Below are 72,089 nucleotides of genomic sequence, written 5' to 3' on the forward strand. Positions count from 1 at the left end.
AAAAATAAATTTTCATTCATATTTCTCCAAGACGACATTAAACGATCCTTAAATTTGACATATATATTTTGATTCTTCACCTTTTAAATCAAGTAATTTTTAAATTCTTTATCTTAAACTAGTCATCCATTTAATAATTTAAATTTTTATTTAATATAAATTAAGTAAACTTCAATTAATTAAATTATATATATATATATATATATATATATATATATATATATATATATTAACAAAAATTTAGTTATATTAATTCGTAAATAGAAAAGTCTGCAAAATTGATGGAGTTGGTGATAACAGAAGATTCCGCTAAATTTTGGCCACACAGCAATGGATTAACTTTAAGAAAATCCAAAAAAACGTACTGTGTGGAGCCTGCTCAGCCACTCTCTATCGTTGTCTCGAACCCGAAGTCTCTCTCTCTCTCTCTCTCTCTCTCTCTCTCTCTCCGCGTAATTGTTGAAAGGGCAGACACTTCCAGGATGTTTCAGAAGATCAAAATGCATATCAAATGAAAGATTGCGCACTCTGTAGGACCATTGATGCTGAAATTAAGACTTAAAAAGTACATAGAATAAAGAAGCTGAACTTTTGATCTTTGAATTAAGTCAAAAAATTTAACTTAAAAATTAAGAAATAAACTTTTTTTTTTTTAATTTTTTTATCTAAATCAAAGAATAAAGAAATGTAGCATATAAAGGTTAGTTTGGGCTGTCTGATAGTTTCTTTCAAATATAATTAATTACGCCTAATAAGATGTGCATCCATAATCAAATTGATTAAGTTGGCAATGTCTGTCTTAATCATCTATGGTGTTCTTTATATTTTATCATTCATCTCATCTTGGGGTTTGGGATCATTTTTCTCAACTAGTCCTGGAGGGTGAAAATTTTGTTTGCACATAAAGGATTAAGAAATTCATGATCCTCAATAGTACTTAGTAGTAATACAAGGGGAAGCTGCGAGATAAATAACAATATGTAAGGCGGATATTGTCTATGAAACTGGCTTTCTGCCAGCAGTGGCGGCAGGGAAAATTGGAGCAGTCATTGTGATAGAGTCAGCAGAGGTGAATTCCACAATTCTCTGGTCATCTATACATGAAGAAGCTAATCAACCATTGATGTTGTTTCCTGACGCCCTTCCTATTTTAATGATCCATTAATTTTTGAAGAATGATCTGCCAAAACAATCAAATGATGCACCAGTCACTGACTTGAACATATATCAATTCAATCTTTACATAAAAGCTAATGAATATGAACTTTGGAAGTGAATATATGTAAATCACAACGGCACTAAATGATTTCTACAAACAGGTAGTTGACTAGTTTATTTGTATAGTTAACAATACACTTCACCTTAACCACATGCAAACATTGTAACTTGTAAATTGCTATGCAGTTACATCTCCGGAACAGACATTATTCTGGGAGTAACTTACAGGACAAGAACGATATGATTTCAGCCCCCCTTGTAGTTCAACATATGAGACTAGAAGCTTCACTGGACGAAATTCAACAGATTGACCGTGAGCTCTGTTGTCCGTGAAACAAATTAATTCACGTTGTATGAGGCGTTCGAATGACTGCAGAAATTAGGACAAAATATTGTTTAAAACTAGATAGTAACTCCCAGTAGATTTGTTATCATATTACTTCTTTCATTCAGATAAAGAGGAGTTTCATTAGGAACTAAACGAACCCGTAAGCATACATCCCATGCATAATAGTCAGATGTTTGGAATGAATCATGAACGCTTCTGTACTCTGTCACATGCAATATACATGTTGGAAATTGCAAATACACAAATAAGAACAAAAATATATAAATAAATAAAAAAAAAAAATCAGAAATGGACCTTTCATTACAGAATTGAAGTTATATGAATTTTGCTCTTTAACCTCCAACCGCTTCATGCATACAAGGATATAGAGTTCTAATATTGAGCAGTCTGCTTGGACAAGAAAAGTTGCCATGATATCACATTCCACATAAAATTGCATCACAAAAGCAATGAATTTCTTTGGTTTTCAATACTTTCTAGTAAATGTATTTCACAAAAGTTCAAGCAACAAAATAGTTAACTCTGCTCGATTAAACCTTAATCCCAAGCTAGTTGGGATTGGCTATCACTTTCCTCCATTCTTCCAGATCTAGGGCCACATCTTTAAAAAGATCTAGAACCATTGAATACTTTTTCAGGCAGCAATGTCATTCTTAAATTTTGTTCAATTTAATAAGAGAATAATCCATCCAACAATGAAAACTTGAACTAAAATTGCAAAGAATAGACCATTATCGCATGTCAGGCAGGGATGTGTACTCTGCAGACATAATGGCATAATAGAAATATGAAACAATGGAGAAACACCATACCAGCATTCGATATTTATTGAGGTAAAGATCATACAGCAAATAAAAATAATCACACGGACAAAAAATAGACCTTTTATGCATTCCTGCTTCGGCTGCCTTTGAATGCTTGAAAGTGCACTTTTGAAGTTCTCAAGTGATAGGAAGCCAGACTTTGATTCCCATAAAGAGACAACAATAAACCTGGCATCAACTACAGACTTTAGAAGATTATGACGTAGAATAATCTTGACAGGTGTAAAATTACATACTCTGTGATGTTTCCAGATGCAAGAAGAAAAACTTACAGAAATCTCACCAAATGGTTGATGGTGGAATTCAAATCTAAATAACTACTAATAATTTCTTTAAATCTGTCATCTGCCAAAAGATTCTGTAAAAGTCAAGGACCTAATTTAGTAATTTAGACAGAAGAAGCCAATAAAATGTAAGCATATGACAGCATGTAAAGCTACTTTTGGAATACGCAAATGACAATCTTCCATATAATACGTTAGCATATGCTTAAAATGATTATCAATGATGCAATAACAATTTACAAATACTAGCTCGTGCCTTTAATGTTCACGGAGGCAATTCTGTGACATAAAATTTTACCATATATATGTTTTTTCTACAAAATTATTAGTTCATGAACCTCATAGAAGACATATTTGAATCCTTAAATATTTATGCAATGAAATTGAAATTAACAGTCTCTTCATGTGTGTGCACACATGCATGTTGATCTGGATATGAATATAATTATACATACAAAAAATTACATATCACACTATTATCAATAAGAAACAAAAAGCCACATAAAGGATACTTGAAGCTTTCCATTGAATTGAGCAGCATAATCATGAGGAAAACTTGAGTCTGTTGGCAAAGAAAACACGTGCTCCAACAATCTGCATAACCAGAAGATAAGATACCATCCCTGGACAAGAGGCATCATAACTCTACTATCTCAGGAGTAGGAAAATCACCTTTGTACATCTTCCTTGGATGGAGGAAGAAACAACAGCTTTCTATGTGAAAAACGAGATCTTATTCTTTTCTCCAAAAGCTGATCAACATCCTGCCAACAGTTTAATTTTTCAGAAATATTAACTAACACAATTATTTTATCAATAATTTGTTTATTGCTAAGTTTATCTAATGTATCTAATGTGAACCTGTTTCTCTTTCTGATTTAGAATTACAGGAATCCCATAATAGTAATGATAAACATTCAATTCATAATGACAACACCAAATAAAAAGGGGGAAATGCAGGAGGAAATCAAACAGAAAACATACCAGTCGGCAACTCACACCAATGACAACAGCTTGTGAAGTTACTGTATTCATTGCATCCAGCAAGCTATAAAGTAATCGCTGTTTTCCCTGAAAAAAACCAGACAATGGAAATTGGTAACATCATCATCTGAGATTTCAAATCTAAAATCACATTTATTGTATCTGGTCTGAGGATTCCTAATAAATGACCTTAAGCAGACAACTATCAACCCAAAATATGAAACCCAAGTAGAACTTGGCTTGTCTAACCACTAGGATTGAGCAATTACAAAAAGATAGGGCACTTCTTGCCTGTGCAAATTGATCAAACTCATCAAGTGTGAAAATAATTGTTTTATGCGCTAATCCACACTCCCTGGCAACAAGCAACAAATATATCAAATCATAAAACAACTAACATGAGTTACATGCGCTGGCAACATAAAAGATTATTCACTTACCGTAACATAGCTATCATGAACTGGGAGTTATCATCAAATGATGACTATAAGAATCATCGCAAAATGAAGAAATATTAAGCCTTTCATCATAAATTAATTATAGTGAATTCGAAAACATATTTTGTGTTACCATTTTTGAAAACAGCAAGTGATGCTCCAAGCATAGCTGTTTGGCAATTTCCTACAAAGATAATAAACATTAAAATATACAAGAGTGAGTTATTACCAGAAAAAAAAGTACAAGTAGCAATTAAACTTCATTTCAATAAAACAATTTTCTACAAACTAAAGAGGTAGATCATTTATAAAAGCAAATTATGGATGGTCAGAAACACAAAGAATGAGCACTGACTGTATTCAAATGAAATATACATGAAGTTCAGTAGTTCACCCACTATTGATCATCATCACTCATCAGATTGCAATAAGTCACATATTGTCATTAATCAAAGTTAAATTATCCCCCTCAAGATCTAGCTGCCATTAATTAGCTTATATAAGAAGCCCATGTACTTAAATTTATACGTGCACTTCGGTTGTCATTGATTTGCTTAAAAATTTGTAAATAATCTACAAAATGGTTCCTTCACATGGTTTCCATAGATGATATGCATCATACAACCATCAAAACAAAAACAAATCAATGACTTCAATCCTATGAATTGCACTAGAACGCAAAATATATCAAAGTGTCTATACAAATCATCCATTTCCATAAGTAATTTGAAAACATGTCCTCCTCAAAGATTGTATTTGCTTTCTTAAGCGTAAAGGGATGCATATCTTTTTCCAACAAGAACTGCCTAACTACACCTATTGAGTTTTTAAAGTTTCAATACATTATCTTTCTTTACTTAAGTAGTAAAATTGAAATTCCCGCTTGCTTAACTCAACTCAACTCAACTAAGCTTGAATCCCAAATGAATTGGGATTGGTTTTATAGATCCTTTTCACAACTCCCTGCATTGTACTAGCATGCACCTTGCTTTCTTTTCTCCTTGAATGCAACTGGATGCCAGCCTCACTAACATAAATAAGTAAATTTCTTGGAACTTTTCCTTTTTATCATAAACATCAAGTTCAACTAAAAAGTAAAGCAAGAGGCAAAGCCACATTGAAAGATCCTACCTTATCCTTATCACACAAGAGCAGCGCATTTACTAAGATGAAAAGATGAATTAATTGCAAACCATCTTGTCCAAACTCACAAAGTTAAATAGGATGATAAAAAGGAAGAAAAATAATACAGAGATTATATGACCTTAAAGGCACAATTTTCATCACTATGCAACAGCCCATTCAATCTTATCTGCAACAGAAAACCCATAATTATAAATCTAAGTGAGAAAGCTACAATTTTAATAAATAAAGGGGTGTTTACATCAATAGACCAGTATAAATCAGCTTATCACATCTTATATGGTACCTTATCACAATCAGCAAAATATAATAAACTATAAAATAAACAGTAAACACATAGAAAGGAATATACATTCCACTTGACCACCATATTCTAGTGCTTTATTCAATTGCTTCAGAAAAGACAACTCTCAAATTCTCTCTCTCTCTCTCTCTCTCTCTCTCTCTGTCATGCATTCCTCAACAACTAAATGGAGACATAGCTACATTGGAGTGGAGGAGACCCACCCCATTCCGCTATCATATTCATAATTGTTTAAAACAAAATTGTGGACACTTGAAGCACAAATGTTAGTGATAGACTGTCTTTTTTCACTATTACAAACGTCCAAAATTGGAAGAAGAATAGAGAATTGTCACATATACATACTAAGGATATCGTGTCAGGATACTCTTGCAGTAAATCATTGAGAGCAAGCTCCAACACCTAAATACACAATACACATATGTGAACAAGAATAATTTAATAATATAAATTCAATAACCAATTTCAGGCCCCAGCAAAGGCTAATCAAGTGTAATCCATACTGCAATTTTTCCAGAACCACGTGGGCCAACAAGCAGAATTGAATTGTTGCATGCCTCTGTGATTGAGCTTGATATTGTGAACTTCAATTTGCTGCAAAAGCAAAAATGAGTAACAAAAAGATACGAGAAAAACCTACAAACTGCAGAATAGTTTTAAAATAGGCACACTTGAATAATTCTCTTGAATTGCAAAATTTTATTTTTGTTTTATTCAGGATTCTCTTGAAAAAAAATACCAATAGTTGCTGTCAGGAGAATCAGAGAGAGGCTTGATGATGAAATTAGGGTTACAGAGCCTGGTCCTGAGGAGATTTTTGGCTTTCTCTACTTGACTTTGAAATCCCATTATGAAGAATATATATCTTGACCGACCTACAAGTGAACCTCAGCACATTTTAGCACCAAACTCACCCATCCACGCTATCTTCTTCCTTATTCTCTTCACCATTCCACGCATAACTTGAAAGAGAGAAGAGGAAAAAAAAAAGAAATAAATAATAATGGTAAAGAAAAGGCAGCAACAACAACAGATAATTAAGCAATTTAACAATCAAGTGAGAGGATGCAAAAATCAGCACTTTGAAACGAAAATCTGCAGAGAAATTGAGTTACAAAGTCAATTTACAGAAGCCATAATTATAGAGTTCCTATTAATATACAAACCAGCCCTAATAATCAAAATATCCCAAAAGAAAAATTGATTATTGTTTGAGTTTCTTTTCGAAAACCAAACAAACAAGCAAAGCAACAATATTAACAGAGAGAGAGAGAGAAATGCCTGAAAAGTAGCTCACTGCACTAACGTTTCACCACCGGTTGGGGCGGCGGTGGAGAGTGAGAGTGGTGGACGATAAAGTAGATTGTGGCGGGAAAGGGTGGAAACTGAATGGAAATGGCGTAGCCCTTATGGTGCAATTTGTTATTTGATTTTTATATTTTAAAAAATATATTAATTTTTTTATAAAAAAATATATTAATTAATTTTTATTTAATAATATCATTATTTATTAAATAAGTAATGAAATGAGAGATTAAATTATGTATTTTTAAAATTTAAAAATTAAATTATTAATTTTAACATAATTAACGAACTAAATTATAATTTTTTTTTTAAGGAGAATAGTGGAACATGTTGTAATGTGGGGCTCCCCTGAACCCGTGAATGATTAGGTTTCTAGTTTCCAGTTTTTACTGTGATCCAAGCCCAAATGTAAAGTCCACAATTGCCCGTTTCATCATGGACTAAGATACCCGACTAGTGATCCACCAAGAGCCAACCCGTGTCAAATATCATAGTCCAGGTCCGCAAGAGGAGAGACAATCAGACAAACATAAGAAAACAACTCAGAATAAACCGGCGTCGTTTCTGTCAGTTCCCTCCCTCCGCATCCGCTCCTCTAATCAAATCTGCGTCTCTCTGGGTTTTCCATTTCCTTTCAAGTTTGAACTGCTAAGAGAGGGAGAGTAAGATCTTCCCTAGTCCAGCCATGGAAAACCCTAAAGTTCAAGAGGTAAGCATTCCTTTATCTGATCTGATATTGATTTTGTCCTCCATTTTCTGAGATTCTTTCTCTGTTTTGGTAGATTATAGAGAAGCAAGTACTTACGGTAGCGAAGGCCGTGGAGGACAAGCTGGATGAAGAGATCGCCGCACTTGAGCGTCTTGATGTCGACGATCTGGAGGCTCTGAGAGAGAGGCGTATACAGCAGATGAAGAAAATGGCGGAGAAGCGCAGCCGTTGGATCTCCCTTGGCCATGGCGAGTACTCTGAGATCCCCTCTGAGAAGGACTTCTTCTCCGTTGTAAAAGCCAGCGACCGTGTCGTTTGCCATTTCTATCGCGAGAATTGGCCCTGCAAGGTAAATTGCCATCACCACAATTTTTTCTTTTTTAAGTAAAAAGGACTGGTTTGAATGTGTTGTTAAGGATTTCAAAAATTATAATTAGGCTGCATAGCATACTGTTGAAATTGAACGGGAAATTTGTTTTAAATGGATTTCTAAATAAAGATAAACAAAATGCTTTAGCTTTTGCTTGTTTTGCATTTCACCCCTGGATTGAGTTCTCTGGATATTAGATTGTGATTTTCTCACACTTCTGTTCTTGGATTGCATGAACCACTAGGGATGTGTTCTGTAGGTTATAATATGGAGTGTAACTTAGTGTTTGGAACTTGTAATTCATTTCAATTGAATTCTAGCTAGAATTCAATTCATTTCAATTGAATTCTAGCTAGAATTCAATTCATTTCAATTGAATTCTAGCTAGAATTCATTTGAAATATATTCTTTAGTATGATACAATTTAAAATACAAAATTCAATTGAATTTTATATAATTCATGTTTGGTATTAAACCAAATAATCTTTAAGTTTTGTTGAATTGAAGAAATTGGATCCCTTATATTCTAGTATTATGGTGGCTCAAACACATATTGTTAATGCAATGGAAATATGAAATGAATTTTCATGTTCATTGTTAAATTGTATTTTCATGTTATGCCATTTGTTTCAACTTTATCACAGAGACATTTGCCAAGAGCATGTTTGATGAACCATAAGAGCGTAATGGAATGGAGTGAAGTTTTAGTTTATTTTTCTATTGAATTTTATTTGATTGTATTCCATTGTGATTAAATACATACTACCAAAAGTGCATTAGCTCTACTCTCTCCGACAAAGCCTATCCATTATAACCTTAATGAGATTTTAATATGGAATATTCTCAATTGTAGTGTGCTCTTGGGGACAGGACACTGGGTGGCAGGTTATGCTAGAGAACAACTCTCTAGCTACGTGAAAATGCAATGAAATATAGTCTTACAAAAGATGTTTGTACTGTCAATAAATGACTAGGAAATTTAGTAGGTGCAATCCATGTTTACAGTTCATTTGCAGGTGATGGACAAGCACTTGAGCATATTGGCAAAGCAACACATAGAGACACGTTTTGTGAAAATTCATGCTGAGAAAAGTCCATTTTTGGCTGAGAGACTCAAGATTGTTGTTCTCCCAACCCTTGCCCTTATAAAGAATGCCAAAGTGGATGATTATGTGGTATGTTTTATGGATGAATATTTGTTGTTGACTGATTTTGCAGCATATCTTTTAACCATCTGAATGTTGCAATGTCCTTTGTAAAATGTTTTTAGGTGGGGTTTGATGAACTCGGCGGGACAGATGAGTTTAGCACAGAGGATTTAGAGGACAGGTTGGCTAAAGCTCAAGTCATCTCTTTTGAGGGTGAATCATCTCTGAATCCATCAAAATCTAGCACACAAACCAGAAGGAGTGTGAGGCAAAGTGAAAGCCATGACTCATCAGATTCGGACTGAAATCTGTTGTTCCTGATGCCAACTATTTTTATATAAAATTGTTCAGTCAATGGAAAAATCAGTTATGGTTTATATTGGGATGGCAATGTTATATGATTTTAGTGTTTTGTTGTTATTGTGAGATTTATATATGCTGTATGTGTTGTAATAGGCAGTGTTCTTACATTGACAGAATGCGTCCTAGAATTCTAGGGGTAATTTTGTAATGAACACATCGTGGGTATGTAATGAATCTAGGACAGCGCTTTGCATAGCAAATAAATGTAGTTCAAAAGAGAAATGAAAGGATAACTGCAAAAGAAAAATGAACACATCCTGAGATCCTACACGCCTATCAAGAATCCTCTATCTTGTTGTTGAGGTAGAACATGAAAAGAATTCTGTGCTCAGGTTTTCCTTCCAGTGCTGCTGAGGCAGCTCGGACCCTGGATGTGTCTGCCAAGTTGACATCAAACTTGACACTAAATTAAAGCTCCCACTTACTAACCTTCAATTGGTGTTCAATTATAAAGAAAATGCAAAATTTATGCTTAATCCTATATTTGGGGCTAACAGGAATCGTTGCATCAAGTTGAAGCCAATTGAAGCCAAAGGATCACATGTATAAGACAGTGAATTCCTGCAATGGCTTGCTTTGTTTGTCTCAGGCATCTGATAATAGCCCTGTTGCTGTATGCAATCCTGTTACAGTTGAGTTCATTAACCATCCAGAAGCTAAGATGGTTGAGGATCCTGATGGCTATAAGGAATTTTGGAAATTTCTTATCTATACAAGGGTGTATAAATTAATTTATATACTGTACCAATAAGAAACTAGAATTTCATATCTATAGTATGTCCTGCAATGTTTTTAGTAGGGTTCAGTATGATTTTAAGTTATATATTAAGTTCTAATTAAACGGACGTATATACTCAGTTGCATGTAAAAATTTTTCAAAAATTTTATGCCACATTTGGCAAGTTGGAATGCAATGTAATCAAAATTTCTATTAAAATTCAATAGAAATTTTGATTGGATTACATTCTATTACCGTATATCAAACATAGCCAAATTGATTGTGGTTTGGGTTGTTGTGCAATTAACCAACCAATAGAATAAAGTGGCAAGTATCTTTAGCGCTTTTTTGGCGGTGGTGATTAGAAGGTTAAAATAATTTAATTATTTTAGATATTTAAAAAATTATTTGTGTTTAAATAATTAAAATTTATTAAATTTAATTTTAAATATTTTTAATTATTTTCAATTAATAATATTTATAAATATTTTTTTAACAAAAGCTCCAAAAACAATAATAAAATTACCCTTAATTAGTATTAGTGGAATCGTGCTATCATTAGTAGTAGTGAAAGCTATGTGTTATAAAAACAATTTTTTATTTAATTGGTTCCCATAATTTCTTAGAAAATAATAGGATTGTAACAAGAAATTAACATTTTCATATAAAATGTTACTATTAATTATGAAATTAATTTAAAATAGATCCAATGTTATTTTGAAAAGAATAATGTTTAATTAATCAAAATTTAATTTTTAATTTTAATTTGGGGCTTAAGTGTTAAAATTATAGTGTATAGGGTATCGAAATGACATGGTGAAAACCTATAGGAGTAAAATGTAACAATATAAATCCATATGATATGCTTCTGTCTCCATATCATAAAGATACCCTAATATATCTTTTATTTATATTATTCAATTGTTACTAAATTATCTATAAAAAATTTTTATTTTTCAATTCATATAAAATAAAAATATATTAATAAATTTATAAATAAGTTATTATTTTTAAAAAGAAAATATTTTACAATTTAAGACAAATAAAAAAGAAAAGTAAATTTATATTTATGGACAATAAGAAAGAAAGTAAACTGCTTCCGATGTTTTGGCATTTTTCACATAATTATTTTTATTAATTTATAATAAATACGGATCAATCTAATTTTAAAATATATTTAATGTTATAATATGGTTAGAGAAATTTCGGCATGGGATAGAAGCATATATTCTCTCAATCCTGATGTAAATGTAATCCCTTGAAGTTAGTTTTGGATGAGGAAAACTCAGCTACCTAAAAATAGAATCCTGAAAGGAATTGGAATCCTTAAACGTATTGGAAATATGAATTTGCAATACTAATAAATATCCTATTGAAAGAACTTCAACAAGGACTAAAAAACAATTCCTTAAGACTTGCCTAATAATGTTTTCTACCTCTGAGTCTAAACTGTGCATCCAAAGGAAGAAGAAAGGGGTTACAATCTCAGTTAAGATGCATTCGCTATGTAATTATCTTGATGCATCAAGAAAGAATCTTGTGGGGTTATTTGATTTTCAACCAGTTTCTTGGATTTGGGAGAGAAAAAAAGGATGACAAGATCAAGAAGTTGTCTCTAGGGAAAGATTGCATAAGTGAATTACCAGATGATATCCTTCTCACCATACTCACTCAATTGAAGCTAAGAGAACCAGCAAGAACCAGTGTTCTCTCCAAGAGATGGAGATTCCTGTGGACTTCCAGTCAGGGCATTCTTGAATTTCATGGTTCAGATTTTAGGTCAATTGATAATTCAGCGTACGATTTCCTGAGATCCCATCGAGCTCCAACTGTAGATGAACTCAGGAATCGTTTCCCCAAGGTCGGTCATTGGTTTTATGATGGCCAAAACCACCATAGTTGGATCAATGTTGCCACTGGAAAAAGAGTTAAAAGGCCTGTGTTAGACTTCAGAAATTCGCATCCTTCACAGGAATTGCAGTCACTTGGCTTTTCCAGCAGCTTCATCTATCTCGTGTCTCTCCACTTGATTTATGTACGAGTATCTTCCCAGTTGATTCACTACTTTTTATCTAATTGCCCGCTTCTCGAGGTGTTATGCGTCACTGGGACAGGCCATACTCTGGACCATCTCATGATTTGTGGACCGTCTCTGAAGCTTAAGCACCTTGATTTAAGGCATATCAAAATCCAAGTTCTTGAAATATCTGCACCAAATCTTGAATCATTCCGGTATCATTGATCATTCTGGTTTCTTGCATATGATTATGAGGGAAGGACAACCATGTCGTTTTATGATGTTCCTCATCTTAACCAAGTATCTTTTGGGGGATGTTACTGTGATGCACTTTTAGCATTAAATCTGCTAGATCTTTCGAGTTTCATTACTCAGCTGACGTCCCTTGAATTGGTCCTCCCAACCGAAAAATGGTTTATAACGAATTTCTCAAATCTTCCACGTTTTCCTACCATGGAAATTCTCAAGCATTTGCTGCTTTCATTGTCTGAAGAAACTGATGAAAGCTTTCTCATCTACTTCTGCTTGATGGAGGCTTCTCCTTCGTTGCAGAGATCGTCACTGAAGTTGGGATGGTCCGTTTATGGTGATACGAAACTGGAGTTTACAAGGAGTCCAGAATTTACTTGGCGTCCAAAACATCAATGCCTAAAGGTGGTGGGAATAGTCGGGTATAGAGAGTATGCTAATCATGACAAACTAGTCATGCACTTGGCTGAGTATGCCACCTCGCTTGAAAAGATAATTATTGATCCCAGAAGCTACCAGTGCTCAGAGGTTTCAAGAACCATGCTCAGAGGTTGCAATCCAGGCTACCCCCATCGGTGGAATTGGAGATACTTCAATCTACTTGTTTTCGCATTTGAACCATTACCTACTTGTAAACCTGGTGTCTTCAATTTTTATCGAAGAGGCTGTTTTCTATTTTATGTTCCCTGTTTACTGTTCTTAATCAAAATAAATGATGAAAGTGAAACCAAAACATTAAGTAGATCAATAAACCAATGAGCTTCATCTTTGAGTTCAAATTTTACCAACCAGAATTCTGTTAAATCAACAAACCAAAGAGTCCATAACTGCTTTGAACCTGCATCAGAAATAAAGGGGAAAAAATGTAATTTTTGACCAACCTTTTGGAACAGGGGAATGACATTATCTTTCATTCCCTCTCCTTTGGCTTCAACTCTAGACAGAACCTGGACATGCTATGATCATCTTTTTGTAACTAGATCATATAGCATGCAAGGTTCTATGCATCCAAACCTCCTCTATAACCCTTTGTTTACATGAGAAGAATTGCTTCTCTTCTTTGCTGCTTATATCGAGTTGATGTCCCCATTTAAGATCTTGATTCAATCCACAAAGATTATGGCATGAAAGCAAGCTTGTATATGGATAAAGCAGATTATAAAGACGAAGCTATCTTTACAGTATTTTAATTAAGAATCAGAGGATTCAGGCATCCCTTTCCTCTCCTTTAGTCCCAAACAAAATTTATGTTCCTCCATCTGTGGTGCAATGGACACAATTTTCTCAAAGATCTCATTCAGTTGAGGCTATGAAACTACTCTGATGCAATTCAATGTAACATTATAACTCTAGCTTTGGCATTTCCGGGGGACTTGCAATCTTCATATCCTTAACCAATCCATGCAACATATGATGTATGCTCTCAATTTGGGGATGCAATGGGGATCCCACTAGAAATTCATGGACAACTCCATTAATGCTGATCCAACTACATCCAGGCTGTTTCTTGACTCCTTTCTCCTTCATAAACCACCTCAGTGCTGATACATCACTCCATCGATGATCAACTGCAAATACATTAGCCAACATCACATAGCCTGCAGAATTAGCTGGGTCTACTTCAAGAAACCTCTTGTAAACAAGTTTAGCCATATCTGGTTTAGAATGGAGCAGGCAACCACCAAGCAATGCTCCCCACACAAAATTATTAGGCTTAAAAGGCATTGAGGTAGCAACCTTGATTGCTTCTTCCAAATGGCCATTTCGTGCAAGAAGATCAATATAGCAAGCATAATGTTCTAATTTAGGAAGGATAACAAAGCTTGAGCTCATGTCTCGGAAAATCTTTCGTCCTTCATCTGATAATCCTGAGTGGCTGCATGCCCATAAAAGGCCAAGGAATGTTCCAGCATTGGGATGTAAACCAAACTCTTGCATAGTGGAGAAAAGTTTAACTGCCTCCATCCCTTCACCATTTATAGCAAGACCCATTATCATGGTATTGAACGAGACAACATCTTTGGAAACCATCTGGTTGAAAACCTCCTTTGCCTTGTCCAAACTCCCACATTTAGAGTACATGTCTATCAATGAAGTTGATAGGAATGTGTTGAATTCTAGAACACCTTTGCTTCCTTTAGATTTCAAGTAATCATGAACCCACTTTCCAAGCTCTAGATCACCAATTTGAGCACAAGCTGAAAGCACGCTAACCATTGTGACATGGTTGGGTCTACAAGTAGGATTCTCCGCCATTAATCGAAAAAGACTCAAAGCCTCCAAAGGGAAACCATTTTGAACGTATGCATTTATCATAGAATTCCAAGGAAGTACACTTCTTTTTCCATTACAAGAAATATCATCAAATCTTTCCCTACTCTTTTCAATCTTTCCCCATTTTCCATACAAATAAACAAGAACATTGTTGAGTGAATCACAACTAGAAGTCTTGGATTCAATACCGTTAGTGAATTCTGATAAAGCAGTTACCCATTTCTCAATTTGGAAGATCTCAAGGTTCGAACATGCTGACAAAACACTGACCATTGTATCATTCTCGGGCCTCAACTTCTCCCTAACCATCATCACACAGAAGAGCCTCAAAACTTCCTCAGATTGACCAGACTGAGCAAAACCAGCAATCAAAGAAGTCCAACAACAAACCACACCTTTGTCAGGCATTTCATCAAACAACAAACGGGCAGAGGCCAAATCTTTAAAGCACTTAGCATAAACAGCTACAAGACCATTGCAAACAAAAGGATCAGTAATAAGACCAACTTTTAAGATGTGGGTATGAACTTGTTGCACATAAACCACATATTTGGCACCAAAACACGCCTTCAAGATAAACGAAAAGGTCAAGTCATTAGGGGAAAGGGACTGCCGTTTTAATCTACGGAAGAGAAAGAAAGAGTCGTGGAAATGACCTTCATATGCGAAGACTCTGATAATGGCGTTAAACGGAAACAAATTGGGTCCCTGCAGTTGATCAAAAACGCGAAGAGCAAGATGAGATGGGTAATGGCCAATAAGACGAGTTGCTATCAAGTTGTCTTGGTGTGCATGGAGACGGAAGACTCTGGCATGGATTTGAAGGAGATGGCCATGTGGAATGGGACCTTGCAAGAGAGTAGAGAGACTAATGAAGCTAGGAGGACCTGATTTGCAATAGATAGAACCGGCAAGGTTGAAGTAGCAGGTTTTCAAGGAGTCTGGAAGTTTAAGTTGTTGAAAGATTGGATAAAAGTAAGGTTTTTGAGTCGTGAAAGTGTGAAATCTCATATCAAAACTACGAATTATTCATCAAAAATGACCATTCATGAGGCTTGGTCATGGGTACAGCTTCTGGCGCCAAATGAAGCAGAGTTCCAACTGACTTCGCCTCAAATATAAACAGCAGTAGGAGATGCAGGCTTGATTTTTTGGTTTAAGGATTATTGACGCAATGAAAAGGAGAGTTTATTAGGCGCACATTTATAATCTCTGTATCATAAGGAAAATTTACTGTTTTACGACACATATATATATATATATATATATATATATATATATATATATTCCATAATTTCTTTCATGAAAAGGTTACTATTTTAAATTTGAAAATGTAATTTACTTTTTTTTCCGCTTCCTTCGTTTCTATCATGAAAAATTGATTATGTATTTAAAATATAAATATATGGTATGATTTAAGAGATCGCTCATGTAATAAGTTGAGTCAAAACAAAAAATTTTCCTTCTAAATTATTTATAATTTAATGATACCTAAGTGTTTTTTTTTTTAAAAGACAAATAATACGTATATGGGTCAAAAACAGGACACATACTTTGATAAATTTATGATAATTTTATCAAGATCAGCTAACCCATATAACCTATACACATACACTTTCCATAATCGATATAGGAGCCATTAGGCTTAGCCCACTAGAAGACTTATGTAAGTTGGGCTACACTCACATACACCAGCTCACTCCTCTTGACATTGAGTTTTTTTTTTCTCAAAGAGAGAAAGCACATGCTTAAATCAAGGACATGACACATACCTTGACAAAATCCTGATAATTTTGTCAAGGCCTGCTAACCCATATAACTTATACACACATATTTTTCTATAACTGATGTGAGCGTCTGAAAGCTCGATAACTAAGCGTTTGAAGTATAATTATTATCAAAATATTATTTAATTGAATAAAGATATAGTTATATAGTATTTTGCTTATATATTTAATTATTTGAAATGTTTTAAGAAATATTTTTAAAAGATATAAAGAAAATAAATAAAAATTGAAAATAAATATAAAAAATAAAGAATAAGAGGCCAACAAAATATATATAAATAAGTTCTCGTAAGATTAAGATTACTTAGTGATATTTATGTAAATTGTTTTTTTTTTTTTTAATTCGTTAGTTACTAAAGTATCATTTCATAAGTTTGAGAGAAAAACTTAGTTATTATATCTTCTTTTTACATCAACAGGGGCTAGCTTGATTTTATGTATAATATTAATTTATATATTTTATAATTGTAGCTTTTAATTTTTCTATTTATTATTATAAATTTTTTTATTATAAAGAATTAAATATATGAATTTATAATTATAATGGACAATAAAAAAAATGACTTTGGTTTAGATAATTTATAACTATGAGTCTCAATTTTTTTAATATTAAATTAAATTGTAGTTGTAATAGACAATAAAAAGATAGCTTTGATTTAGATAATTTACAATGATAATTTTTTTCTATTAAATGCTATTGACACTTTCATTAATAGAAATTGTAAAACTGATAGGAAATAGGGGTAAAATAGATAAATAAAAAAAATTAATAAAATATCATTTGTCACTTTCTGATAAAATTTATTTTGACACTAATTTTATTATATTTATTATACTTAAATTATAAATAATTGATAAGCAGTGAAAAAAAAAATCAATTATAATGGAAAAATCAAACTAAACTACTTCAATTTGATTTTTTATTTAGTTTTTTCAATTAGTTTGATTAATATTTTTTAAAGTACAATTTTGAATTTGATTATTTTTATTTTAAAAAAATTGAAAAATTGAACTGGTCAATATTTTTTATGACTTTTTTTTAATTTTTATGAGCTTTTATACAATATAATTTATAATTAATAGAATTTATAATAGTACCAATAGAAATTAAAAAGCCCCACAAAATAGGTCCAAACTAATAAATCAAGTTAAATTAAAAATTTTTATTTATTTTGACTCGACTCGATCTTTATTTTATTTCAGTTAAATTTGATTGAAATACATCTCTAGTCATAATATAGTATGATATTATTAGTATAGTATATAAATAACATGATAAATTAAATCTATTTAAAATATTCTTTCTTAAAATTATCATATTATATCTACTTTTATTTACAGGACAAATTATAGGATAACAGTAAGATTTATCATAAAAAAAAAATTATAAATTGGTCGTTGCTATTTGAAAATAAAATAATTTAGTCCCTTGACCTTAATTGCGTTAACAACTTAATTCTTTTTTTCAAATTAAATATAAATTATAGTTAATGACATGTGAAATATATAAAAAAAAAAAGTCTTATTTATTCAATTTTTCCCCTTCTCTTTCGTCTCTCCCCTAAGATCTATTTGGATAAATTGAGAAAAAGGTAAATAATGAAACAGCAAAAATAAATAGATAAAGAAAAGAGTAAAAAAAATTATAACTAAAAAATATTATATTTAAAAAGAGGTAAATTAATAGAAAAATGAAGAAACGTAATATAAATTATTTATATTTAAAAAGAGATACAAAAATAATAAATTTAAGAGATAAATATAAAATAATTATAACTCTCACTTCTGTTATCACCCCTCCATACAACCTAATTTTCCAATTTAGAGCATTAAAAAAAATTAAAATTTAAGACGTAAAAAAATGTAAGACCTACCTTTAATTACTTTTATTCTCTATTAATTCGTTCTTTCCAAACAAATGACCGTAATCATTTATTCCTCCTTAACGTTGTTTACCCCTCCTTCATCCTTGTCTACCCCTCCATCACCCTCATTCAAACAAAATAGCCCTTAAGGGCGGCCACCGAATTTGTCTTAGTCTTAGCAGTTTCTGATTCAAGATTGAAGGAATTGGAAACAGAATCACAAAATCCCCCCAATACCAATGCCAGTTTCAGTTTTGATCAAATACAACAGTAGCACTTGATTTCAATTTTTTTTTTTTTTTTTCAGGAGAAAAATATATAATTTTTCATTAGCAATTCATACAAACTCATTGCCAAATCAAATAAACTATATCAGAAAATAGCATCATTACTCGGTTTAACACTAAAGTTCTAATGTTATAATCCACAAAGTACTAGAGTATAAATAAGCAAAACCAAAATAACCCAAAAAAGTTATTTTTAATAGCAATTACTCCAGATCAATTCACAGGATATCAAACACCATGGATATAGATTCAAGTGATGAGAACAGAAGAACCCAGATCAAAAAACACCAGTTTTCTTTTTCCTCTAACCAGAATAATTACACAACAAATTTCAATAAGTATTCTTAAAATAAACAAAATAAGTATTCTTTTACACATAAAAGTAAATGATTTATTCATCCTCAAAAGCATAATCGCCCATCTCACTTCAAGCCTCTTCATGATGATAAACAAATTTTGTATACACCAACAAACATCTCTATGTACAGATGGAAGCATGTGAAATAGAATACCTTCAAGCCACTTGATCATCTCCACAAGCATCAATTTTTTCCACAGTGCTTGTCAAGGATAGAAGTTCCATCAACTCCATCCGATACTCGAGGCCTCGAAGATAGTGTCCCAGAAGCATACACCTTATGGATAAAAGACAAAAGGAGGGGAAAGTAATAATATTAGAATCTAAATAGCCATTTAAAATATTCATCAAATCCAATGAGGTGGTATTTCTACTACTGGATATTTTGTTTGCCTTGTCTATACTTTTATTTCATGTCATGATGCTTATTAATTTATTTAGGCTTCAACAAATGGCAAGAAATATGCAGCTAACCATAATCTAATCATCATCAATCTCCAGCTAGGCTGAAGTTCCAATTTCGAAAGTGAAAAAGGAGAAAAGGGGTGAGGAGGGAGAAAATGGAGAAAGAGTGTGGCCTACCAGAAGAGTAGACGCGCCAGATAATCCCTTGTTAAAGAAATGAGGGGCTGGAACTGAAGTGAAGTGTTTTCAACAAGTTCTGCACAATCTTCACTCCCAATATTCCGTGTTCCAGTTGATGCATTCTCTGATTGAGGTGGAACTTTGGAATGCATCTTAGGTGAAAGAGTTGCAAGGAGACCATGGACTACAGAATGGATTATTTCTTTCAATTCAGGGGATGTAGGTTCTGACAACTCAGCCACCTGTTCATTTACAATTGCGTTAGATGCAAATAATACTTGAAGTTAATAGATTAAGCAGGTTCCATGTGTGTGTGTGTGTGTGTGTGTGTGTGTGAGGGAGAGAGAGAGATAGAAAGAAGGGCAGAATGCTTGGCCAAACAGGGTAGGAATCATATCCATACTAGACACAGAAGACTCATGCAACAAAGGCAAAACAAGAAAGCGGGAAAAGAAAAAATCCATGTGCTATTGGTTATGTAAGAGACTTGAATCAGGACGAAGAACAGATATACTAGTACAAGAATGTTTTGCTATAACCTGATAGATTGCACTAAGCAGGGCCAACAGTTAAGCCAAAAGCCATATCTTGTCCCTAAGCATCACCAACATAAATTAGACTAAACTTCAGTAGCATCAGTATGTAAAATCATTGCAATCAAATTTAAAAGATTATAGGAAGCAAAGTGAGCTTTCATGGCTTTCAGGATTGGCATGAACTAAAAATTAATAATCAACATGCTTTACAAAATTTCAAATGTGAACAAATAAAGACAATTTTCAAAGGAAACTTCCAATTAAAACAATGTCACAGTCAATAACAGCAGCTGCATTTCAAATTTGAACTTCGTTTGTCTTTATGAAGAACAGAAAACATCAAGAAAATTTTGTAGATAAAGGTGAGTCCCTAGCTTGCCTTTGCAAAAAAGGGGAAAATTTTGGGGAAAAAAAAACCTTGACAACAGGATGTTATTACTACTAGCATTATTAGCCAGTAATCACCAACCTTGACATCTGCATATGATAGTAGCACATCATTACAGGCAAAAGTTTGGTAATTTAGAAAACATTGGCAAAAACTTAACCAGAAGAGCAAGCTTTAGAGATTAAAACCTTTTCTGGTTGTAGTGATCTTAAGTAGTCCAGTAAATCATTCTTTTCTTCACCAACAAACCGTTGCATCTGAAGAGCAGCGCTTTTCCTCTTGACTTCATGCAGTTCCTTTAACGAACAACAAAAGAATTGTGAGAATGCATCCTAACCATAATAATGGACTACTGGAACCGGCACCACCTTAGGAATCCAAACTCCTTAAGTGGTTCCTTTAAGATGCAGGAGTTAAAAGGCTAACCATCTTCCCCCTCCTCTTCTTTACCTTTCTTTTCCCATGAAATATAAATCCCACATACAATTTCCTTATTAATTGTTTTTACATCTCATTAAATGCATAATTCATACATGATAATATGTACACAATCTCAAGAAGAAAAGGGAAGTTTTATTTACAAAGCCATTTAAAGATGAACCTCTCGTTGTTTCTTATTAAAATGCACAGTAAAAACTAAAAACAAATCTTTGGTTGTCGCTTCAAATCTAAGTTTTTTGTGAAAAAAAAAAAAAATCTTTCATTTATACAGAGTTAAACTGATACTCATTATCAAAAAAAAAAAAAAGCATGACCTTGAGCGATTAGCACATTATAGAAAATATTACATATAAACACAAGTAACTTATCAATTTTATAATGCTAAAGCCCCCAACCCACAAATATAAATAAATACTTAATAGTCTAACTCAGCCACTGCAGAGCATGTATCTGAAAATCACTAAATAAATAAAAACTGTCACTAAGAGGCTTGGGTGAGGGGCAAAAAAAAGAATAAAGAATAAAGAAATCTCACTGAAAGGAAGCCATATTCCCTACACCCTTAACACTCACATTATCAGTTCCAACAACCTAAACTAAGAAAGCCCAACTCCATCTGTTACATTCTAAAAGCAGTTAGTGTGACGCTAATATTTAATAAAGAAAACACTATAATATCTATATTCAATTTCCCATTTCAAAATGAAGACCTCAAGTCCACCTTTTCTGATAATTAGGCAAGGGGTGGGAAGGAGTTCTGAAGGGATAAACAATGAACTAAAGTTGAAGTCCAAAACCTTAACAAATTTTCTTCTTCAGTAAAACAAGAATTTTGCATTAATATAGACAAATAAAAAAAATTACAAAGAAACAAAAAAAATTTCATACATAGAAAAGCAAGTCAAAAAAAAGAAGGCTAAAAAAAAAAGCCTTTCTTCTAAAAAACCAACTCCACTTATTGGACATGTATATAACAACAAATGCCACACACAAGAACTGAAATATTCAATAGACGAGTTATTGGTTAACTATGGGGTAACTAATTTTGCTAAAGACGCAACTGTGGCACAATGCTCCAACCCTTACACCTCTACATGAGAAAGCCAGGCACTCGGCTCATGCACCTAGGCACACATCTTATTCTCAAGGCTCTATAAAGGCCTGCCTTCTTTGTTTCCACCTCCAGCAAGCACTTTCATTAGCTTAAAAACAAAAACACTACCACTAGACTTGGAATTTACCGATCCACTAGAATATAGTGTCGAAACCTAGGAAATCACAAGAATTAGTCAGGGAGGATAAAAATTCATGGGAATCTCATCAAACTACCACACCCAAGATTGCAGACAACCCATAGACACTCATGCTCCTTTAATCCCTCTCCTAGTACCTTTATTTTCAATCTTCTCTCATCTTTATTGCTTATTGGACTCCTTTGTTTCTAGTTTATCAAAAATCGTCCACTTTTTTAACACCACTAGCATTGGTAATGTAAGTCCTTTACTTTAGGATTTTTTTGAGATTCCTTCATTTATTTTTTCCCCCAAAAAAGACACTAACATGCTATTTAGGTCATCTCTTTCTTGATTATTTGCCCTCTATTTCTAAAAAAACAAACAATAACATGTTGTTTAGCTCTGTTTCTAGGCTATCAAAAATTAATTTTCCCCCTTTTTTTCTAACAACATTAATAGTGCTATTGGGCTTTGTTTGTTGATATAAAAAATTTAGGGGTGTTTTTTTGCATTAAATGGCCGAAATTTGGGTTTATTTTATTTTCTAATAAGTTCTTATAGTGTTCTCTTAACGATAAAAATCTATATTCAATTATGTATTTTTCTATGCTTATCAATATTTTGTAGATTAGTAATTTTAGCAAGTTTGGTTAAATAGAGCTATATAACAATGATTATTTGATTTTAATTTTTTTTTTCACCTCACTCAGGTACACGCCTCACGCCTTCAATAACTATGGGGCGTAACTACGAACAAGAAAATTGATCTTTTTTACAACTAATCCTAAATACCTTTTTTTTTTTTTTTTGGCAAGTCAATGCTTAAAATATTTTCTTTTTCATTTCAGTCATAAAACTTTCAAAAAATTACAAATTAAGTCCTAAATCTTTTTCTCTCTCTTTCTTCTTTGTTCATTAACCCACACATGCAACCAAATAAAGACAACATAATCTTTTGGGTCTTGTGAATCTATCTAATATCCATGGAGCATTTACTAGCTCCAACCATGCTACACTTACAGGTCACTCATAAAGGATATCCTTGCTTAAGTAATTTATAATGGGAAACTAGAAAAACCATTAATTTGACTTCTTCATTAACCAATGTAAGTTCCTAGAACACATACCTTTTTAACAGAAGATAAACGAGACTGCAAATCAAGAATATATTGCCGAGCTTCAGAGGACATTTCACCAAGGCCTTCAATACTAATATTATCAGATGGATCTTCAGTTCTTTTTTCAAATTTGACATTTTTTCCATAATATTGATTTGCTTTCGCACTGTCTACCTCTGTTCCTTGCAAATTATGTTTAGAGTTTTCTGGCTTTTGGTTTTCAATATTTCCTTCATGCGCATAGAGGTTTCTTTCAAGGCAAAGCCTATACTCAGCATTCCGCAATGTATACCTACAATTCAACCAGAAATAAGATTCATAAAAAACAAATATTGTACAATAGAATAATAGTTAAAATATTATTATGACATGCTACTGAAAATTTGGTATCTGGTACTTCAAGCAATTAAATAACTTCAGATGCAACTAACAATAGCATAGCCAATTCCCTACTTTTAGATTGATAAGATCTAGAAATAATGCCTTATTCAAACTGCAAGAAGCCCCATTTCTGTGAGCTAAATCCCTAAGACAATTGATGGCACAAAAACAGTTACTAGTATGATGTCAATCCATTCTGACTTTGAAGGAAGACAACAAAAATAAAGCATGCATAAGAATTACAGAATAAATATATTACCCAGTCATCATTGAGGAGACCAATAACTTGGAGAGGGGTTCCCACAAAGACTCAATGAAAACTTTAAAGCGATCAGATGGAAGTAAGCCCAACATTCCAGAGATAGTCCTCTTCATAGCATCCAATGTAGTAGGTGGAACATCTCTCTGAATAAGACTCACATCCAATGGTTCTATTTCTTGTATCAAATCTGAGAGAACTGATTTCTGAAAGAACAAACACCCAGAATCAATTTGGAGAAGAACAATTACCAGTAAGAATGGGCAATTGTAAAATGCAATATGCATATTAATTTCCTACTTATAGATAATTGTCTTCCCATGTAACTACCAGGACCTATTAATGACAAGAAGCCACAGAAATATTGGTCAATCTTCAATTAGGTTGTATCTGATGCACATGTAGCGATAAGAAAACCCAACAAAAGCCAAATAAAAATTTCAACAAGTGAAATAAAAGGCATCTACCTCATACAACTCATGGGCCCTGTTCTAATTACAAAGAGTAATGCAGAAATTTAGGCTTGTTAATTTGAATGCAGTACAACCTTGTTCCAAAATAATAACTTTACGATCTAGAAATTTCCTATAATTTATTCTATTTATTTCTCCCGTAATAAGTGCACCCCATCCGAAAATAAGTATATTTATATGTGGGTACATGCACACGCAAACGCAAGCGTGCATGCACACAATTCAGAAGATTCAAACTTTACAACATTCCAATAAAAGACAAACAAGTGGCAAAATGTTTAAGCATGTGACATTGTGTTCCCAATAACCAATGGAAGGTTAACCCTTTTATAAAATTTTCCAGAATAAATGGCTTAACATCCAACCACAAACTAACTCTTGATTATGAATTGTTAAAAAATTTACATTTCATTGGATGCCATTTTGGTAAGCTTTTAAATGTTCTCAGGTGCCTACTACTAATGGTGATTTATGTCCATACTAAAGGTCTTAGGTTTTTCCACAATGCAGGCATCCACAATCAATCTTCCGCTAATAAATAAAGAGGAATTCCATAACTTGAAGTATCACTTCAGATTGAACTGTATAGTTCAACCAATTCATATCACCAGCAACTGATATCTCCAGTAAAGACAACAAAGATTCATGTATGCTTTCAACTACATTCCCTGCTCATTTCATACCATTAACAGACCCTGAATAAGTACTCAGGGGTGATGTAGCACAGTGGAATAAAACAATTTGATAAGGCTATTGCATGCAGCTCTTTTCAAGACATTTTTGTCCAATATACTGATAGAACCTTACAGGTGAGACTACAATGAGAATTAAGAATGTAGAAAAGTAAGTAGTGGATTAATTAATTCATAAATTCTTCTAGAGTCAGCGATCTTGAGGCCTAATAATCAAGGGCTTCTTGCAATAAGTTGGATAGATTAAAGTTTGAATATTGACTAAATGGATCTGAATTCCCTCATGCAGATTGAAACATATAATAACTTTTGTATAACTCCAACCGCTTGTCAATTTTAGATTAAATAAGTGAAATTTTTGTTAAAAAAAATCAATTTTATATTTTCAGAAAGTAAGCTAAACCATTCATTTTGAATTCAGATTGAATTATACATCTATGACAGTAGCACGAAGAACTAATATAAATATTAAAAAAGAATCATAATATATGCTTTGATTACGCCCAATCAACTTCACACTGCAGCAGTCCATGACAAAAACTGAGATATCAATTCGTTCAAGTAAAGACCTGAAGAAATCAGTTCAAACAAAACAATTTATCATTTCGCTTTGAGAAGTCTCAAAGATTCAATATTTCCACTTTGTCACAACTTCCCAACAATACCTGAACTAAACTCTACAACTGCCATGAAATACACAAACCCAAAACCCTGAATATACATGTACGCACAAACAATTCAAGTCAATTCAATTCAAAGAAAGAAAATAGAATCTACAAACACTAACCTTATCAGTAGAACCCGACTTGCGATCAAAAACGAAATCATCGAAAGAGGAGTCGGAATTAGAGGAAGCAAGAATTAGGGTTCGGATTTTTCTAGGGTTTGAGTTAAGAGTAGAAGTCAGAGGAGAAAGAGGGAAGGAAAGAGAGGAAGAAGGGGAATTGTGGGGGTTGGAAAAGGAGAGGAACAGAGGAGGAGGAAGAGATGAGGAGAGAAAGGAGGCAAAGGTTGCCATAAAAAACAACCTTAGTTTGCAGTCTCTTTCTCTTCTCCTTCTTTCCTCTTCGTGTACCGCCTGTGTGTCGAATGGGAAAGCGTCAGCCACAATATAATTCTGGAAGAAGACAAAGCCCAATTGCTTGAACAATGGATGTTGAGCGAACACGTTTGGCGAATAGACTCCAGTCAATATCAATGCAAGGATAAATTACAATCAAATCCCTGAACTTTAGTAAAATTCATTTGATGTAAGTTTTAGTAACAATTTAGGCCCTAAAACTTAGTCTTATTAATAAATTAGTCCTTCTACTAAGTATAGTCCCAATTTGCCATTGGGCTTAGATGATTTGACAAGATTACCCTTTGATATAAAAATTTGTAAAAAATTCGAATACTCTTGTGCTATGAAATAAGTTTAAAATCGAGTTTTAGATAAATAGCCATTCACTTTTGTCCTCTCTCATGCCAAATATTTTAAAACAAAAATATATATTTAGAGATAATTTTATTATGCTTCTATAAAATTTTAATTAGCTACATTTAAAAATCGCCTTAAATTTTAATTAGCTACAGTAAGAAGATTACTTTTTTTGACCTGATTTTGCAATTTTCATGGCAAGGAAAACCCAACCAAAGGGCAGTTCTGTCATTAAAAAATTTTTCTTACAAACTGAGTGATTTTTTCTTTGACGCCAGGATAATGTAGAGAATTGTCCATCTTAATGCAGTTATTATTAATAATTTAATATATAAATAATCTTAATTTATATATTTTTTTATTTTAATATGTGAAAATTAAATAATATTTTATTTTTAATTAATTATTTCATATTTACTTTTTATATATTTTGTTTTTTATTAATTAAATATTATTTCATATTTTTGTTATTTTTTTATTTTTAAAATTTTTACTAAAAAATTTATAATAAAAATATTATAATATAATTTAAAGATATAGTTATTTTTTATATATTTTATTTTTTATTAATTTTTTTATCTCTCACATTTTTTAATGAAAATTTTATAATAAAAATAATAAAAATATAGTAATATAATAAGAATATTGCTTAAAGATATAGTCATGTAGAATCATTTAAAGAATCATATGATTATATATATATATATATATTTGCACTAAAACTTAACAGAATGATTGGTTCATTTCTTACAAGATGTAAAATTTAAGACCAATTACCACCCAGGCTTATATCAAGCATTAACTAAATTATGAATTTTACTAAATTTCGATGAATTAATTATAATTCATCCTATGTGTAATTTCATTCAAAATGTCTATTTTATTAAATAGATATAACTTTATTTTATATATCTAATTAAACCCTCTTGAAAATAAAAAAAAAATTATATAAAAAATTAATAATTTAATAAATATTATATATTTTAATTAATATTCATGTTATTCAGAATCAAGTCATCTCATTTCATCTTAAATAAAATGAATGGAATATTTTTGAGTATTTGATTGAATTAAATTCTATTAAAATAAATTTAAATAGTATAAAATTGAGTTTAAAATGATTTTAGGTTTAGAAAATAATATTCTATTGAATTTATATTTTATATGCTGATACACATTATTTAAATCCATTTATATAAATAATTATTTTAAATATAAAAAATATTATAAAATTTTATATATTATATTAAAATAATTTTTTTTATATTTTATAAAAATATTAAAATTTTAAAATATATATTACTAATAAAAAAAATTTTATATAAATTATTAATTGAAGTATATAAATTTAAATAAAATTGTATATTATTTAAATAATACCTAAATTTAGATAAATTCAAATAATTTAAAATGAATTTTAAAAGAATTTTCAGATAATTTTAATATTAAAAATATTAATTAAATTCAAATTTAAATAGAAAGATTTTTATGATTTTTTTATAGCGACTAATTATGAACTACAATACCTAAAAGAAATTTGGTTCGTTTTGCCATCCCAATTAGAAATGATGCAATGATGGATAGTGTAACGCCTCTGCTCCAACTACTAGAGGAATTGTTCGCTTTAGCCAACTCCATTCTGAGCATCACAGTTTTGTCCCATAAGTGGAATAGAAAACTTTACAGGAGGTCACCCATCCTAAGATTTCTTTCAGCGAGCATGCTTAATCTCGGAGTTCTTCTAAATCACCAGGCCATTCCACCAAAAGGCGCCTCTAGTGATTAATTTCCCCCATTTTAATGTATGATTCGATTCATTCCTGTGCCCTTCATTCCACTACCTTAGATAGCCTCGTCATCCTAGAAACCTGCCAAGAGTTTACTCTCTTATGCCACTCTTCGCCCTCATTGGATTGCTTTTCCGGGTCAAGTCATCACAGGCCTACCAGCTTTCGCCTAATTCATCCTCGAACCTCACATCTGCTAGAGGGGGTCTGGCTCTGATACCATCTGTAGATATTTCTACAAATAAGACAAAATTATTAATTAAAGTAAATATTTCATTTAATTACATCCTTATCACCATCATCATCTCCGTCTTCTTCTTTTTTTTCTTCCATTGTCGTCCCATGTTCTCTCTCTAATCCTTTATGAAAGCTTCATTTCCAAGTTCTAAACTCATAATTCCTCCATAATTTCCATAGGAATCAACAAAGCCTTGATTTGAAGAAAGCAAGTAAAGATTCTAAGGAATTTGGAAGATTTGTGAAAAGGGAGAGTTGGCCAATTGAGGTAAGTGATGATTGAAGTTTAATTAGTTGTGAATTTATGGATTTCAAGTTTAATTGTGGAAATTTTTATGGAAATTGATTGAAATTATTAATGTTATGAAGGAAGGAATTTCAGTCATGGAGGTAGGAGTTAGGGGTTTTGAGTTTTGATGTAATTAACTTGATTCCTAGTCTTGAATGAAGTAGTAAACATGGTTTATGAACTTGAAATTAATTGAATTGGAAGATAGGAGTTAGAGTTTTATGCAATCAGGGTTTTCATAGCATGAAACCTATTTAATGCTATTATGGTTATATTATGATGATTGGATGTGTATTTATAGATAAACATTAAAGATTTAGTGAAGAAGGTTAATGAATGGATATTGTGCATTAAGTGTTGAATCTAGATAGGTTGAGTTCAGTGAGGTTAAATGCTCATAACTTGATCTACATAATTCCAATTGAGGTGAAACCAAAGAGAAATTAAAGCTAAGACAATATACTAAAACTTTCATGAGAACACTTGCCCTAAAACTGACTGTAAGATACCTAAATTAGGGTTAGAATCTAGCAATACAAAACTGGAACCTTACAAATTGACCAAATAAACAATACATACTAAATTGAGCATAACTCGCTCTACAATGCTCCAATTTGAGTGATTCTTGAACCTGTGTAATCCTAAGACACAGGAGAATAATTCATATGAAGACCATGATGCTAAATTATGATTGTAACTAATCCAAATTTGCTTGATAATGTGAGTCCAGAAATCTATCTGGATTCTGGAACAAACATGAAACATGAGAATTTGTCACCTGAACAGTTTTGGCAAAATTACTATAACTCAAGCTACACAAATATAAATTAAATAATTCTAAAGCCAAAATAAACATAAGACATAGACCTATAATTTCTATATTTTAACCCGGACCAAATTCTTAGGACAAAGTGGTTGAAATTTTAGAGAAATTTAAAATTGTAAAACTAAAATTCCTGCAATTTAGCAATTCAGCCCTGTGACCTCTGTGTAGTAAATAAGGTATATCTTCCTTTGTACATCTCCAATTGAAGTGCTACAAAATGATTTGAAAACTTATGACATAGGCCTAAAACTTTTCTTTAGAGACCTAGTATAAATTCTGGGTATAAAGTGCTTGGATATTGAGTGTAAATTCAGGTAAAAATCTGAAAAACTTGAAAATCTCAGGATAAGGCACCCAGGAACAGTACCTGGTATTCTGGCTATAACTAATCATCTAAACCTCCAAATTGAGTGATTCAAAATGATAATTAAAGTTAAAACATAGAGGAACAACTTTCATGAAGACCAATTTGACAAATTATGGCTGAAACGTGACTGAAATTGAGTTCTAAGGACATGTTCAAATCCTACCCTGTAATCTGAAATAGTTAGAATGTATAGTTACTTTAGGAACTCACTATGAATTTATTTGGTTAGTTAATGGTGGAAGTTAAAATAAGTATTGAGACTTTTGAAATTGTGTGTTCTAGTGGAAAATAGAAGTTTGAAGTAAAGGGAGAAATAGGTCAAAGAAAGGAGACTAAGATAAGGTTTGTACACAACTATAATTTTCTTGTGTTTTAAATTTTCAATAAAAAAGAATAGATTCTCTTCAAGCTTAAATATGAACTTCCTTTGTCTTTAAGAATTATTTATGTTGTTTTGAAAATATTTTAATGTTGAAAAGAATTTATTTTAATGAAAAGATAGATGTTTGGCCATTTATGATATTGTAGCAAGGGGGTACCCAAATGTATGTGATTTAGAAGTGTTTGTGAAATTGATGTATTGCCAATCATATGTGATGATTCGAAATGTTTGTTGTTTGAATGGAAATTTTTTTAAAATTATTTTAAAATTACAGTTGGCATGACAGATTTTGATTGCTTCCCTCATTTTATGATGTTAAGATTGGATATGTCCCTTCTCCACTTATGGGGTTAAGATTGGTTATATTATCCTCCCTCTTTGGTTTATTAGTTGAGGTCGAAATCGGATGGGTGCACTCATATTTGTTAGCTAGTTTTGCTTCCCTCATTAGTTTTGGCTAGATGGGGTTGAGATAGCTTTGTCATAGTATACAACATGGCATTGATCATAAATTTTGTGTCATTGTTTAAACTGTGAGATGTTTGCAACACTAGTTATTTTTAAATATTATAATAAATGTATTATTGAAAATAAATGATTTGTTGATGATTGTGAATATTATTATTTTCATGTTCTATGAAAAATTTAAACATATTAAATGCTTTGTTATGATATAATATCTTATGTTTTATGTTGATTTTATAAATTGATGGTTGTACACCGCTGAGTTTTTGTACTCAGCGATAGTTTTTATGCTATCGCAAGTAGAAAAAAGGAAAAGACTGTCGAGTGAAAACAGTAGAAGCCATATTCTTTTTGGCAAGCGGGGTATACTTCTAGGTTACCCTTTTGAAATTTGTTTCTGATGTAAATATAGACTATATGTATGTAATAAATATTTGAACAATTATATAAAAGTTATGTAATATTATTTTATTGATATCAAATGAATGTAAATTAGTAAGACTGTATTTCTTTTGGTTGTGAATGAAGAAAAACATTTGATAAAATATTGGTTTGATGAATTTGTTATATACATTTATTGCTACAAGTTTTGTTTAATAGGTTTAAAATTTCTAGGTAGTTGAATTTTTAGCCGTTACCACACCGAAATTTTTTAGTTTTAAAAAAATACTGATTTTTTTTATTAATTCCATGGTACTTTTCTTAAATCTTAGAAAACTATTAAACCTTTTATCGATAATTTTAATTTAAAATTGAATTTGAAATCTTTAAATACCTTATAATATATTTAATGAATTATAGATAGAAGGTGTTTTGATAATTCATTAGGCATATTACGGGAGCATATCATATCTCATATAAGTGTAAGGTGTAATAGATAGCACCTCAATTAAAAAAAATTGTATAATGAAACTGATATATATATATAATAATAATAATTTTATTATAATTATTAATTAGGATGAATCTCATATAAATTTATTATGATTAATAATTATAATTAAACTATTATATATATAACAATTGCACAAAATAAAATTTAGCTTAAGTGGTCCATCTTGCTTGTTATTGTAATTCAAATATATATTTTTAAAAAAAATATTATTTTAAATATTATTAAAAATAATTAAAAATATTTTTAATTATTTTTAAATTTTTATATTTAAAATATATTAAATTTAATTTAAAATTAAATTTAAACTTTTAACTAAATATATTTTCTTAATAGTTACTTAAATAGTAATATTAAACAATCAATATGATGAATTAAATAAGAGTTGCATATTGCCCCTAGCTAGTGGTATTAGAGTATTCTCCGAGGCTATAAAATCACGAGTTTAAATTTTAATGAGATTAATTATATAAAAGAGAAAAAAGTAAAAAAAAAAAAAGGGTCTATTTTCGATGACCATCTCTTTTTGAAGGGATCTACTTCTAGATGGAATGTTACACCCATCGTGGGAATCTGAGTATTGCTTCGATTATGATGACCAGCTTTCCAATTACTGCTTAATTGGCGAGTTCATGGCTTTTTTAATTTTTTTTTTTTTTTAACATTTGATCGATTATGATAATTTAATTATATATATATATATATATATATATATATATATATATATATACACACACACACTAAAGCATGGCAACCTTTTACTGTTCTAAGAAAGAGTAAAAAGTCATCTTTGACCCTGCTTATAAGTGTGAAGGGTTAATTACTTAATTAGTTAATCCTAACATTTTAATAATAGTTAGTCTTAATTCGAGTAAGCTCATCTCACTTATAATGAATAATTGCGTTAGTCCCTTCACTCATCTTTGCCGGTTCAATTCAAGTTTATAATAAATTTATTTAATTTTCTCTCTTTTTAATAGATGTTTAAAAAATTATTTTTAAAGTCTTAATTTATAGATAAATCGGTGATATATAAAAATTAAAAAAAATAAAAAATATATTAAACAATTAAAATTATATTTCACAACGTATAAAAAATTTTTTTATCATAAATTTTATTTTTTTATTGAAAAAATAAATTAATTTGATAATTAAATTTATTTTATTTTATAATTAAAAAATAAATTTCACTTATAATATGAGAAATGAATTTCACATCATTATAAAATAGCACATATACATCAGTGCGTCTAATAATATATTTCACCGAATGACGTTGCCAACTCACAAGTCACAAGCGAGGTGACTTCACCGAACATATTCACTCAACCTAAATTAAAATTTTAAAAAAACTCAATTATATAAATAATATTTTTATTTTATATGTTAATTATAATATTTGAGATTAATAGATATTTAAATATATTCAATATTTTCATATAAAATTTAAATTATTATTAAAATATATATAAATATAACTTAATAACTATTGAAAATTAATTTTAAAAATAAAATTTAATTGATTAAACTTATTTAAAAACATCCATAAGTATAATATTTAATTAATATATATTTAATTAATTTTTTAATAACTCATTAATTATTGATTCACAGATTGAATCAATGATTCATTGGCGTAATCTTTCAACATCATATTACATTTAATCTTACACTTTAAAAATTGTTTGTTGTTGTGGATAAATATATATATATTTTTTAAAAAAATATTCTTTTAAATATTATTAAATATAATTAAAAAACTTTTAACTATTTTAAATTTTTATATTTAAAATATATTAAATTTAATTTTTAATTTTTAACTAAATATATTTTCTTAATAGTTACTTTAATTGTAATATTAAACAATCCCTTAATATGATTGAATTAAATAAGAGTCGCATATTGTCTCGCCGCGCCCCTAACTTTTATTTTATTTTATTTTTAACATTTTAAGACGCTATGTAATTTTTGTAGAGAAAAATATTTTTTTAAATATATTAATTAAAAATTATTAAAATTGAATTTAATATATTTTAATAATATTAAAATAATAAAATAATTTTAAACTGTTATTATTAATAATGTTTAAAATAATATTTTTTGAAGAATTTTTTTTTTTGAATTTTCAAGCTCAATGTGAAACGCGTAACAAGTTAGCAACTATTATTGAACTATCATTAATTTTGAAAATGATAATACCTTTAAGTCAATAGTATTAAAGAGGTTCAGCTTTTGCATTATTGCTTAATTGGTGAGTTCATGGCTTTTTTAATCATGATTGTGGAATAAGTGGATTCCCAACTAATCGTTGATAAAAGGATTTTCAGCAATATAAAATATTTTATTTATCTTTTATATTTGTTAAGGTAAAATTTTTTTTTATCCTTTACTCTTTCATCTTTCAATACTTTTCCTCTAATTATATAATATTTTTTAGCAAATAGTAATAAATTATACTTTTATTTTCAAGAAAAAAAAAACTTCTTCTCTACACACATTGAAGAAAAAATATATCATTATTTTAATTTTAATAACATATATTTAATATTCAAATTTTAATTTTGAAAATTTATTTTAATTTTACTTTATTAAATCTTTAAACAGTATAATCTTAGCCAATATTTATCATTTGGAGGCTTTTTTATTTTTTCCCTCAACTCTGTACCAATTGATGAAAATCATGTATGTTACATAAAACGTGTAAGGTACAACATGCATAATTTTCTGCCATTGCCATTTAATCTAGCTAGTTTAGTTAAAAAAAAAATGACCGGTTAATATTAGGATTAATTTTAATTAAATCAAATTATTTATCTTACTTTTAATTTTAATTTCTGATTTTAATTAAATTTAATTATTTTTTTAATAAAAAATGATTTTAATTTAATTTAAATTAATTAATTATTATTCAATTTAAAATTAATTTAAATTTGATATATGATATGAAATTGAATTAGACAGTGACAGATAAATTAATATGCTTATTTGGTTTGAGTAAATATGATGAATTTATATGAATTCAATTCAAAATATGTTTTAATCAATCAACTAAATTGAGCATGTGATATGTCACATTGATTGTATTAATTATGAAAATTATAATTTAATTGATTCAATTTAATATATATTTGAGTCAGCTAAATCAATTCGAGTATTTGACATATCTTATTGATTATATATTTTAGTTAATTAAACTTTTAATTGAGTCGATTGAATCAATTGATTACATACAATGTTACATTAATCGTATATATTTAAGTCAATTGTAAAATTATAATTTAGTTAATTCAATTGAATGTATATATTGGAGTTAACTGAATTAATTTGAGTATGTTACATGTCACATTAATCATATATTTTAGTCAATTGAGTTTTTAATTGAGTCAATTGAATCAAATTGATTATGTGTAATGTCACACTAATTTTGTACATTCGAGTCAATTGCAAAAATTATAATTTAATTAAATATATATTTGAGTCAATTGAATCAATTTGAGTGTGTGACATGTCACATTAATCATATATTTTAGTCAATTGAGTTTTTAATTGAGTCAATTGAATCAAATTGATTATGTGTAATGTCACACTAATTTTGTACATTCGAGTCAATTGCAAAAATTATAATTTAATTAAATATATATTTGAGTCAATTGAATCAATTTGAGTGTGTGACATGTCACATTAATCATATCTATTTGAGCCAATTACAAAAATTATTATTTAACTGATTTAATTGAATATATATTTAAATAAATTGAATCAATTTGAGTATATAACATGTTACTTCAATCATTTATTTTAGTAAATTAAGTTTTTAATTGAGTTAATTGAATCAATTGATTTTGTGTAATATCACATTGATCTTATATATTTAAGTCAATTATAACAATTATCATTTAATTGATTCAATTGAATATATATTTAAGTCAATTGAATCATTTTGAGTATATAACATATCACATTGATCATAAACTTTTGTTAATTGAACGTTTAATTGAGTAAATTAAATCAACTGATTATGTACAATGTCACATTAATCAAATATATTTTAGATTAATTGTGACAATTATTATTTAAATGATTTAATGAAATATATATTTTAGTTAATTGAATCAATTGAGTATGTGACAGTCACATGTCACATTGATCATATATTTTATTTAATTGAATCAACTGAGTATGTGATATGTTACATTGATCATATATTTTTGTTAATTGAGCTCTTAATTGAGTAAATTGAATCAATTAATTATGTAATATGTCACATTATATCAATTGACCATATATATTTTGAGTCAATTGAATCAATTACTATTAGTCCTTAATTGAGTAAATTGAATCAATTGATTATGTAACATGTCATATTATATTAATTGACAATATATATTTTAAGTCAATTGAATCAACTGATTATATATATTTTGAGTCAATTGTAACGATTATTATTTAAATGATTCAATTGAATATATATATTTTAGTTAATTGAATCAATTGAGTATACGACATATCACATCATGTCCAATTATTCATATATATTTGAATCAACTATAACAATTATCATTTAAATGATTCAATTGAATATATATTTTAGTCCATTGAATCAATTAAATATGTGACATATTAGATTGATCATATATTTTAGTGAATTAATCATTTAATTGATTCAATTGAGTAAAAATATATAATTTATTTATATGAAATATTTTTTAATTAAGTCAATTGAATTCATTTGAAATTATAATATTAATTAATTATTTACTATTATATATACATTAATCGAATCAATTTAATCGATTTATATTATTAATTTAATTGAGTTAATTTAATCAATTTAAATTCACATTGATCATTTGTTTAATTATAATAAAGTAATATCTGTTAGACTTTTTTAATATTAATTTACATATTAAAATAAAAATAAACAAATAAAATATATTTTTTATTTTATTTTTAAGTTTTTATTAATTTATATAAATAATTTTTTTTCTAAATGTGTAAATCTTGTTTAAAGAAAAAAGAAAATCGTTGATTAAAGAAAAGATGAGAGAGAAAGTAAAAGAAAATTTTAATTTATATTGAAATTTATAACTATAATAAATACAATAAACATAATTTAAAATTTCAATTTCAATTTTTTACCGTCTTCCATAAAAATAGTCTAAAGGATATTTTAATAAAATAACTTTACTATCCCAATTGATCCACAATTATTACGAATCCATTTGATCCCTTAAGTTTTTTCTTTTTTTTAATGTCTGATATATTATAGTGCTATGGAGAGAGAGAGAGTGTATGTGTAAAATAGTGCTAACTTTTAGGCTTTATTTGGTCAACAATATATATATATATATATATGGAGAGAGAGAGAGAGAGTGTGTGTAAAATAGTGCTAACTTTTAGGCTTTATTTGGTTCACAACAAATTGACTCAGGAATAAGTAGGGGTGAGCAATCGATTCAAACCGAACCGAACCGAATTAAATTATAAAAACTAAACCGTCAATTTTAAAAATCGAACCGAATCAAAATTGATAAAAAATCGAATCGAACCGAATCGTTTTATTTCTGTTCGGTTCGGTTTAAACCGATTGGTTTGATTTTTTATTATTTTTTAATTTAGACTTCATTTTCAAGTTATTTGATCTAATTTTAACTTTGCTTTGAATCTAATAACCATTAATCAATGAAATTAAACAATTAATATATATAAAATTAAATATAATTCATAAATTTTTCATAAAAATAAATTAATTCAAAAATCGATTCGGTTCGATTTAGTTTGATTTGACTATATAAATCACTATTCGGTTCGGTTCGGTTTAACCGATTTTTTTCTCTTCAAAATCGAACCGAACCGAAATAACAGAAATTTTTATAAATTAAAATCGAACCGAACCAATTAAATTTTAAAACCGAACCGATTGAACCGAATTGACTCGGTTCGATTCGATTTTTCGGTTTGAACCAAATTCTGCTCAGCCTAGGAATAAGAATGATTTCCATTATGTGTATTCGAAAATTATTTTTTTTATTCTCATTTCCACAAATTAGGAAATCCAATTTCTATGATTAATGAATTATCATTTCATTTTTTAACCTTAGAATTAAAATACATGAATGGGAATAATTATTTTGTTAAATGCTCAATTTTATTCATATATTTATTGGGATATTTCAATTTTTATATTTTTATGTTATTAATTAAAATAAAAATATAAAAATAATAATTTTATATTTCAAATAATTAATTAAAAATAAAAATTTTAATTACAACTATAATAATTGAAATAATTATGGTAATTAAAATATTTTTATATTTCAAATAATTAATTAAAATTTTAATTTTAATTTTAATAATCAATAAAAATAAAAATAAAAATAAAATGATTATAATAGTATTTGAATTATAAAACTATTATTTTTATATTTTCATAATAAATAATTAAAATTAAAAATTATAATTATAATTAATTATACCTAATTAAAATGAAATACAGTAGAAAAAAATAAAAATTTTGAATATAATTAGTTTTAATTATTTAGATTAAAAGGATAAAATATATTATTTTTATTTTTACATGTAATTAAATAAAATTAAAAAATTATAATTTGAATTATAGTTAATTCAAAACAAAAATATAAAAACCATTATTTTTATATTTTCGTAGAATAATTAAAATTAAAAAGTAAAAAATATAAAATATAAAAAATAATTTTAAATTAATTTTCATTAAATATAAAATAAAATAAGTTTGATCCTGACTATGTAGTTTATGTATACAAATCAAAAATCTTAAAAAGAAAATGACTCTAATTTTACGGTGAATCAAATATAAATAAAAATTTATTATTTTATTTTTAATTCTGCTCAATTTTATTTCTTTTGATTTCGATTTCAATGTACTGTTTTCAGAACAATAAAAGCACCTCTTTGCTCTTATTTTTTCTTTCATTTCTGTTTAATGTTTATTTTGCCCTATTATGCTTCCTGCAGGTTAGTCATCTTCAGGTTTTCGTGCATGGCTTCAGCCTTCAAGTGCCCATTTGGCTTGAAAACAGCGGCGGCGTGCGTAAAGAAAAAATATAGCCAAATTTTCATATGCTGATTTTATTACCATATAAGATTCTACACGTGTTATTTTTCATTTTACTTTATATATGATCATTTGCAAATGATAAACGTAAATTTAATTTAATAATAAATAAATTTTCCTTTTTTTCTTAATTTTTACTTTAAATTATATATATATATATATATATATATGTGTATATATATATAAGATGTAATTATATATGATTTTAATAATTATTAATAAATAATAATTTTATTTATAAGATGTACATCTAATATTTTATATTATTATAAATAGAATTAAAATATTTTAGTATAATATTTTATATGCCCCACTTCTCCCAATTGAGTTGGACCCGGATCCATTCCTCTCCTCTCTCACAACCCAAAACTTAACTGTCGCCCTCATATGCTCCAGCTCTTTATTTAGTCGAGCCACCAGCCGGCTAATGTTTTCCTGATCTTTACTGAGAATGTAGCTCCCCTTTGCAGCCATATCAAGCTGAGACATCACTCTAGCTAGCCTCCTACTAGAAGCCACATCCAATGAAGCCTTTATATCTTGCTTCTTCCGCAATAGAACAGGAGCATCAAAGAAGCTTTTGCTGGCCAAATGAATCCAGCGTCTAATAACTCATCTAACTGTTTTCTTAGCTCAATTAATTTTGAGGGAGTCATACGATCAGGAGCCTTAGCAGGTAGATTGAAGATTGTGTGAATGTATCTGATTAATAATGTTAAATTGTGGTGGAGAACAATGGGTTGTTGGAAGAATACTTGTGAGACTTTATTAATGCCAGTGAGAAAAATTGAGCCTCTTTACCCGATTTAGCATAATTCTATTTTAATTCCTTAAAAAAACTCTACTATTAACAAAAGTCATTTCGAGATTGTTACGCTAGCAAAGCCAAAGCATGAGTTGCAAGAATGATTGTAGTAAATGAAGCTGTTAAAGCCACGTGAAATAAAGCTAAGCCATTTTTTAGTCTACTTCTCCCGACTCCAGCTTCTTTATTTTTATTTTTTTTTCAAAGTCATTCATCTGTATTTGCACAATTTCTACTAACCATTTATTCAAGCACCAAACACAAACAATATCTCTAGATTCGAAAGATCCAACTGTATATAGCAAATACTTATTCGGGGCCTATTGGGCTAAGGAATTAGCGTATTTGATACAAATAGCAATATAACATAGAAAAAGTTGCTTGGGAATTTTCAGTTTGATGTCTGATTTTGCAACAAGTACTTATGATGCATGGGTGGCCCCTGCACAGCTTGAAACAGAGATAGTGAATCAGTTTCTATCAACACATTACAATAATCCTTGGCCTTTAATTTAACAACTATATTTGTAATTCATGGATATTCATCAATTATTGAATTATACTTAAACAGGAGATTCAAAATTTATTTCCTCCTGTTTCCAAGCCACCTATTAGCCCTAGTCTTCAGTGCTTGAAATGAATTTCCAGATAGCCTTTTTAGCTCATCAAATGCTTGTTGTGACGTGAGTTATACAGTACCCATGAAATCAAAAAGCTCCCTGCGGTTAGAAGAAACCAGCCAAAGATGGTAAGTAGGATAAACACAAGTAAAACAATGGATAGAAAGCAGGCCACGCCACGAACATTGGCTGCAATTATTTCGCATTTAGATTGATGACGTTTGAGTTTTTCTTGAATCCATACTGCTGTGCCATAGTTGATCAGAGCAACCACAAACATGGGCATAATGATCCTGTGTTTCTGGAACACATCCAGGGAAGGGTATTTCATTGGGAGGCAAGCAATCAGAAGTGAAATGATAAAGAACTCAGTGCCCCTCTCATAAAAATAAACAGTTGAGGTCAGAGTGCATGTGTATCATGTTCTAGTTGGAAGTAACTGTAAAAAGAGAGCAACTCTGGCCGGCAGAAAAAGAAGAAGGTAAAAAAGTGAAATTTCCCAAAAGCAAACCAGCAGCAAGAGCAGTTTAGACGTTTACACTCTTGCTTAAGAAATTTTAGATAAAGATTAGAAGCAAAATTGATCAAGTGGCTTTAGCAACAAATTAAGTTTTACCTTTCTGTTGGCAACATTATTCTTTTGCTTCTGTTCTTGCGTTTCTGCTCTTGTTCTCAATACGGGGCAATCTGCTCTGGAAAGCTTTCCAATCCCCAATACAGAGCAGTAAGCTTTAGAATGCAGGGTGCAGGGCATTTGAATATGTGGCTTACAACTACCTTTGAAAAAAAAAGAACAATAAACGGGTGTTTTTATTAGTGTGTATATAATTAGTTGGGTGTATATACACCCGATTAATAAAATATATATATATATATATATATAGACTAATAAAAATTTAATAATTTTATATATATATATATATATCTAATTTGTGGTGCATACAAAAATTTTATATATATATATAAAATATATTTGACTCATAAATTTTTGTATACATCACAGATTATATATATATATATATATATATATATATATTTTTTTTTATTAGTCAGGTGTATATAATTAGCCTGACTAATAAAAACACCTGACTAATAATATATATATATATACACCCGATTAATAAAAACCCTCGACTAATAAAAAAAAAATATATATATATATATACATCCGACTAATAAAAACACCTAACTAATAATAAAAAATATATATATATACACCCAGCTAATAAAAATTTCATAACACAAAAGGTCAGTTGATGTCCTAACATTTCAAATGTCAATGTTTAACACCTGAATTTATTAATTATGTAATATTTTAACACTTAACAATGGTGAATTGAAGTATTTGGCCAAAATTTATATCATAATTATATCATAAATCATGCATCAATTTATGATTTTAGTAAACTCTTTCTTATCACATTTTATTTTGAATTAAATAGAAGTTAAATATAGATAGTTTAAGAATTTTAAATTTATAATAATTTTAAAATTAATTTAAATAATAAAAAATTATGTAATTATAAATGATAAAAATAATGAAAGATATTTTCAATAATGATAATGATTAATATATATATATATATATATATATATATATATATATATATATATTTAAATTTATCATAATTTTAATTAAAATAATAATAATGATAAGAAATTTTAGATAAAGATTAGAAGCAAAATTGATCAAGTGGCTTTAGCAACAAATTAAGTTTTACCTTTCTGCTGGCAACATTATTCTTTTGCTTCTGTTCTTGCGTTTCTGCTCTTGTTCTCAATACGGGGCAATCTGCTCTGGAAAGCTTTCCAATCCCCAATACAGAGCAGTAAGCTTTAGAATGCAGGGTGCAGGGCATTTGAATATGTGGCATACAACTACCTTCGGAAAAAAAAAAAAGAACAATAAACGGGTGTTTTTATTAGTCGGGTGTATATAAATATATATATATATACATCCAACTAATAAAAACACCCGACTAATAAAAAAAATATATATATATACCTGACTAATAAAAACATCCGACTAATAAAATATATATATATATATATATATATATATATATATATATATATATATATATATATATATATATATATATATATATATATATACCTGACTAATAAAAATACCCTATTAATATAAAAAAAAATATATATATATATATATATATATATATATCTATCTGTGGTGCATACAAAAATTTATGAGTTATATATATATATATATATATATATATATACCCGACTAATAAAAATACCCGACTAATAAAAACACCCAACTAATAAAAATATGTATATATATATATACACCCGACTAATAAAAACACCCGATTAATAAATATATATATGTGGTTTATATAAAAATTTATGAGTCAAATATATTATTTGGCCCCTAAAATATACACAAAAGATCGTCCTAACATTTCAAATATCAATGTTTAACACCTGAATCTATTAATTATGTAATATTTTAACACTTAACAATGGTGAATTGAAGTATTTGGCCAAAATTTATATCATAATTATATCATAAATCATGCATCAATTTATGATTTTAGTAAACTCTTTCTTATCACATTTTATTTTGAATTAAATTGAAGTTAAATATAGATAGTTTAAGAATTTTAAATTTATAATAATTTTAAAACTAATTTAAATAATAAAAAATTATATAATTATAAATGATAAAAATAATGAAAGATATTTTCAATAATGATAATGATTAATATATATATATATATATATATATATATATATATATATATATATATTTAAATTTATCATAATTTTAATTAAAATAATAATAAACAATTGATTGAATATATTCACACAATATACATAAAAATATATATTATATTATAATTAATTATACCTAATTAAAATGAAATACAGTAGAAAAAAATAAAAATTTTGAATATAATTAGTTTTAATTATTTAAATTAAAAGGATAAAATATATTATTTTTATTTTTACTTGTAATTAAATAAAATTAAAAAATTATAATTTGAATTATAGTTAATTCAAAACAAAAATATAAAAAACATTATTTTTATATTTTCGTAGAATAATTGAAATTAAAAAGTAAAAAATATAAAATATAAAAAAATAATTTTAAATTAATTATTTCTGTTTAATGTTTATTTTGCCCAATTATGCTTCCTACAGGTTAGTCATCTTCAGGTTTTCGTGCATGGCTTCAGCCTTCAAGTGCCCATTTGGCTTGAAAAGCGTGCGCGTAAAGAAAAAATATAGCCAAATTTTCATATGCTGATTTTTTTACCATATAAGATTCTACACATGTTATTTTTCATATTACTTTATAAATGATCATTTGCAAATGATAAACGTAAATTTAATTTAATAATAAATAATTTTTCCTTTTTTTCTTAATTTTTACTTTAAATTATATATATGTGTATATATATATAAGATGTAATTATATATGATTTTAATAATTATTAATAAATAATAATTTTATTTATAAGATGTACATCTAATATTTTATATTATTATAAATAGAATTAATATATTTTAGTATAAATATTTATTTATTTATTTATTTATTATATAAATAAAATAATTATAAAAAATAATATCTGCTTCATCCCACGTACACAGGTGCAAGGTTTCTAGCTCTATTAATTGTCGCGAAGTGCAGTACAAATGCTCCTCTGCTTCATCTAGCTTCTCGCTAAAGCTGCAATCATTCTTCTTCAGCCGGCGCCCCACTTCCCCCATTGACTTGGACCCGGATCCATTCCTCTCCTCTCTAACAACCCAAAACTTAACTGTCGCCCTCGTATACTCCAGCTTTTTATTTAGTCAAGCCACCAGCGGGCTAATGGTTTCCAGATCTTTACTGAGAATGTAGCTCCCCTTTGCAGCCATATCAAGCTGAGACATCACTCTAGCTAGCCTCCTACTAGAAGCCACATCCAATGAAGCCTTTATATCTTGCTTCTTCCGCAATAGAACAGGAGCATCAAAGAAGCTTTTGCAGGCCAAATGAATCCAGCGTCCAATAACTCATCTAACTGTTTTCTTAGCTCAATTAATTCTGACGGAGTCATACGATAAGGAGCCTTAGCAGGTAGATTGAAGACTGTGTCAATGTATCTGATTAATGATGTTAAATTGTGGTGGAGAACAATGGGTTGTTGAAAGAATACTTGCGACACTTTGTTAATGCCAATCAGAAAAATTAAGCCTCTTTACTCCATTTAGCATAATTCTATTTTAATTCCTTAAAAAACTCTACTATTAACAAAAGTCATTTCGAGATTGTTACGCTAGCAAAGCTAAAGCATGAGTTGCAAGAATGATTGTAGTAAATGAAGCTGTTAAAGCCACGTGAAATAAAGCTAAGCCATTTTTTAGTCTACTTCTCCCGACTCCAGCTTCTTCATTTTTATTTTTTTTCAAAGGCATTCATCTGTATTTGCACAATTTCTACTAACCATTTATTCAAGCACCAAACACAAACAATATCTCTAGATTCGAAAGATCCAACTGTATATAGCAAATACTTATTCGGGGCCTATTGGGCTAAGGAATTAGCGTATTTGATACAAATAGCAATATAACATAGAAAAGGTTGCTTGGGAATTTTCAGTTTGATGTCTGATTTTGCAACAAGTGCTTATGATACATGGGTGGCCCCTGCACAGCTTGAAACAGAGATAGTGAATCAGTTTCTATCAACACATTACAATAATCCTTGGCCTTTAATTTAACAACTATATTTGTAATTCATGGATATTCATCAATTATTGAATTATACTTAAACAGGAGATTCAAAATTTATTTCCTCCTGCGCGCAGTTTTCAAGCCACCCATTAGCCTTACTCTTCAGTGCTTGAAATGAATATCCAGATACCCTTTTTAGCTCATCAAATGCTTGTTGTGGAAGACAACATAGCTCTTGACGTGAGTTATATAGTACCCATGAAATCAAAAAGCTCCCTGCGGTTAGAAGAAACCAGCCGAAGATGGGAAGTAGGATCAACACAAGTAAAACAATGGATAGAAAGCAGGCCACGCCACGAACATTGGCTGCAATTATTTCGCATTTAGATTGATGACGTTTGAGTTTTTCTTCAATCCATACTGCTGTGCCATAGTTGATCAGAGCAACCACAAACATCGGCATAATGATCATGTGTTTCTGGAACACATCCAGGGAAGGGTATTTCATTGGGAGGCAAGCAATCAGAAGTGTAATGATAAAGAACTCAGTGCCCCTGCCATAAAAATAAACAGTTGAGGTCAGAGTGCATGTGTATCATGTTCTAGTTGGAAGTAACTGTAGAAAGAGAGCAACTCTGGCCGGCAGAAAAAGAAGAAGGTAACAAAGTGAAATTTCCCAAAAGCAAACCAGCAGCAAGAGCAGTGTAGGCGTTTACACTCTTGCTTAAGAAATTTTAGATAAAGATTAGAAGCAAAATTGATCAAGTGGCTTTAGCAACAAATTAAGTTTTACCTTTCTGCTGGCAACATTATTCCTTTTGCTTCTGTTCTTGTGTTTCTGCTACCAGGGCAGTGTCACCTGAAAAGCTTTCCAATCCCCAATACAGAGCAGCAAACTTTAGAATGCAGGGTGCAGGGCATTTGAATATGCTGCTTACAACTACTTTTGAAAAAAAGAAAAACAACAATAAACATATAAAGGACAATTTGATTCCAAACCTAAGCTTCAGACGTCCAAACGTTTAAATTTCCATCCCAAGCCTCAATATACGGCCGGGATCGAGTCAATGAAAGCTCTTGTTTGGATGAAACCATCTGTGGAGAACTCGAATCGCAAATGGATACCTGCCCAAGCCTAGACAAAGCATCAAGACACATTCCAAACCTATAGCCTCGATAGACCCAACATCTGTTGAGAGCTTTTTCTATTGAAAGTTGGGGGTGTGGTGGGGTTTGAACAAGAACAGGACTTGATGTCACCATCCCCTTCCCACATATGACGTGCATGCACAAGTAAGTGCGCCTTTTAGGATTGGAAGTATGAATTTACGCACATATTACATGTCACATATCTATCTCCTTATTTATTCATTTCTTAGTTTAGTTCATATTATATCTACACAAAAGAAATTATAAATAAGGATTTCTCTTTCCTAAATTCGATTTATCATAAATTTAACATATAAAATATATAATGTGATATAACTATTTGATATATTAATCTCACCTATTTGTATCTTGAATCTATAATAGGCTAATTCTAAGGAAAAATTTTCTTTTAAATAATATCCAAACCAAGCACTTCAATTTTTTTATCCACTTAATTTCTTTTCTTACTTTTATATATTATAGATCAATATTAGTTATAAAAATCCCTATGAGATTTGTTTTAAGCATATTTTAGTCTTTTTATTATTTTAAAGTTATATAATTCATAATTTTTGTAATAAATCATACATATCAAATATTAATAGAAATTCAAAATAAATTTATGTTAATCCATAAAATTCATTTTTAGATTAATTTTATTTGAGTTTTTTTAGCAATAAAGAATATTTCATTTTTTAAATAATTAGATATTATCAAAATTTCAAAAGTAAGAAATGTTCAATTAAACAACGAAAATTTTTCCATTTAAATTAAGAAAATTTCACAATTTTCATTTTAAAATATAAATATTTTTAATTCTTTAAAAATTATTTAAAATATTATTTGTTCATTAAAAATATTTAAACTTTATTTATTTTATTATTTTTCTGAGAATTGACGTTAGCAACGTGAAATAGGAAAGAAATTTCCCTCTTCTTCTGCTCTCTCTCTCTCTCTCTCTCTCGCTACGATAATTGAGAGTTGTGGAATTACAATTCCTTTTCGCCGACTAGTAGCAAAGATTCCCTTGTGTAGTTGTCGGTTATAAAATCTAGACCCATTTTGATGGGTTGACTCATTGAAATCGGATCGGTTTTTACATTGGATTGGATAATAATTTGACTTGACCCAAAATATTCATTCAACCTAAATTAAAATTTTTAAAAAACTCAATTATATAAATACTATTTTTATTTTATACGTTAATTTTAAAATTTGAGATTAAAAGATATTTAAAATTTAAATATATTTAACATTTTCTTGTAACTTTTAAAGTATTATTAATATATATATAAATATAACTTAATAAATATTAAATTGATTCTAGAAATAAAATTTAATTGATTAAATTTATTTAATTACATTAACAAGTGTAATTTTTAATTAATATATATTTATTAATTTTTTAATAACTCACTAGTTAAATCAGTGATTCATTGACTCGATCCTTCAATCTAATCAAGTTCTGGGTCGAATTTAATATCTATGGTTAAAACCACTCATTGACTCATATTTTTTTTTATAAAATTTTTTCATATTGAGAAAATTTTTTGAATTATGATTATAATTATTATTATTATTGTAATTTACTAAAATTTCATGCTTTAAAAATCATTAGAAAGATATTTTTCTTATGAATAACAAAATTTTGAAAAATTAGTAGGAGGTCTAATAAGGTCCATGTAAGGGAGATGAGCGTAACAAGCATAATTTAGGTTTGTTAGACTTGTTGTACTTACCTGTTAATTTATTATCATAATGTAAAATATTTATTCTCGAGAAATATGTAAAGAGCAAGGGTTGAGAAAATGAACACTGAAATTTTATAGTGGTTTGGCTTCAACTAGCCTACATGCACTCTCTCAAAGATCCCACTTTGAGTCTTCACTTCACTATTCTTCTCTTTTAAAGGCAAGAGACAAAAGTCCTTTACGAATCTTCTCACAAAAGCTTTTACAAGTAGCTTCACACTTCTACCAAGTGTTATCCCAACACTTTATCACAATCAAGCTTCACTAGGTGCTTGAATGACCTCTCATAAATGATAGTAAGATGTTTAAAACTCACTCTCACTCAATACAATAGAATCTATAAAGAAGAGTTGAGTAAATAAGCCAATGATGAGCAATAAAAACACTTTGAGCACTTTGAATGAAAGCTTTTATGATTTTAAACAGTAGAGAGACTTTCATTAAGTGCAAAATGGCCAAAGGTAGGTGTATTTATAGCTTTGGAACGTTTTTGACCGTTTGGAAACTCATTTGAACGTTACAGTTACGAATTTCAAGAAAATAGCCGTTATTTTGTCGTTTTCTGCGATGTTGTGAAGAGTTGAGACAATTAGCATACTGGAAAAAATAGCAAACTAGTTAGCATACTAAAATAAGTAACAAACCAGTTAGCATACCAGGAAAACTTTTCTGCATAACCTTCAAAGCTATAAAACTTTACACCAAATCATAGTCAAATACTTTTTAGGCCAATAATGATGTCTAAAAGAAAAAATCTTTTGAGGGATTGAAAATAAGTATCATTGACTTCTACTCCTCAATTCTTTTCACAAGCAATCCTAAAAATAAAACTTAACTTCTATACTATATGAACCTTCAATTCTGATTTTCAATGCAGCCTTAGAAGGTAACCTTTTCTTCTTTTATCTCCTTTGATTCGTCCTGTGTTATCCTTAGAATGTCATCATTTCTTCAGAAGCACGAATCCATCATGAAATCCTTGTGTCTTTTTCTTTGAGATGCACAACACTTAAAACAATGTTAGTTTAATTCTAGTTGAGTTTTGGTATCATCAAAATCTATGCTCCTTTGAGCTTGTGGGGTCAACAATCTCCCCCTTTTTGATTATGACAAAACTTAATTGAATCACCATGTAAATATTAATAAGTGTGAGTATATGTATGAATGTATATATGTGAGAATAACTCCCCCTATGTATGTGCTTATATCAACAATTAATCACAAATAACTCCCCCTTAATAATTTCAATGAAATATTCATAAGCATTTTCTTAAGAAGTCAAGTGTGACTAAAGATACTAACTAAATATGCGCAATATGCACACTAATCACAAACTGTATATCATTCACAAGTTATATCAACAATATGCACACCATAAAGTTATATCAACAATATACTAATCACAAGTTATATCAACAATATACTAATCACAAACTATATCAACCACAAGTTATATCAACAAGATTACTCATTCATTTTCTCCCCCTTTTTGTCAGCATCAAAAGATAATGGGAGAAATCATGCACATGTGTGTAAATCAAAATTCAGTTTAAGTGCAGTGAATAAACAGTCAAAACAGTAACTGATATAACAGACTAATTTAAAGTTCAGAAAAACTAAAAGTAGCAAATTAAGAGACAGACTATTAGACAAAATTCAATCAGTAAACATGCAGTATGGTTGTTTATCCTTTCAGCCTAGAGCTTCTTCTGATTTGTCTTGGAGCAGCCATTTTCACCTTTTTTGGCTTGACAGGTTTATCACTCAAGGTTTGAAGAATTTCAGCAGCCATTTCAGTTCCTGGTGTTAAGGGAATAACAGGGCGGTGCTAACTCGATTGCAGATAGTACGGTCATCTGTAGACTTTTTGTCAGTTTTAGCCTTTTTGCCAGATGGTTTACCAGTTTGCTCTTTCTGCTTGCTTCTTTGTTCCTTTTGGGCTGATTTTGCCTTTCCTTTTGCAGGAGTAGGAGTCTGTGGTTCTGTCTCAGATTCTGAGTCACTCATATCCTTCCCACTTCCTTCGTTGCTGCCTCCATTACCATTTCCATCATCAGAATCATCTTCATCTTTTTCAGTTTCCTCTTCTTCCTCTTCTTCCTTCTCTTCCTCTTTCTCTTCTTCTTCTTCTGTTTCCTTTTCTTCCTCTTCCTCTTCTTCTTTTTCTGATTCCTTTTCTTCTTCTGTTCCTGTTCTTCCTCATCTTCTGCAGATTCTTCTTCTTCCTCTTCTTCTTCTTTTTCTGTTTCAGGAACAGAACCAGTAGCAGCCTTACTGGTTTCTCCAGCTTCAGTGTTTGAAATACCCAGATTAACTTTGATTTTAAATAATTCTTCCACAATTTTGTACATCAATGTCAAAGAGCCATCAATTTTAGAATCAAGAGCTTTCATAAGAACAGTTTGAAAAGCTCTAAACTTCTGTATTTCTCCAAGCTCAATTTCAACAAATTCCCTCAAGTTGTTCACTTCTTCCAGAATTCCTTCAACATTAAAAGTACCACTTGCACTATCCTTGGAACTAGCTCCTTGTTCAAATCTAAGTTTTCTACCATCATCATCTTTTTGCAGACTTGTGATTGGGATCATATTTGTCCTAAGTTTCTCAGTTTCCAAAGGTATCCCAAAGTCTCTAAACAGACCATTAAGAAGATGGGCATAGGGTAGCTTGTAAGGTGGTTTCCATTTCATGATTTGCTGGGTTCATGAATAGCCCTTTCCATATGCATAACTGGAGCTTTTGAAGTCTTTTTCTTTTTGGTTCCTTTTTCTTGGACAGGCTCACTTGTTCTTTTCTTGGGTGTTTCTTTTGATTTTCCAATTACCAGAGGAGCATCTTTTTGTGGAGGAGATGCAGGAACACTTGCATCAGTGGAGTCCGAAGATGATGAATATGTGGGGATTTTTGCTTTGCCTTTTCCTTTTTCCTGCGCCATAACCAACCCAGAGGAAAATTAGGCCGAAATGACAGTGAAGACTGAGTTCACAAATTCAACGATGTGAGCAGCCAATATATATAATCATTCGAAGCACATCAACATATTTCTAGCACAACTTAGCACAATGTCATAAAAAATAGAACAAACAGTAAAAGATACTCGGGTTTTTGAGAATCCATGGCAACCGATTCATGATTTTGTTATATACCACATTTTTACGAAATGTTAATGCCCAAAAAAAATCCAACAGCACATTGCGAAATCAAAACAAACAAAACAAGCACAAACAAAATGTAAAACACGATTCCATTAAAGTTTTAGATTTTATACTTGAGATTTGCAGAGACAGAGAGTGCGAATCGTTACCAAGCGCATCAAAAACCAAAAAACTAATCCAACAAGAAATGGTTTCTTTCGGCAGATTTAGACAAATAACGGAAATGAAAAATTTTTGGGGATTTCCTAACTTGAAACAATCGATTTAATCGATTCACAGCCAATGGGTTTCGGAAATATTTAAGAACGATGAAGGGAGACGATGGTTTGGAAGATTGCGAATGAAATGGGTTTGCAAGTGGAAAGAAAATGCATCTGTTCGGGTTTTGGGAGCCGATGCGACGAAAAAGAGAAGGAGTTTTGAATTTTAAAACTAAAAAGACATAAATGGAGACATTTGCAGAGAATGGGTACCGTGTATCAGTGGAGAAGCAGTGAGAAGATTGATGGTTCAGAAAAAATTTTGAGTCCCGCGCTAGTTTATATGTCAAAAGTCCATTTTGCCCTTAAATCACATAAAGATGCAATGCTTTAAATAGAGGGGTATTTAAGTAATATGGGCTTTAAACATGTAGAATAGGCGCTCGAAAATAAGAATACTTTTAGAGTTTTGGTACAATCAAACCTGACTTCCAGTTTGCCAACGAAAAGTTAGGAGTAGTGGTAAAGCATTTAGCAATCACGAAAATTAGCAAACAAATTAGTATGCCACTGTGATCAAATTCTGCAGAATACTGTTCATATCTGATCAGACCCAGAATTTTTCAAATTGCACCAAAAATATCAGAACACATTTTTAACACTACAAACCAATATATATCACTTCATTTTCATTTAGAAACATGATAATCCATCAAAACTTAATCAAGAGCATCAATCATACCAAGTTCTCTTCTTATTTTGCAGAAAATTTCCTCATTAAGTGGCTTTGTAAAAATATCAGCAAGCTGTTTTTCAGAAGGGACAAATTCAATTTGAATATCACCATTTTGAACATGATCCCTAAGAAAATGATGTCTAATTTCAATATGCTTGCTTCTAGAGTGTTGGACAGGATTTTTGATAGGTTTATAGCACTAGTATTGTCACATCTTATGGGAATGTGATCAAATTTAATTTCAAAATCTTCAAGCTGTTATTTCATCCACAAAATCTGTGCAACACAACTTCCAGCTGTAATATATTCAGCTTCTGTAGTAGAAAGTACAACAGAGGTTTACTTTTTACTGTGCCATGAAACTAATGCATGACCTAGAAATTGACAAGTTCCAGAAGTGCTTTTTCATCCGTCTACTACCAAAGAAAATCAATCACTATAACCAATAAGATCAAATGATTCACATTTTGGATACCATAAGCCAATGTTGTGAGTGCCAATGAGGTACTTAAAAATTCTCTTAACTGCTACAAGATGAGATTCTTTTGGACATGATTGAAATCTTGCACATAAACATACACTGAAATGAATATCTGGTCTAGATGCTGTCAAGTAGAGTAAAGAACCAATCATACCTCTATAAAGTTTGTTATCTACCTCTTTACCTTTTTCATCTCTCTCCAATTTAATTGTTGAGCTCATGGGAGTTCCGATACTTTTCATATCTTCCATTTTGAACTTCTTTAGCATATCCTTTATGTACTTGGACTGATTTATAAAAATTCCTTCTCTCATTTGTTTAATTTGCAATCCAAGGAAGAAAGTAAGTTCACCCATCATACTTATTTCAAATTCACTTTTCATCATATTTGAAAATTTTCTACAAAGAGAATGGTTAGTAGCACCAAAAATAATATCATCTACATAGATTTGCACAATAAGCATGTCTTTTCCTAGTTTCTTAATGAAAAGAGTAGTATCCACTTTTCCTCTTTTAAAATCATTTTGAAGCAAAAATTTACTAAGTCTCTCATACCATGCTCTAGGAGCTTGCTTTAAACCATAGAGAGCTTTAGTAAGCTTGTAAACATGATTTGGAAAGTGAGGGTCTTCAAAACCAGGAGGTTGAGCTACATAAACTTCTTCATCAATGTATCCATTTAAGAATGCACTTTTAACATCCATTTGATAAAGCATGAAATTCTTAAAACATGCAAATGCACACAACATTCTAATAGCTTCAATTATAGCAACCGGAGCAAAGGTTTCATCAAAATCAATACCTTCCTCTTGGTTGTATCCTTGAGCTACTAGTCTAGCTTTATTTATAACTACATGTCCTTTTTCATCCTTCTTATTCCTAAATACCCATTTAGTTCCAATAACATAATGCTTTTTAGGTTTAGGAACAAGTGTCCACACTTTATTTCTTTCAAATTGATTTAATTCCTCTTGCATAGCAAAAAGCCAATTTTCATCATTTTGAGCATCATCATATGTTTTGGGTTCAAATTGAGAAACAAAAGCAACATTACCAAAATATCTTCTAAGTTGAGCTCTTGTCATCATTCTTTGTGATGGACTATTAAGAATGTCATCTTTGAAATGATTTCTATGGTACCTCCATTCTTGTGGAATATCTTGATGTTGAGGTTCCTCAATTTATAGTTCTTCCACATTTGGTTGGGAATCTTCTTGAATTTCAACATTTGTGGAGCAAGGAAGTTCTTCTTCTTTGTCATTTTGATCATCCTCCACTAGTTCTTTTGAATCAAGCTCATCTTTATTCGAATTCTTTGAATTTAGAATCTGCTCAATTTTATCATCACAAGAATCTTTCCTTTGCAAGGAAGTGTTAGCATCATCAAAAAGTATATGCATTGATTCTTCCATGGTCAATGTTTTTCTATTGAAAATCCTATATGCTTTGCTATTTGTTGAATAGCCTAGAAATATTCCTTCACAAGATTTAGCATCAAATTTCTTGAGATTGCTGTCTTTATTATTCAAAATATAACATTTGCAGCCAAAGACATGAAAATATGCAATATTGGGTTTTCTTCCTTTCCATAATTCATAAGGAGTTTTCTTTAAAATAGCTCTAATGGAAACTCTGTTCAAAATGTAGCATGCTGTATTTACACTTTCCGTAAATATTTTGGTAAACTGTTTTCATTCAGCATTGTTCTTGCCATTTCTTGCAAAGATCTGTTTTTCCTTTCAACAACTCCATTTTGTTGTGGAGTTCTAGGAGCTAAAAATATATGATAAATACCATTTTGAGAGCAGAAATTTTCAAACAAACTATTTTCAAATTCCTTTCCATGATCACTCCTCAAAGATGTAATGCAATATCCTTTTTCATTTTGAGTTCTTTTGCAAAAAGCTTCAAATATATCAAAGGTTTCATCTTTATGAGCAAGAAAGAAAGTCCATGTGAATCTTGAAAAATCATCAACAATTACAAATGTATACGCCTTGCCTCCTAGACTTCTAGGTGTGATTGGACCAAAAAGATCAAGATGTAATAATTCTAATGGTCTAGACGTAGTTATAATATTTTTTTATTTAAAAGATGATTTTGTATGCTTACCAAGTGCACACGCTTTGCATTGAAATTCTTTTTCAAATCTTAGCTTTGGAAGTCCTCTAACAAGGTTCCTTCTAGAGAGTTTAGCAAGTGTACTCATGCTAGCATGTCCTAATTTTCTATGCCATAACCATGCACTATCATCTGAAGTCATAAAGCATGTTTCACAATTTTCTTCAAGACTTGTTAAATCAAGTAGGTAAATATTATCTATTCTAGCACCAGCAAACATAACATTATTTCCATGAATCTCACAATGTGTAGAAGTAAAAATGACTTTAAAACCATTATCACATAGTTGACTAACACTTAAAAGATTATACTTTAATCCTTGAACTAATGCAACATTCTCAATGCAAGAATTTTTACCAATAGTTCCACATCCAATAATTTTAGCTTTACTTTTATCACCAAATTTGACATAACCTTCTTCTTTCAAAGTAAGAGAGGAAAACTTGCCTTTATTTCCTATCATGTGCCTAGAGCAGCCAATGTTCTGTTTCCAGCATACTCCTTAGGCAGACCTGAAATCAGTTAACTGTTCTTAGGTACCCAAGCAACTTTGGGTCCTTGAGTGTTAGTAACATTAGGTAGAGTTCCTTTAGGCACCCATACTTTCTTTGCCTTAAAGGTTCCTTTCCTAATAGGACAAGCATTGATCATATGACCATTATGATTACAATAAAAGCATGTAATACTTGGTTGAGAAAAGGATGTAGCTTTAACAAAAAATTGTTTGTATTTTCCATACTTCATAAATCCATCATAACCAATTCCAGATTTTTCATTTGTGGATCTTTGATTCCCAAGAAGTATATCAAGTGTTTCTTTTCCTTTTGTAAATTTAGTTAAATCTCTTGTCAAAGATTCAACTTTTGCTTCAAGAATTCTGTTTTTCTCAAGAAGTTGTTCACACACTTCTTTTGATCTTTGAAGCTCATCATTAACTTCCTTAAATAATCTCATTTGAGATTTGTAAAATTCATTTTCCTTTGAAGCCATACTCAAGGAAATATTTTCTGATTTTAAAGCACAATTTTCATGAACTAAAATTTTGCATTTCTTTTTAAAAGTTCTATATTTATCATATGTCTTTACAAATGCAAGTTCTAATTCATCAACATTAGAAAGTTCAAGATTTACCTCATTTTCACTTTCTTCGATGTGTGAGCTTTCACCTTTTTCTTCAATTGCCATCATACAAGTGTTTGCAGCTTCTTTGTCACTTGTTTCATCATTTGATGAAGAGTCACTATCACTCCATGTTGCCGCTTAACGCTTTTTGCTTTTATCCTTTCTAAACTTGTTTTTCTTCTTCAATGTAGGACATTTAGGCTTAATGTGGCCTGGTTTGTTACACTCATAACAAACTATTTCACTTGAATGATTTGGAGTCTTTGGAGCATATTTCTTTGTGAATTTCTTATATTTGCTTCCACCTTTTCTAAATGCTCTTTTGAACCTTTTGACTATCATAGCCATATCTTCATCATCATCACTTGAAGCACTTGAATCATCACTTGAACTAGCTTTAAAAGCAACATTTTTCTTTTTCTCATCTACCTTTTCGGATATGAAGGCTATACCTTTCTTTTTCTTTTGATCACCTTCTTTCTCATCTTTCTTATAGATCATCTCATGTGCAATGAGAGAACCAATTAGCTCATCATAGGTATATTTTCTGAAATCCTTGGTGTCTTGAATAACAATAGTCTTTGCTTCCCACGACTTTGGAAGAGACCTCAGAATTTTCTTTACAAGTTCTTGTTCCTCAAATCTCTTTCCAAGAGCTTTAAGTAGATTGACAAGATCTCAGAACTGTACTCATTTCAGCAATAGTTTCACCAGGTTTCATCTCAAATAACTCATAATCACAGATGAGAAGGTTTGCCTTTGACTCTTTCACCACATCAGTTCCTTCATATGTGACTTCTAGTTTGTCCCATATTTCTTTTGCAGTTTGACATCCTGAAATACGATTGTACTCATTAATATCAAGAGCACAATGAAGAATGTTAATAGCCTTGGCATTTGTAGAAAATTTCTTCCAATCATTATCATCAAATTCAACTTCAGCTTTAGGAATTTGTACCGTTTCTTCACTGGTTTTATAAGGAATATAAGGACCATCTTTAATTATTCTCCAAGCATCAATGTCAACAGATTGTATAAAATTTCTCATTCTAGTTTTCCAAAAGGAGTAATTTGTGCCATTAAAAAGTGGTGGTCTAGTGATGGAATAACCTTCAGCTAAGGGGGCAGGTATACCAGCTGAGTTTCTAGATGAACTAGCCATGTGTATGGATCACTCTAAGGGGTTTAATCCTCAAGCAAGAGAGACAAGCTCTGATACCAAATTGATGTCCCAAAATATGTCCAAGAGGGGGGTGAATTGGACTCTAAAAATAATTTTTCGGTTCTTGCTCAAAACCTTTGAAAAATTGCAGCTAAGTTCAACTCAATTGACTAATGTGAAATATGAACAATACAGCTCTATTGACAAGTTGAATCAAAGTTAGGCTTTATGCAATCAGTATACTGATCTAACAAATTATATCAGCATTCAGCAGAAATATCAGTAATCTGGATAAGTTTTTAACACAGTAGCCAGTGCAGTATACCAGATATACTAACTGACAGCAGATCAAACAACAAGCAGATTAAATCAGATATCAGCAGATTTAGCAGTAAACTAATTTTCTCAGTTTGCAGCAAGGTTAACAGCAAATAATATCAACTTTCATATCAGCAAAAGCATATCAATCATAAAGTTAAAATGCATAAATGTAAAGAGCAAGGGTTGAGAAAATGAACACTAAAATTTTATAGTGGTTTGGCTTCAACTAGCCTACATGCACTCTCTCAAAGATCCCACTTTGAGTCTTCACTTCACTATTCTTCTCTTTTAAAGGCAAGAGACAAAAGCCCTTTACAAATCTTCTCACCAAAGCTTTTACAAGTAGCTTCACACTTCTACCAAGTGTTATCCCAACACTTTATCACAATTAAGCTTCACTAGGTGCTTGAATGACCTCTCATAAATGATAGTAAGATGTTTAAAACTCACTCTCACTCAATACAATAGAATCTATAAAGAAGAGTTGAGTAAATAAGCCAATGATGAGCAATAAAAACACTTTGAGCACTTTGAATGAAAGCTTTTATGATTTTGAACAGTGGAGAGACTTTCATTAAGTGCAAAATGGCCAAAGGTAGGTGTATTTATAGCTTTGGAACGTTTTTTACCGTTCGGAAACTCATTTGAACGTTACAGTTACGAATTTCAAGAAAATAGCTGTTATTTTATCGTTTTCTGCGATGTTGTGCAGAGTTGAGACAGTTAGCATACTGGAGAAAATAGCAAACTAGTTAGCATACTAAAATAAGTAGCAAACCAGTTAGCATACCAGGAAAACTTTTCTGCATAACCTTCAAAGCTATAAAACTTTACACCAAATCATAGTCAAATACATTTTAGGCCAATAATGATGTCTAAAAGAAAAATCTTTTGAGGGATTGAAAATAAGTATCATTGACTTCTACTCCTCAATTCTTTTCACAAGCAATCCTAAAAATAAAACTTAACTTCTATACTATATGAACCTTCAATTCTGATTTTCAATGCAGCCTTAGAAGGTAACCTTTTCTTCTTTTATCTCCTTTGATTCGTCCTGTGTTATCCTTAGAATGTCATCATTTCTTCAGAAGCACGAATCCATCATGAAATCCTTGTGTCTTTTTCTTTGAGATGCACAACACTTAAAACAATGTTAGTTTGATTCTAATTGAGTTTTGGTATTATCAAAATCTATGCTCCTTTGGGCTTGTGGGGTCAACAGTTAATTAAGAGTTAAATGTCACCTTTATAAGTTTTAGCCTCTAAAGAGAATAATTATTAACCTAATTTTGAAATTAACATTTAACTTCTTTAAAAAGTATAAATATTAATAAGGTGAAAATTAACTTAATTTTCTTAAATATTCAAATAATAATAAGAACTTAAAAATTACAAGGTTAATAATAAGTATAATGAGGTGTTTGAAATTGGTGGAAGCATGCTATTGTCAACATGCTTTTCAAATAATAATAAGAACTTAAAAATTGCAAGGTTATTATTTCACTCCTGAAATTTACACAAAAGGTCAGTTGGTGTCCTAACATTTCTATTGTCAATATTTAACATCTGAATTTATTAATTATGTAATATTTTAACACTTAACAATGGTGGATTGAAGTACGTATTTGGCCAAAATTTGTATCATAATTATATCATAAAACATGCATCAATTTATGATTTTAGTAAACTCTTTCTTATCGTATTTTATTTTGAATTAAATAGAAATTAAATATAAGTAGTTTAAGAATTTTAAATTTATAATAATTTTAAAATTAATTTAAATAATAAAAAAATAAAAAATATTTTTAATAATGATAATGATTAATATATATATATATATATATTTAAATTCATCATAATTTTAATTAAAATAATGATAAATAATTGATTGAATATATTCACACAACATACATAAATATATATATTATATTTTTATTAGTCGGCCTTTTAATTTTCTAGTAACAGCATTCAATTTCCCGTGCACTTACCAGTTTTCTACTTTATATCGTGTCACCCACTCGTGCTCAAACAGAGCGTGAGCATATGGAGCGGTGTGCTTCGTCAAAACTAATGCCAAAAAAATGAACGACGAGACCGACTTCGCTTCATCACCTCGTGCAGGTTGCTATATGGGTTGCCTGTGTCTTCATCACCTCGTGCAGGTTGCTATATGGGTTGCGCGGCTCACGGCTTGGCGTGTTGACTCAGCTTGGCACGCATTGACTCGTCTTGGGGCATGATGACCAAGAGTGGCGCGACTCAGGTTGCGGTTGGCTGACTTACGGCTTAGCATGCTCTAACTCGGCTCGATAGGCCACGGCTCAAACTTGTTTCCTGGCACGTGGGATTGACACCAGAACCTTTCCCCACACATTGCCACCACGGTGGGGCTCAACAATAAACATATCATTGTTTATTTTTTAATAATCATATTAGGATAGTAGAGAATTGAAAAGATAAATTCTCATAACGTATTTTGAAATAAATTATTTTAAAAAAATTTAAAAAAATTCACACAATTATATATGAATTATTTTTTTTAAATGATTTTTTAAAATTAAAAAATTAAATTATTTATTTCAAATATAAAAATTAAACTGAATTCTTATAAAATTCTACATTTCAAATAGAGAATAAGGAGGGAAGAATATAATACTAAAAAAATTATCAAAATTGGTATCAAAATAAATTGAAAATTTTCTTTTTTTTTTTGTGCAAGTTTCATATTTTTCATATTTTTATACTGAATTTATGAAGTTTGAAAAATACAAATAGAGGTGGGAGAAGGCCTTAAGATCAAATTCGGCTTGCGCACTAAGCCCAGTATTGTGCAAAGCCCAAGCCTAAGCTAATACACCAGTGTGATCTTTGTAATGAGAAAAGTGAAATAGTACTGTATTCACACCTCTCTGTATTATCAAAGAGGTAGGAATTATGGGAGAACAGATATGTGAGGATATGTAATTTGTGCTTTGTCATTGCCTATGTAATAATGTTAGACATTGTGCTTTGCCTACCTTAATTCCTCTTCGTATTTTGCGGGAGTTCTGAAGAGATTGAGGAAAAACCCGGTCCGTTAAGCAATGATTGTTTTGGGTGTGTAAAGATGAGAGATGATAGAACTCCTGCAGCCATTAGGCTTTTAAGATCTGCAAGAACTAGGAAATAGGAATAGAACTCCTAATAATGCTGCTGAAACCACAACTTGTTTTGAATATCCTTCAAAAATAGCCTGGTGATGAAAGTTCTTTCTTCCACAAGCCTAATGGTTTTTATTTAGTGCAATCATTATAGAATAATTTAATTATAATCATTAATCATGACAAAATTCACATAAGACTTAAACAATTAATAATTATAATAAAATCGTTAAACATAATAATTTTTTAAATAGAATTTTGAGAATTATGAAAGAGAAAATAATTAGCCTTTTCTTAAATAATAAATAATAAATTTTTTTAATTCTTTCAGATATTCCCTTATGGCCTTTTTTCTCCATTTGAAATTAATGTAATACATTAGGTTCTACATTTTTAAATATTTATGTATATTTTCCAGTGAGGGTTTTTTTTTTTTTTTTTAACAATGGGTTTTGATTAGAAGTATTACAGTCTTTTGTTTGTATATATATACACACCAATCAGCTCTAATTAAATGGTATTGAAGTTGTCTTCAAGTGTCACGACCTAAATTATGGATCGGATCGGCACTAAGACTTGGGTTAGCATGAGACCCCTAAAACTCATAGTAAGTCTAACTATTTTAGCCTAACCGTAAAATCCATACTCTAAGTTTCATTTCAAGGAATCAACCGGACAGAGTCCGACTATAACCTGGACTATCCAACGGGGGGGTTTTTAACTAACTTGACCTGTAATTACAGAATACATCAAATTAGAGAGCTCAGCTCACCCTCACAATCTTCAATCAATCATATAATCTAATGGGAGCTCAGCTCCCTCATCCTCAAAACAATCCATCTCATACATTCAATATATCCATAAAATTAAGTTACTAGTTTCTAAAGAAAATAGATCATTACAGTCCCATAAATTAAAAATAACTCTAGCACATGCGGAGATTTAAATTTTAAATTAAGAAAACAAAATATAAGGAACGACTGTTGATAAACCTGCGTGAAAGGAAGCAGGTTATTCTAAAAATGAAACCCTCCTGTAGCCTGAAAAAATATGGTGAACATGAGTGAGTGTTTGACTCATAAAGTAAGATATTGATTTTAAATATAATTTTTATAACTATCTAGAGCTAATACTTCTCTAAGGATGAAATGCAACATACATCATCAAAGTCAATCAAATTCAGATAATATTCACACAAAGAATAATTTAGAGCACTCACACATCCGTGTGTCGCATCACTAAAATATATATATGGGAGCTGATCCTCTACATAGCTCTCTTGATTTCAACCTCTGCCACCGAGATCAACTCAAGCCGGACTTTCTCTTAATAATCCAAATGCGGGGGTCAAGAAGATTAACTCAAAATCGTACTCACCTCGACTTATCAAAAAAAGGACCGAGCCCCCAGCGAGACTCGCTCAAGCCGATCTGCCCGTCCAACCCATATCCAGTACCACACCTCACGCACGTCGACACATGCACATGGCTCCAAATTACCCTAAGGCAACACCCACATTAATTTCATCAAATAATAATGCAACACAATGCATGCCTATAATAGCTGTATATATATAATTATAAGTGAACGTATGAGCATGCCTTGTATATATAATAATATTGAAATTATAAATAAAATCAATATCTACTCATAAATCTATCAGATATCACTGCGGTGGCTGAGCGGAAGAAGAAAGCTGATTCTGATCACCTAAATAATTATATTAATGAATTCATCAGTATCAACACAAAATAATTATTTAAAAATTTAGAGTGTTACATTCTTCCCCCTTTACAGAAAATTTGTTCTCAAATTTTAAACAAGACAAAATAAAAATACAGAATTACATATTAAATAAGTACGGATACTTACTATGCATATCCCACTCTGACTCCTAGGTGCATTCCTTCACATATTGGCTCTTCCACAAGACTTTAACCATAGGGATCTGCTTTGACTGAAGTTGTCTCATCTGATAGTCCACTATGACTACTAGCTGCTCCTCGAAAGTTAAATCCTGATTTAACTCCACTGTATCTTGTTGCAACACATGAGAAGGATCGGGAACAAACTTCCTGAGCATAAAAATATGGAATACTGAGTGGACATGAGAAAGATTTGATAGTAATTCCAACTGATAGGCAACTGCTTCCACTTTATTCGTGATCTCAAAAGGTCCTATGTAATGGTGTACCAATTTGCCTTTCTTTCTAAATCTCATAACCCCTTTCATAGGAGAGACCTTTAAGAATATATAGTCACCCACTATAAATTCTACACCTTTCCTCCTCAAATCTACATAACTCTTCTGCCTACTGAAAGTTGTCTTTAAACGTTCTCCGATCAAAGGAATCATCTCTAAAGTGTACTATACTAGATTTAAATCATGTACTTTCGCCTCTCTAACTTTTGTCTAAAACAGAGCGGACCTACACTTCCTGCCATATAATGCCTTATAGGGTGTCATTTCAATACTGGAATGATAGATATTATTATAAGCAAACTTCACTAATAGTAGCTGATCATCCCATTGACCTCCAAAATTCATGACACACATGCAAAGCATAACCTCCAATATCTGAATTGTCCTTTCAGACTGTCCATATGTCTGTGGGTGGAAAGCCATACTAAAATTCAGCTGTGTGTCAAGTGCTTTCTAAAGTTTTCTTTAGAACTAAGAAGTGAACTAGGGCCCTCTGTCAGATATTATGGAGGCAGGAACTCCACGCAATCTGACTATTTTATGAATGTACAATCTAGCATATTGGGCAACAGAGTAGGTCATTCGTACAGGCAAGAAATGAGCTGACTTGGTCAGACAGTCCACAATCACCCATTTAGAGTCATATTCCCGCGTGGTACAAGACAACCCAGTCACGAAATCTATAGTAATTATTTCCCACTTTCACTCCTGAATGAAAATCTCCTGCAACTTCCCTAATGGCCTCTGATGTTCAAACTTTACCTTCTGACATGTTAAGCACTTGGACACAAAGTCTACTATATCTCTCTTCATGTCATTCCACCAATACCTTTCTTTCACATCATGGTACATCTTTATGGAGCCTGGGTGAACATTATAGGGTGTATAGTGCACCTCTTGCATGATTTTAGTCTTGAGATTGTCCACATCTGGCACACATACCCTGGAGCTTTGCATAAGGGTACCATCTGCACCAAAGCCAAACTCATAGTCTTCTATCTGCTGTACCCTTTTCACAATTCTCATTAATTGCGGGTCCCTATACTGGAAAACCCTAATTCTGTCTTGTAGATCCAATGTTACTCTTAAATGTGCCAAAAGTGCACCCAAATCAATTATGTCCAAGATCAAACCCTGATCCATCAACTTATGCAACTCTCGAATCAATGGTCTCCTCTCTACTGACATATGTGCCAAGCTACCAGAAGATTCCTTGCTCAAAGCATCTACTACTATATTTGTTTTACCTGGGTGGTATTAGATAATGTAGTTATAGTCCTTTAGAATCTCAATCCATCTCCTCTGTCTCAAATTTAAATGCCTCTGTTGAAAGATATACTTCAAGCTTTTATGGTTGGTGTATATCTCACACACCTCACTATATAGGTAGTGCCTCAAGATTTTTAGTATAAAGACAACAACTGCTATTTTCTAGATCATGAGTGGGATAGTTCTGTTCGTGCTTCTTTAACTATCGTGGAGCATAAGCCATCACTTTACCATGTTGTATCAAAACACACCCCAATTCAACTCTAAAAGCATCACAGTAAACCGTATACCCTTCTCCACTCACAAGCAAAGTTAAGATGAGTTGAAATTAAACAGTCCTTAAGTTTCTGGAAGTTTTCCTCACACTCATCTAACGAGAAAAATAGGACATTCTTTCGAGTCAACCGTGTAAGAGGAGCTACTATCCTGGAGAAGATTTGTACAAAGCACCTGTAACATCCTCAAAAATACCTTCGAATTTTATCCACATATTTTGCATAAGTAATTAAATGAAATATAGAATTAAGTATGGAGGCACTAGTTATGAAAGTAAATAAGTAAGTCCTAGTGTTAGATTGGTTTTAGTTAAACTTTATCTTTTAAATTGATAGAGTTGGAAGGACTAAATTGAAATAATTAATAATGGGAGGTGCAATTAAAAAAAAAAGTTTAAAGGATTAATTTGCATAAGAGGAGAAGTTAGGGGTAGAAATTAAAAGAGGAAAAGTGCTAGCCAATGGGAGGTTGACAAAGCACCAAAGAAAAATCAAAGAAAAAAAAAATATTCATAAAGGGAGAGAGAGGGGATGGCTGCTTAGCTATTCTTTCTCTCATTTTTTTTCTTTCTTCTACTCTTGTTTCTCTTAAGGAAAAAGGAAAGAAACCCTAAGAATAAAAGAGCATAAGTAATGTTTAGCAAGAGTGCTTAAAGACCTCAGCTAGAGGAGTGAATTCTTGAAGGTTTTGGAGACGGCTTGGCAAAGGGAGTGACTAGCTGGATTTTCAACCAAGGTTAGTGCTTTAACTTATGTTTATTTCTGTGTTTTATGGAAGAAATTAGTAAATCTTACAACTAGGTGCCATAGGAACTTGTAGATGAGTGAAAATCTGGAATCTGTACAGTATATGCGTGAACAATAAATTTTAAAAATTCATAACTGAAGTTAGAGATCTCAGATTAGGGTGATTTTTATGTCAAAAGAAACCTTAAGGAATGTTCTAAAACTTTGTAGTTTTATGTCAGACCTGGTTCTAATGTTAGGTTAGGGTTTGAGGACAAAACATTTTATTGCTCAGATGTGGACTCTATTCTGCTGATTTCCTGTAACAGGACAGCCAACTTCAATAAATCATCACTAGAGCTACAAAACTTGAAATGATGTGATTCTTGAGTCCTTGAAACGGTTATTGAATGCTCTAAAACCTTGTAGTTATGGCCAAGAGCTAATTGTGGTAGTTGCTAGGTGATATTTTTACATTTCCTTACTACTATCTTGCATGTACTGGATTCTGGATAAGTTGCACCTTTTTAATTAGTTCTGCAATTTTCGATCTGATTTTCATGTGATTCCAATTGGAGATTGAGTTAGACATATGAAGGTTGAGTTCTGAAAAATATGGTCTTGAAATCTTGTTTCTATAAATTATGGTGATTATTTTTGCACCCTGTTTGCATGCTGATTGTGCACTGAGTGCACTATTCATTCTAGTAACATGTATATTGCATGAGCTGGAAATTTTAGAGGAAAACTGATTAAGCATGCTTTGATTTAATGAAGTTACCTGTAGAAATTAATAAGGTAGAGGCCCATTTCAGGTCCAGAAATGAGTGACATGAGGAAATTGAGTGAATGGTGCCAAGGGAATGGAGGTTGGGTGTGTTGCCTTTAGTGCCCTGCAGGTCTGGATGTGAATCCAGCATGTTTGGGCAGCTATAATTTGAGTTGTGTAGGTTCAATTGGTGTAAGGCCAATTGGACATGAAATTAGACACATAATGGCACAACTTTGATAAAGAAATCCTATCCAGAAAATAAACTTAGAATGCCCTAAAAATTGACCAAATCCGGGTAGCACTAATTCTGCCTCGGCAAAATGACCAAATAAACAGTGTTCATTCATTTGGTCATAACTCAGTGTAGAAAGGTGCAATTGACCTAAAAGTTATATCAATGGAAAGCTGAGGCAAATTAGAACAACTTTCATATAGAATACAAACTCAAATTCTGGACTTAACTAAATGAAATTGCTAGCCAAAGTAGAACTACCAAATCTGGCTGAACCAAAAATTGCCTGGAAATTCTGGGTAAAGGCAATCCGACCAGTTATGGTGCAATAGCCATAACTTGAGTTAGAAAATTCCAAATGGAGTGATTCAAAAAGTGAAATGTAACTAGACACAATAAGAAACAACTTTGATGAAGAACATTTGGCCAAATTCTCACTGTAGAATGGCCTAATGGAACAGTGAACTCTACCACCCAAAACTGAAATTTCTTATTTATTCTCCATTGGTTAGAAGCAATGATTGACAACTAATGCCAACACTTTTGGGAACCAAAATGTGGTAAATCTATGTGATTAAAAGTCATGTAACCATTATATATGAAAAAGTAAATATTTTGACTTAAATGACTAAGTGAATAGTAACTCCAATGATATAGGAAATGATATACTAAATTAGAAAAACTATTAGAATAGTTAATATAGTTAATGTGATTAATGAAACAATTGTTATAAATTGTGATCAATATGAATAACATAATGAATGAATAATTGAACCATATTAATATATGAATGAGACATTCGTTCTCGTTATTGGAGAAAGGACAAGAGAAAGTATTTTGAGTACAATGGTGCATGAGAACTATTGTTTTGAATTGTGATCATTATGGATAACATAATGAATATATAAATTACGATGAATGCATAAATTATGTAAATATTAGACTTAGAGATTTATGTTTCTATTATGAAAAAGATTAAAATGCTAAAAATTATAATTAGAACCTATAATGAAATAATGAAACTTATGAACATTTAATGGTACTATGTGTCCATGTATCGCCTAGACATGTGTGTCAGATTGAATAGATTGGCATACCAATAGGTATTGTTTTAGCAGTACTGCGAAAGGCTTTATGCCCGCACTCATGGCTTTATGCCCGCACTCATGGCTTTTATACCCTATTATGTGTTATCATGGCTTTTTAGCCATTCTGATTGCATACGTGGTTGACGTTCCGCGTCCCATGGTATGACGGCCCCAGGCATCGCGGTGTCCAGTGCCAACGACCCATTATCCAGTTTAGTCAGCCTGTCATAGGTTACTTGAGCAGTGAAATTTGTTAAGAATAATGTGAATTAAATGAATGAATAAGAAAGAAACTAGAATTAGTTTTAAAATTTTATTTATTATGAAATGATCCAAACACCTAGGAAATGTTGAGTGAAAGGATAAAAAGATTAGCAAAATAGATATCATTTAAATAAATAATTACAACAGCATCTTCTGAAATAACATGAATAGAAATATAATATACTAATATATTTCGTATTTTGTCTATCACTACAGTAAATTTAGGAAAAAAGTGATTCCAAAAAATAATATAATATGACAAAAAATAATTAATATTAGGAATTTCATATGAAATGAAAATAATTATTGATTACGCAAATTAGGTTTTATTTCCATTTGTATTTTGTATATATTATTTTCATTGTTATATTATTGCACCACTAAGCAGCAATGCTTAGCGCGATGGATTTGTTTCCTCGTGCAGGTACTGAAGGTAAAACCCAACGAATATTAAACAGAGATTTTAGAGTTCTGATCTGCAGAAGTGTCTGAAGTATTCAAGGTTGTCACCTCCTCAACAATGCATATAGATAGGTCCCATATAGATAATAATTTATATGTTGTATAAAATGCTTAGTTATAGTATCGTAATGTAAATTATGAAAATGTAATTAATAGGTGTGTAATGTAAATTAATAAATCGGTTAATTCATATGTGATTAAATTGTATATCATGTAAATTAATAAATCGGTTAATTCATATGTGATTAAATTGTATATCATGTAAATTAATAAAGATTGAAAATTTTCATATATGAGTTGAGCATGAATGGGAATGTATGGAAATGGATATGAATGAAATTGTATAGATTTGAATACGGAATTGAAATATATAGATGATGCATGAAATGATGAGATTTTTATTTTAAAATATTATTGAAATTTTCAAACAGGTGAATAGTGAAATATGTCAAATGATAATAAAATAGGGGAAATTCCATTAGTTTCTCCATAGAAAAATAATTGATATTAAAATATAATAATTTAAAAATGATTAAAGGAATAAAGTAAGATAAGATAGAGTGCTCCAGCACCGAATGTAGCACGCCTTGCTCGGCTACACTGTAGTCGGGTGAGGGGTGTCACAGCACCTGTAATAAGCTACTAGGCCTAGAAAACTTTGCTCCTCAGTAACTGTAGTAGGCTTAAGCCAATTAGTTACTACTTTAATTTTCTTGAGATCCACTTGAATGCCTTCACTAGAGACCACATGTCACAAGAATGAAATACTTTCCAGCCAGAACTCACACTTCGAAAACTTAGCATATAGTTGATGCTTCCTCAAGGTCTGCAACACCATCCTTAAATGCTAAGCATGTTCTTCCTCGGTCTGAGAATATACTAAAATGTCATTTATGAAAACAATGACAAAGCAATCTAGGAATGACCTAAACACCCTGTTGATTAAATCCATAAATGTTGTTGGTGCATTAGTGAGTCCAAATGACATCATCAAGAACTCATAATGACCATACTTAGTCCTAAATGCTATTTTTGGCACATTACCATACTTAGTCCTGAATGTTATTTTTGGCACATTCTCACTCCTTATTCTCAGCTAATGATAGCCTAATCGTAGGTTTATCTTAGAGAAGCATCTTGCTTCTTGCAGCTGGTTAAATAAGTCATCAATCCGAGGGGACAAATACTTATTCTTAACTGTCACCTTGTACAACTTGTTTGTAGTCAACGCATAACCTCAATGACCCATTCTTCTTTCTTACAAATAAAATAGGAGCACCCCAAGGTGATGTGCTTGGCTGGATAAAACTCTTGTCCAAAAGCTCCTGCAGGTATTCTTTCAATTCTTTTAACTCTACTGGCACCATTTTGCATGGTGGTATAGAAATGGGGTTTGTACCTAGCATAGTATTTATGCAAAATTCAATCTCCCTATCAGGTGGCATCCCATGAAGCTCTTCAGGAAAAAGGTCCATAAATTCCCTAGTAACAGGTACATTTTCCACATAAGTACCTTTAATAGATGTGTCCCTTATTAGTGCCACATAACCTTGACAGCCACGCCTTAACATCTTTCTAGCACTTATGGCTGACACTAGATTGTATGGAGCTATACTTTTATCATCATCAAAGCTAAACTCTTCCATTCTAGGAATATAGAAATACACCTTTTTATTATTTCTTAATTCTAACTTGATTGCTAACTCCATTACTTTCAAAATTCTAACTCTGCGATTAGTTTCCACCAGCACATCCTCCATATAGTATCATACTATAGTACTAACCTACTACTTATTTTATGGACCACAGGCCATCCACTATGGATGATTCTTCCTATATCTCCTTCTTAACCTTACCATTGAAACATTATCGTTCCCTACTATCCTTTGTAGGGAATTACTCTTCATGGTTAGATAGGTATCCTTGAACCTATAATTTCCACATGAACTATCATGGTAGTGAGAAATGGGTATTGTACCACAATTTCAGACAAGATACTTTACGTATACATTCATCTTGATATAGCCACATTTATTTCCTACAGCTTTCCAGACTTTAGTCCCAAATTTACCCATATCTCTTAATCCTCCTCTTCAATTTTCATCATCTCTTTGTAATTATTATACTCTACCTACAAGATTTCAGTGTACCAACTCCTTATTGTACCACTGCTCTGCCTGGCATCTAATCTCATAATTTACTATATCTGTTTACACTCAATTTGTATTTCATACCTAGCATTATTATCCTGTATTCTTGTTTTCTACGGTATTCTGGAAGATACCTCTCACTATCAAATCCTTCCAGAACTATCTCTAGTCTTCCATTTATTACTTTGATCTTTGTACTTCTTAGTAACTTGTGAGTAACATTTATACCTGTCCTGTCGTCTACTATTATTCTATTACCTATTATCAAACTGCCACTCATGTTTCCTCATAAAGTTACCCAGTTGGTCATACTAAAAACACTTGCCTAACTCCCGATTATAGATTCTAGGTCTCACCATTCTGAATTCTAGCATCAAATCTCTGTGCCATTATCCCTCATTCTTTTCTCTCATTAGGTATATTTGAATCCATTAGGTTGAGTTTTATTTAAATTACTATCTATTAACTTTGCTTCTTTATCTGATAAGACAGTTCAAGTTACCATTGCACACCCTCTGGTTACTACCTACTTTGGTTCCATACCTCACCTAACTTTCCTCATACTATTAACAATCTAAAAGTCCTTATCCCATTACCCCTCATTCTACCTTAGGGATAGAAAATAGATAAAATCTATTCCAGATCTCACAACTCTGAGCTCCATGATCTGGCTTCTAACACTATATTAACTACAACTTGCTCTGAGTTCTGCACTTTTAGGTCCTATGCCTTAACAAAAGTTCTCCCTAATGTCATCATTTTCTAAGCTCTCTATCCTTACTTTTCTATTTATCTTGTTACCTTTCCTAGAACCGCACTTTGCCTCCTCTATATCTTGAATCTACTATTCCTAATCTTATTCTAATTTAGGTCTTTCAGTTTGTTCTTTAGTCAACTCCTTTTATCTTACCCAAATCCAAACTTTAACTAATCTATTCTTTAGCTCTATTCTCGTTCATGACCTGACTGTCATGTCAGAAGCTTATATCCCTTCATTGTCTCTATCAAGTCATCAACACCTTGATGTTACTCAGAATTGGTCCTCTAACCACTCTAGCTAGTACTTCTACTGGCATTTAAGTTATCTCTCCTGCTGCATTTAATCCAACTATTTTATTTCTCTTTTGCACTTTTTTTTTTATATATATACGTATTCTATGGTTCATATATGCTAACTTTTGTCCTTATCCTTTCCTTTTCTTAGAGTATACTTTTGTCTCGAACAATAAGAAGTTAAGGAGGAACTCAAGGAATAGCAGTTGTATATTCACTATGTGATCTTTATTCCTGTCTATTAGACTACATACTATCCTCTACTACCTCGAGGAGGGGATCTATAGGAATTATATTTTCCAATATCAACTCAATTAGCCAAAACTCAAGATACTGGGTACCATAATCCGTCATTCAATTCATAGACCTTTCATTCATCATGATTCAATCACATATGGTTCCTACAAATGAACTTGTACCCTCTCCAGGATACCTGAGTCAACAACTCTCTACCACACTCTACAGTCTCATCTGAGACACTATTCCATAGGTCACCATCATCAGTAGTAATCTTCTATCCCTCTTAAAAGGATAAGGCCATACCCCACATCACAACTGACTGCAAAAGAGATACTGTGTCTACCACCTTGCCACAACCATGTTAAGCTATCTGCTCTCTTATCATATTGAAAATCCCTTATAGTGTCATTTCATAGGCTATAAACATCATTCATAGCATTCAGTCTTCTTTTAAGGAAGTAAAGGCATACTCTGTGCTTTACTGTCACATAAAGAAGATACTATTTTTAACTAAACTTTAGGTAAAACGTCTATTATAATGCTAAAACTGTCTAAGACCCCATATCAAAAACCAGATGATCTCACTCTGTAGGTGTTACCTTTACTTTGTGACTATACTAAAACTTCTAGTCTTATGGCAACTCCTTATATAACTCTAATTCATGCTAAGGTAACCGAGCCACTGACTTTAGTTACTGCCCAACTGTGACCTTAGATATTCTAGTTCAAGGGTTTAAACCCCTAACTAGGAATTCCAAACTCTTCTGCAGAAATACAACTCTGTTATGGCATAACTGTACCAAAACAGAGGGTGTCTGCAATGACCCTCATCATAGTGCACCACCAGGAAGCACGTAGCCCTACATAATAATCTCATGTCAGTACTGTAATCTGTAACTTATAGCACAAATATTAAGAATATTGCATAGTTATTACGGTACATCTCAACAGACTAAATTTCACAATTTCTTATCTCTTTTAAACCCACTAATATCATAAACTTACTTTGAGTGGGCTATCCACTAACAACTACCAGCAGCATTA

The 72,089-nt window shown here is 30.8% G+C and overlaps 4 protein-coding genes across 6 annotated transcripts; 1 reads left to right on the forward strand and 3 right to left on the reverse strand.

The window, feature by feature from the left end:
- Positions 1-876: 876 nt before the first annotated feature.
- LOC110651069 (origin of replication complex subunit 4) lies at positions 877-6,949 on the reverse strand. Of its 2 annotated transcripts, XM_058135230.1 has the most exons (17): positions 6,825-6,949; positions 6,283-6,505; positions 6,047-6,137; positions 5,889-5,945; positions 5,361-5,408; positions 4,230-4,280; positions 4,100-4,143; positions 3,951-4,014; positions 3,660-3,746; positions 3,348-3,439; positions 3,188-3,269; positions 2,664-2,749; positions 2,450-2,559; positions 1,862-1,954; positions 1,705-1,769; positions 1,445-1,588; positions 877-1,180 (listed from the first exon to the last, which is right to left on the reverse strand). In XM_058135230.1, exons 2-17 carry the CDS (start codon positions 6,390-6,392, stop codon positions 1,151-1,153), a joined length of 1,254 nt encoding a protein of 417 aa, XP_057991213.1. In that variant the 5' UTR covers positions 6,393-6,505; positions 6,825-6,949; the 3' UTR covers positions 877-1,150. The 2 variants fall into 2 exon arrangements, with proteins under 2 accessions (XP_057991213.1, XP_057991214.1); XM_058135231.1 differs by lacking the exons at positions 3,951-4,014; positions 4,100-4,143.
- A 421-nt stretch (positions 6,950-7,370) lies between these two features.
- Positions 7,371-9,691, forward strand: LOC110651072 (thioredoxin domain-containing protein 9 homolog). Its single transcript, XM_058135256.1, has 4 exons — positions 7,371-7,557; positions 7,631-7,906; positions 8,944-9,102; positions 9,198-9,691. Exons 1-4 carry the CDS (start codon positions 7,534-7,536, stop codon positions 9,378-9,380), a joined length of 642 nt encoding a protein of 213 aa, XP_057991239.1. The 5' UTR covers positions 7,371-7,533; the 3' UTR covers positions 9,381-9,691.
- Positions 9,692-13,162: 3,471 nt separating this feature from the next.
- On the reverse strand, positions 13,163-15,882 carry LOC110651071 (pentatricopeptide repeat-containing protein At3g29230). 2 transcript variants are annotated; one of them, XM_058135191.1, is made up of 2 exons: positions 15,353-15,882; positions 13,163-15,160 (listed from the first exon to the last, which is right to left on the reverse strand). In XM_058135191.1, the coding sequence occupies exons 1-2, from the start codon at positions 15,705-15,707 to the stop codon at positions 13,764-13,766; spliced, it is 1,752 nt and encodes a 583-aa protein (XP_057991174.1). In that variant the 5' UTR covers positions 15,708-15,882; the 3' UTR covers positions 13,163-13,763. The 2 variants fall into 2 exon arrangements, with proteins under 2 accessions (XP_057991174.1, XP_057991173.1); XM_058135190.1 differs by having other exon boundaries at positions 13,163-15,882.
- Positions 15,883-18,910: 3,028 nt separating this feature from the next.
- On the reverse strand, positions 18,911-26,287 carry LOC110651070 (uncharacterized). Its single transcript, XM_021806259.2, has 6 exons — positions 25,889-26,287; positions 23,937-24,142; positions 23,306-23,588; positions 20,691-20,798; positions 19,576-19,820; positions 18,911-19,270 (listed from the first exon to the last, which is right to left on the reverse strand). The coding sequence occupies exons 1-6, from the start codon at positions 26,117-26,119 to the stop codon at positions 19,150-19,152; spliced, it is 1,194 nt and encodes a 397-aa protein (XP_021661951.2). The 5' UTR covers positions 26,120-26,287; the 3' UTR covers positions 18,911-19,149.
- Between the last annotated feature and the right edge of the window lie 45,802 nt (positions 26,288-72,089).

The sequence above is a fragment of the Hevea brasiliensis genome, chromosome 14 (genome assembly GCF_030052815.1).
Source record: "Hevea brasiliensis isolate MT/VB/25A 57/8 chromosome 14, ASM3005281v1, whole genome shotgun sequence".
Lineage (NCBI taxonomy): Eukaryota > Viridiplantae > Streptophyta > Magnoliopsida > Malpighiales > Euphorbiaceae > Hevea > Hevea brasiliensis.

What these genes read in the sequence shown, in the direction of transcription:
- LOC110651069 (XM_058135230.1), bottom strand. Translation starts at nt 6,392, where the DNA reads ATGGGATTTCAAAGTCAAGTAGAGAAAGCCAAAAATCTCCTCAGGACC. An exon ending in TTGGTGTGAGTTGCCGACTG is followed by an intron (nt 3,440 to 3,659) that starts GTATGTTTTCTG and finishes AACTGTTGGCAG; the next exon opens with GATGTTGATCAGCTTTTGGA. An exon ending in GAAGCAGGAATGCATAAAAG is followed by an intron (nt 1,955 to 2,449) that starts GTCTATTTTTTG and finishes TTGTCCAAGCAG; the next exon opens with ACTGCTCAATATTAGAACTC.
- LOC110651072 (XM_058135256.1), top strand. Translation starts at nt 7,534, where the DNA reads ATGGAAAACCCTAAAGTTCAAGAG. An exon ending in AAAACCCTAAAGTTCAAGAG is followed by an intron (nt 7,558 to 7,630) that starts GTAAGCATTCCT and finishes CTGTTTTGGTAG; the next exon opens with ATTATAGAGAAGCAAGTACT. An exon ending in GCGAGAATTGGCCCTGCAAG is followed by an intron (nt 7,907 to 8,943) that starts GTAAATTGCCAT and finishes GTTCATTTGCAG; the next exon opens with GTGATGGACAAGCACTTGAG.
- LOC110651071 (XM_058135190.1), bottom strand. Translation starts at nt 15,707, where the DNA reads ATGAGATTTCACACTTTCACGACTCAAAAACCTTACTTTTATCCAATC.
- LOC110651070 (XM_021806259.2), bottom strand. Translation starts at nt 26,119, where the DNA reads ATGGCAACCTTTGCCTCCTTTCTCTCCTCATCTCTTCCTCCTCCTCTG. An exon ending in AGTCGGGTTCTACTGATAAG is followed by an intron (nt 24,143 to 25,888) that starts GTTAGTGTTTGT and finishes TTGTTCTTTCAG; the next exon opens with AAATCAGTTCTCTCAGATTT. An exon ending in CTGGCGCGTCTACTCTTCTG is followed by an intron (nt 19,271 to 19,575) that starts GTAGGCCACACT and finishes TTTATCCATAAG; the next exon opens with GTGTATGCTTCTGGGACACT.